Source organism: Eulemur rufifrons, chromosome 6 (assembly GCF_041146395.1).
Source record: "Eulemur rufifrons isolate Redbay chromosome 6, OSU_ERuf_1, whole genome shotgun sequence".
Classification (NCBI taxonomy): domain Eukaryota; kingdom Metazoa; phylum Chordata; class Mammalia; order Primates; family Lemuridae; genus Eulemur; species Eulemur rufifrons.
Genome location: NC_090988.1, coordinates 80572152 through 80644240, shown reverse-complemented (window position 1 = coordinate 80644240; position 72089 = coordinate 80572152). Strand labels below are relative to the sequence as shown.

General features: G+C 44.4%; 1 protein-coding gene across 1 annotated transcript; it reads left to right on the top strand.

Annotated features, from left to right (window-relative positions):
* The first annotated feature begins 19551 nt into the window (after nt 1-19551).
* Nucleotides 19552-70143, top strand: SLC1A2 (solute carrier family 1 member 2). Its single transcript, XM_069469818.1, has 10 exons — nt 19552-19687; nt 21466-21618; nt 23779-24029; nt 29047-29215; nt 33653-33779; nt 43201-43434; nt 48474-48668; nt 54902-55036; nt 65787-66018; nt 70022-70143. Exons 1-10 carry the CDS (start codon nt 19558-19560, stop codon nt 70091-70093), a joined length of 1698 nt encoding a protein of 565 aa, XP_069325919.1. The 5' UTR covers nt 19552-19557; the 3' UTR covers nt 70094-70143.
* The last annotated feature ends 1946 nt before the right edge of the window (nt 70144-72089 follow it).

The following is a 72089-nucleotide window of genomic DNA, read 5'->3' as shown; positions in this document are numbered from 1 at the left end:
TTGTCAGTAACTTGCTCTCTGTTGGACACACAGCTAAGCCTAACTGAATAGTCTGATTCTCTTACTACCTTCTGGAGACTAAAAGCATCTTCAATTCAGAATCCAGTGGAATCTGATGCTATCAGGGTACTCAGGACTCCAGAAGCCCTTCCTGCTACAACTGACAGTGAGCAAGCTGCAGACTGTGCTCTTCATTCGTTTCTCAGTCCCTCAAGCTTTTGGAAATTCAGAACCAGCAGATTGTCTGAAAAAAGGTTTTGGCCTCCTTTTTGTCTTTCTTTCACCCTATGAGGGACGGCAGTCAGGACTCAGCCTTTTGGAGCCACAGTGCCATGCCAGAAGCAACAAATGCTTGGAGTAGAACAGAGGATCTTAACCAGGGGCCATGGGTACAGGTCTTCAGGGGTCTGTAATTGTAAGGCAAGTTTGTCTGTGTGCATTTTCAGGGGAGAATCCCTTAATCCCATCAAGCATGCACGCACAGAATTTTGCCTGTGCACTTACTAGTGAGGAGATCCTCGTTGTTGTTCCTAGAATTTACCATGCTTGCTCCTGCCTCAGGGCCTTTGCACTTGCTATTCCCTCTCTAAGGATGCTTTTCCCCAAGATCCCACATGGTCACCCCTACTTTCTTCAAGTCACTGAGTATGTCATCTCCTGACCACCTTATATTAAAAATCTCCTGTCACTCTCTGTCACACTCACCAGTACCTGGCTTATTGTTCTTTACAGCACTTATTCCCATATGGCTTTAATTATTTGTTATCTCCCTCCTGGGTATGGAAGCCTCTGTGGTGTTTGCAGCTGTATCTGTAGCATATAGAACGGTGCCAAGCCCAGAGTAGATGCTCAGTAAACATCTGTTGAATGGGTGAGTGAATGGACAAATTAATAACTTTGATCCTATTTGGGTCTCTGATATAAAAACAATTTTAATGATGGAAAAAGAGGATCTAAGTTCTCAGTGGGGTCACTTCTCAGCCACATACCTTGAGTCCCAAACATTTCATCTGCTGTGAAACGGTCCCTTGGGCACTGCAGTATATGTTTTAGGCAGAAGCCTTCAAGGGATTTCAGAATGCTTCTGCATTTATTATTAATTTCATCAGTCCTTGAATACACCAGGTGTGTGTGTGTGTGTCTATGTGTCTGTGTGTGTGTGTGTGTGTGTGTGTAAAAATGGAGGGGCCAGGTCCTGGTGCACAGATATTATCATTATTATTATTCTAGTGCACAGATAATGGGTTATTCCCATCTGAAGACGGGGTACTAACATTACTGACACACTGTGTTTTTTATGACCTGTCTGAAGCCTCACGATGTGTCAGAGCCGGACAGTGATAGAAGTCCCGCATGCAAACTCCAGCGCCACCGTAGAATCATCATTATTTCACGGTAACGTACTGCTGGTTTGCTTCTCGAACCGGTCACTGCTTTGTTTGCTGACTTCCCAGGATTATGCTTACATAATTTCCTTCTGGCCTTAGCCTGCACAGCATAATCCGAGAGGGCACGTTGGGGGAATAAGATGACCCTTATGTAACTTGTTACGTAAGAGTCCAGAGAGGCCGCGTCTCGCTCGAGTGTCTGCAGGGTTTTCTTAGAAAGTTCATTTTGATGGAGTTTTATGTTGTCTCTTTCAGCCAATGAATGCTTTAAAAAGCATTCCCTTACTTCTGAGATGGCCAAAGGGGAGGAAGGAAACAGGACAGTCCCGACTGTGGCCCTGTAGCAGGCACTTAGCAGAAGTTCTTGGATCTAATTTATTCCTTTCTACAATCTTCGTCCCTTGTATGAACAAGGAAACTGAGGCTCTTGGGGATTAAAGTGAATTGCTGACGCTCGTACAGCTAGAAAGTAGTGGAACTGGGCTTTAAAGCCAGATGCAGTTTCTTCCGATAGAATGTGCGCATGCGCGTGCGTGCATGCGCGTGCGCGTCCGTGTGTGTCTCCAGGTTTGGGGAGCGTGGAGTGGTTCAGAGTCGTGCTGGTCAGCTGTGTTTTGTGTCCCATTCTTTTGAAGTCTTAAACTTTGTCCACAGACTGTAATAAAGCAGATGGGGGCTCAGACCATTCCGAGGACGCTGAGTACCTTGGAGGCCAGACTGGCCAGCTCTTTGATTTCCGTGCCCGGGATGCCCCGTCCTGGACCCAGCTGTGCCGAGGTGGACTGGAGGCCTTTGTGGCTGGTACTTTGGATGCCCTTCTGCCACCCTTTGCCCTTTACCTCTGACTTGGCACTGAGCAGGGTCAGACCCTAAAGAAACAGGTCCTATGTAATCTGTTTGCCGGGCATGAGCCGGGTCCCGTGGCTCCTTCTCTCTGCTCAAGGAACTGACACGTGAACAGAGAGCTCACATCAGTGTGACTGTCTACAATGGCTGATATGACAAAGCCTCAAAGGAAAAGGCTTAACCAGAAAGTCCAAGGAAATGAGATTCTGGCCATTTAACTTTTAGGGTCATTGAGAGAGGAAACCAAGAGGGGTTTGTCGTGAAATATATTTTTGGCAGTTTCCTCTTATTGTTAATCCTGACATTGAAAAAGTAATAAACATAGATGGGAAACCATTCAAACAGTGCTAAACAGTATGCAATGATCAGTGAGTCACCCTGTCATTTGAGATACCCATTTACTCACTCTCCTCAGAGGTCACCACTATTAACAGTGCCTGTGACCCCTCCAGAAATATAATTTGTAATCTTTGTATATACAATTATGTGTATATATATTTGTGTTTATCTATCTTCTATCCATATAATGCTCCATCCATCCATCTAGCTTATGCTTAACTCTTTTGGTTGAAAATCATTCAAAACTGCTTGAATTCATTCTCTTGTCCTGGTGTGGTGTGTTGAGAGCTGTACACCCCTGACAGAGGGTCTTGTGAGTCCTCAGGATGCCTGTCTGAGAGCCAGTGCTCATTACAAAGTTCTCCAGCCAGCGAAGGTATAATAACATTGAGCTACACATCAACCAGAGACATTCTAGTTTTGTTTCCACACTATGTGTCTCCTCCTGGAGTCTGTCCTTCTCTTTAAAGCAGAGTATAAGAAGGTGCCCTGTGAGATGGACAGTTCCAGTTAGCTGTAATTTTATGGAATCTGTAGTTCAGCAAAGTCTGCCCTAACTCATTCCTTGGTGCAGAAGCGCCCCGACTCACAATCTTGCTCCCCACATTGAGATGCCCGATGACATAACTTGCTTGCTGAATGACCAAATATCCCAACAGAGGTCGGTCAGTTTTCTCCCCAGCAAAAATTTTGGCCAGTTGAATGGCAAGAATGTGGGGCTGAGAAATGGCTGTGACACCACCCTTTATTATAACTTCCCCCAGATGACCACATGAGAAGCTAGTACTCTACTGGGCCTCATCATGGGGCAGTCACAAGTAGAAAACAGGATGATCCCCACAGAACCACCCTCTAGAGAGCAGCAGTGAGGTTTGGAAGGCTCCCGCTTCAAAGACGGGAAAACAATCTGTTGGTTAGGACTAGCTATGTGACTTTGAGCAGGTATATCTTAATGGGGAAAGTAATTATGTCTATCTCAAAGGATGGTTTTGTTTTAGTTGCAGGAGACAGAAGCCTGACTTAATCTGACTTAAGAAAACAAGAGAATGTACTGGTTTATTAGCCGAAAAGTCTAGAGGTCACTTCAGGCATAGCTGGATCCAGAGGCTAAAATCTTATCATCAGGACTCATTCTCCATGTCTTTTGGTCTTCAGACACAGGCAGGTCATTTCCATGCAGGGTCCTGGCAGCTCTGGACGCATCCTAGTAGCTCAGAAACCTCAATAAAAAGCAACTTCTCCTTCCCACTTTTCCTAGCAAAAGTCTTAAGGCTCAATGTCATTGGACCAACTTGGTCCACATGCCCACCCACAAATCTGTGTGGTCATGGGGATGGAGCATCCTGATTCACCAGGGCTGAGATGGACAGTGGGTCAGCTTCACTCAAACCAAGAGACAAAATTGAGGAGGGGGTGTGCCCTAAGGGAAAGTCAAGAGACTGGAACCAAAAGAGTAAGAAACAGACACCAGGCAGGGAAAAGCAACAGATTTGCTATGTAGGGTCTAAGTGATGCGGGTCAGGAAGTTTTTGCTATAAAGGGCCAGATAACAAATATTTTAGGGTTTCTATTGATGCGGGTCAGGAAGTTTTTGCTATAAAGGGCCAGATAACAAATATTTTAGGGTTTCTATTGCAACTACTCAACTCTGCTCTTGAAGTGCAAATACTGCCACAGACAATAGGTTAACAATAGGCTTGGCTGTGTTCTAATAAAACTTTGTTTACAAAAACAGGCAGTGACCTGGATTTGGCCCACAGCTGTAGTTTTCTGACTGCTGGTCTATGCAGAGCCTACAATCTTCTTGCCCCACATATGCTAGAGACCTCAAGAAATAAGATCTGGCGTACACAAAGTACTTAACAAATGCCAGCTATTATTATTATTATTTATGCTGTAAGTAAAGATAATAATATTGATGGTAATTATAATAACACTAATTGGATAATGAATTGTGAGTCATAGGTCAGCAGTGTACTCTAGAATTGTTTCTGCACTGTTGGTGGAGTGTCCACTCTATATACCCTTAGAGCTAGAGGGCACTGCAAAAGTATCCAACTCAAATACCTCATTTTATAGATGAATTCTAGGTGCAGATAAGAGACAGCATATACACAAGTTCACACAGCAAGCTGCGGCAGTTTTGGAGTTTGCAGTTATTTTCTCTAGCCCTTCTGCAACGTGAATGACTCTACCCTATAGGCGTGGTATGGCTAGTACATTTGAGCACACAGGTATAGTCAGATATCTGTCACTGATTTTTGAATCCACACTGGGTAGTGTGGTGATAGTATTGGTAAGATTCTTGGCATGTTCTTGAGCCCGTGGAAAGACCTGATTTGGGACTAGCGTGTGTTACATGACTCATGAGAACTTCCTGCTGCTGAGATGACTCAGATGTCTGTTTTACACGAAGATTACCAAACACCTCTCACTAGTTTGAAAACAGTGAGTAAAATGAACGGTTACTCATTGCCTTTCTGACTACCCTCTTTGTCACTATTTCTGTTGGCCTAGCATGCTGGCAGCCATTTAGACAGAGAGCCTTCAGTTTGGCTGCATGCTGGTGAGAGGATTCCCCTCTAATCTCTAATCCCCCATCAGCTTGAGTCGAGAGACGCCTGTGGGCACTTTTGTCTACACTCAGTGTGAATCCATTCACTCAATTCTTTATGACTCTGGCAAAACCCTCCCTGGATTTTGGTTAACCAGCAGCTCTGCACTGATCCAGGAGGTGGATGTTTTAGAACCACAACTCTTTAGCTCTTTGTTTTTCTTTTTCCAAATTTATTTCCAACTGTCATCACTCAGAGTCATTTACATAAATCAGTGCAATGAAATATTTTCACGAATCAAAAACAAGTCATAGAATCTTCTGATCTCAAGTACTACAGAGACCTCAGTAAATAGAATGGAAAATTTGGGGTTTGGTTTACTATTCCTCTAAGCCAAGGGTCAGCAAACTTTTTCTGTAGTTCCTGCAGTGTAAATATTTTAGGCTTTGTGGGCCACAGGGTGGGCCATGATTTGGCCACCCCTGCTGTAAGCTCTAGTAAATTATAAATACAAGACCAAAGGATGGAACATTTGAATTGGCTGCCCAGTTACTTGCATATAGTCTTCAAAATCTGGGCTTTGGATTTGGGCAGATGTAGGTTTAGCTTTGTGGTTCCACTGGTTACCAGGTGATGTTAGGCACATTAGTTCCCTTAGTTCCTTGTCTATACAATGGGGATAAAAATAGTACTCTATCCATTCTTCCCTTCCTCCCACCTGCCCACAGAGTTGTTGTGAGGATTAAGCAAAGGAAATCACTTACCCCAGAACTGGTATGCTCTGCAAATGATGATAATAATATTATCATAACCAACACTCTTATTGCTATCCAAGTCCATTGGGCAAAAGCAACCATTCAAGAACATAATACAGTTAATGAATTGACCAGATTACCATCAAAGGGGTCTAGGTGGAGACCATCAAGAAATCTTTTTTCAGCATCTTTTATGGGAGAAAGTCTGAAGAGATTGGAATGGATTTTGCTTTGCGTTGTTGCCAGAATCCCGATACTAACTCATGACAGACTGTCTTCCTTTCTTCAACAAATGAGGCCTCACATCAGGCAGAAGAAAATCTCAAATTAAAAATCCATTTCTGAACATTTTCTTCAGGTGCAGAGTTAAGCAACATGGCATGCCTGGGGTCAGGGTCCTCAATGTGGTCTGAGAACCAGTGGTGAGGGGCGATTCCAGGCCAGAGGAGTGCTAGGACCTTGGTGGATTAGCTCCCAGCAGCTTCTTTGTGCTGCCTTGATTGAGCAACTACTGTTGCCATGGCTGAAGTTTGAAAGAATTTGGCCCGAAGCTGCCTATATGGCAACATCTTGGGGGAATTTTGCTTTCATTAAGCAAGTTTTATGGGCAGTTAGGAAGAATTAACAGTTATGAGGTTGAGGTTGGGTGTATTGGTGAAACTGGACAATGAGAACACACACACACACATACACAAACTACTTAGGACAACTGAAGGTCACTTCTATGATGCAGTAACTAGAGGAACATCTGAGAATGTTATTCTCATCTTAAAGTTCCAGGTTCTTGCAGCTGCCATGTTATAGTAAAAAGGGATTGGGTTTGGATGAAGACAGACCAGGACGTGCTTCCCAGCTGTATCCTTTCACAGCTATTTGACAATGAGCAAGTTACTTAACTTTACTTCCTAATCTGTAAAATGACTAACAGTCACTTCTCACATTGTACAAAATGTCTGTCTTAAGAGATGCTGCAAAAAAGTCTGTCCAGCCAGACTCTACATCGTGTGAGCAAAACTCACCAAATCTGCACATCCTACACCCCACCACCCCAGTGTAGACTTGTAAAGAAAAGGTTGACGTCATGTCTCAACATTTTAGCACATACTGAGTCATTACTCCAGACAGTTCTAATCTTGGGGCCATTGATAGTGAGGCGAAATACAGAGAAAATGATGAAACCCTCTTCCAGCCCCTTCAATCTCCCAGGATGCCATTGGCTATTCTTCATGCACCACCTCTGCCTGCTCTCAGGAAGGTGAGATCACAGGTCACTTGCTTCTGTTTTCATACTTATCCCCAGGGAACCTCTGATAGTAGTTGTAAATTATGTGACATCTTTGTTAACAACAATGTGATTCACTCTGTTAAACCTCTCCATACCTACATTGTAGCCTGGTGAATAAATACTCTTGTTTGGAGATTTTATTTAAGCATACAGAGAAAGCTCCCACCTGTACATTAATGGAACCAAATGGGATAGGGACTGCTAACTTATCAGGAGCCAGCCAGGTACTCACCTGACATCAGGAGATAGTTTGTTTTCCTCCTAACACTTCCTTCAGAAAAACAGCAGTATAGGCATGATGATAAATGGTAATTGACACTTGGCATTGGTGTTAAGGAGGCAACAGGGACTGGTGGAGACTGTGGCAGACTGGAAAATCCATGCCTGTCTGAAGGATAATCACTTCTCCATTCTAGCTGATTATTGCCATTTAGGAATCCGGGTTCCAGGATAGCTGCATTTTCCAGTACATAAGAGAAAGGTGAAATCTGAATTTTGGTGGGAAATATACCAGCTTTTAAATGTTGTTAAATGATTCAAATTTAGAAAGCAACAACAACAACAACAACCCTGTACTATCCTCGAGTTCATAAGCACTTATATAGATTGAAGGGGAGAATTGGGTGGGGAGGGAAGAAATTGGAGGGAAATGTTGGTGCGGACTAACACCCCCCCAAATTGCATATAGCATTTATTGTGATGCTCTCCAAAGTAAAAAAAGCTTGCCTATTTTATTCAGGTTTTATCCTGTTCCTTAGATGCTACTTACTAAAGCAGAGAAGTGGACAAACATCTTGAGTACCTTTCAATAACAAGGTTGAAACAAAGAGCATTAATGTTTAGTTAAGAAAAACTTCAATGATTAACAGCTTACTGGAATTTATCACTGCAAATTAAAAGGTTTTATAATGAATTTCCAACTCTTTATCATTAACATTGTTAAAGTTACTGTTTTTTAAGTTTAGCAATAAAGTAAAGGAAACCTTACCTAAAAAGGGTGAATAAATTCTGTGACTTCTCTCCATTATTTTTGGTATAAGAATATAGAAAAATGTTTTATTTTCTTAGCAGTTGAGAAGGAGACCTGTTTGGGGAGTGAATACTTGATAAACTGTGAGAATGGGAGGTGAAACCCACTCTAGGGAGCGTGGTTAAGGAAGAACAGCTCACAGTGGTTTGACAAGCCATCGGGTTTGTGTTTAGCTCAACAGACTAAGGAGGTTAAGGGTGAGGAATGAATTAAAAGAGAAAGAGGAGAGATATTCAGGGGAGTGTGGAGAGGAGGAACAAAGTTGCCTAAAATGAGATTTTATTGCATGTTCCCTGGGTGGTGTATGGTGCCAACCTCTTCCCTTTCTCCCCATAAAGTACGATGTCCATTTCTCAGTAGTGGAGTGTGGAGTTGGATCTGTTCTCAAATAGGGAACAATGGACTGAGTGTGTGCTGAATGTGGCTGCAGAGAAGACGGGGAGAGAGTGGGTGGAGGAAGAAGGTGAAAAAGCTTGTCTCTTCTGTGTTAAAGCCCAAGGAGGTATTTGAGTCCAGAGATCTCATCTGGACTTCTCTGCAGAGCTTATTCAAACCCTGTTACTGTATTTTGCCCTAGCACTTAATTCAATCTACCAGTTTGTGCTGAACACCTATTAGGTGCCTGGCGTGGTGCGTGCCATTATATAGAGGAGTCAGGCAAAGGCAGGACGTGATCCTTGCTTGGACGTCATGATTTAAAAGTCAACCAGATGAGTCACTGACTCAGGAAGAAACCATGCTCAGCAATATATTTAACATTTTACATGTTGAGCAGGAACTAGCCTTTCTTCCAAGGCACTTGGGATGAAGAGCTTTTACCTCGGTTGCTAAGGAGTCAAGCGATGGCGATGATCCGGCAGCCAGTGTCCCACACCATTACCACTTCCGGGCTCTCGAGGAGACGTGGAGCTGCTGGAATGACTCCAGGAGGTACATAAGTCAAGTCATGACCACTCGTGGTCATTAGAAGCCATAGCTGCTTTTGGCAAGGTCACTAGACATTAGCTGGACTTCTGGTGGACTTCAGGCTAAGGAGTTCCATAATCCTATCCTTGCGCTTTGTTTAGGTTTCTATCCAAATCCATGTCTATAGGAGCCTCTTACCCAGTGTTCAAGCTGAGAAGATTCCTGCTGCCAGTCACCTCCCAGTTCCTGTAGACTGGGATCCCTATATACCTCCACATCATTAGTCTCAGCAATTCTTATTAAGCACCTAATATGTCCTGGGCACAAGGGTAGATATATGGTCCTTCCTTCAGAGTCTAAAAGTCTAGTGGGGAAGGCATTTAGACCTTAAGCAAACGATATGATTGTGATGAAATGTGCGATGTAAGATCCTAGAGGCATGAAAAGTGCATTCAGAGTTCAGGAAAAGGTTATTCAAAGGGACAACATCGAAGAGTCAATTAAGACTTCAGGTTCTAATGTGAAAAGTAATATAGTCCCCAAACACCATGCACTGCCTCTGCCTATTAAAAAGGCGGGGCAGGAGTGGATAATGACAGAGGACGCCTTCCACTTGTGCACTGTGCACTGTGAGCACAAAGCACTGTGAACCAACCCGGTTCTATAAGCTGCCGGTGCAAGAAATGCACATTCTTCTCCTATGAAGAGCAAGAGATGGCACAAGTCCTCTGGGAGGCCTTCAAATGCCTCCCTGGGCGATGGAAGCCATTTAGACACCATGTTGCTGAGCCTTTTAAACGGCTCATTGGCTAAGAAGAGAAAAATGTTGCTTTAGTCTGTGTCTGTCTAGGGCCTCCCTCAAAGCAAGAAGAAATGAGGAAGGCTGGTGCAGAAGACACCGGCCTACGTCTCAGCAAGGGGGTGCTGAGGAGTTAGCAGCTGGCTGAGCGCGCTGCCTCTGAACGATTTCTAGAAGGAGCAGAGGAGCGGGTATTGACGGGGAACTCTCAGCGTCTGCCACCTTGCCTCTCAGGCTCTCTGTAAACGTCTAATAAGACGTTTGGGGGCCAAAGATAGATATATTACATATATTTACTTCTAGCTCTATAATTTAGTTTGCCTGTCTGTTTTTTAACTTTTTACTCAAGTATGGCACTCCTACAAAAAAGCACAGAAATCTTATGGGAACAGCATGATTAATTTTCACAAACTGAACACACATGTGCAATGAGCATCTGGATTAAAAAGAAATAAGAAAGAAAATTGCTAGCATTCAAGAAACCCTGCTGAGGCCCCAGAATTTCAAATGCACTTGACTCCAGGACTGCCCCGGGCAATGAATGGTGTGCACCTGGCAAAGGTTGTGTCAAATGTTTTGGCATCCTCTCCTTTTGTGTGGCTTCTGGGTGTGGTTCCAGCCAGGACCCATGTCAAGGTGTTCCCCCCCCCCCCCACGGAAATTCCTATTTTTAGGGAGAGACTGAGAATCTCCTTTATACTGGGGTGGCAGTGAATGGGTTGCTTCTTCCATGTGCTTTTGGCTTAAATCTGGGTTTCCTGCTTGGATGCAAAGGGACAGGTCTTTCAAGGAGGAGTTTTAGACTTCTGAGAGCCAGAAGTGGGAGACTTTGAAGGTCTCTTGGGAAACTTTGAGGAAGCCCTTAAGCATCATCTGGCAAAAGCATATGTGGCATTTCCAACCCTGCCATGGGAAATCTCACCATCTGCATGGCTGCAGTAGTGACTTGCCTTCTTGCTTGAGGTTGTTGCTCTGTTGTGAGGGTGGCTGCTCAGTCTAGGAAAGAGAGGAAAGACACACAGACAGACCACGCTGGAGAAAAGCAATTATAAGGTGTGACCAAAATTCCCAGAAAGTCCCAGCTACTGTATACAGCACCTCGCCCCTTTCTGCCAGGTGCCTGAGGTGCTGCCGCTTATTAATCCACTTGCTAGTCACCATCCCAGCCACTCCCCTGTCTGGGAGACTGATTGGGAAGGCTCAGCTTTGGGAAGGTTCAGGGTCCAGAAGAAGAATCTCCAGGCCCTGACGGGCAAATCTGAGGCTCTGTTTACCAAAAGTGTCCCTCAAGGTCAGGATCCATGGGGCCTTAGAAAGGGAACAAATGCTCATACGCTCTGTGGGAAGGATGACATTTTGGAAGGCCCAGATTTAGAGATGTTGATGCTTGGCAATTGGGTCCTAAGAGACCCTTCAGGGACCAGAGCGTCTTCTTGGGTCCTCATCAGTGTCCCCCAAAGGCTCTGTTGGCTGAGCCTACCTGGCTCATGGCTCTATATACGCCCTCCCCCCAACCCCCACTCAGAGTGCTGGGAGCACCGGGCCACCGTGCCTTGGCAGGGCACCTGGATCAAAGCTGCCAGCAGAGCAGGGCCAGCCCTGCTGAGGTGCTAACCTGTCCCACCCCCCTGCCTACTGGTTCTTCTAATGCAAACATTCCCTGCTTCTGGCAGGACAAGGACTTTCCCATGTGAAGCCATTTCTTGTCTTCTCAGATTTCTTAGGCTTCCGGACCACTGCCCCCCAGAACCTGTGACCACAATGTATTTTTTATCTACTCATTAGTTCATTCATTCATTCAACATACAATAATTCAGCATCTACTAGGAGGATGCTAGGTGTGGGGGAGACAGAGTCAAATAAGACACAGTCTTGCCTTCAAAGAGTCTATGTTCTAGTAGGCAAAACAGGCATGTAAACTGTGGGAAAATGCCTGCAGAGCACAGGGGATACGGTCGCCCGCAGAGGTAGCATCTATAAAGCAAATCTGGGAGTCAACAAAGCCTTCTCGAAGGAAGTCATGCTTGAGTCGTCTCGAAGGAGAAGTACAAGTTGGTCTGAGAAGGCTGGGCTGGAGGGTGGGGCAGGGAGGACTTTTCAGCTAGTGGAGACAGTTTGCTTCAAGGCCAACTGCCTTATTCATCTGGAAAGGGGGCCAAGTTCCCTGTGGCTCAAAACCCAGGGTGCACACTGCATGAGTCTCCCCAAGTTTATTAGACTTGTCTGAAGTTTTCAAATTTTCTTCGTGTTGTTCCATGAAGCAGAGGCGGGTAACAATTACTTAAGAATTAACATGACTTTAGGGACTGGGTGGCCGGTGTGCTGCTGGGCCATGGCATAATCTCTATTTTTAGGAGACGTTCCCAATAAGGGATGATCAAACACCCCACCCCAGTCTCTCGCTGGGCCCTGGAGGCTCACTGTTCCTTGTCTTATTTCTGGTTTGGGTGGAGAACCTATCTGGAAATGGGCAAATCTCGTTGGTCAGAGCTGGCTTAAGTCTCCACCCTGGGGAGGATTTCACAAAAGTCTAGAGGTTTTTGTACTTCAGGTTGTATTCCTGACGTTGAGAGTCATTCCACCTGAGCAGGGCTCATGGCAGCGGGAGCTTCCCAGGCCCTCACACACTCTGGCCCTTCTGGGATTTTTCCTTTATGAAAAGCACAAGTACCAATTTATTGGCAAAGAGATTTACTAAGACTCAACTGTTAATGGACATTTTGCAGCATTTGAGGCATTTCAGACAAAGAAAGGAAACTAAACTTGAGTATCTTATTATGTATCAGATACTCTGTGGGTGCTTTCATAAGTAGTATCTCATTAGGGCTCTCTAATGACCCAATGAGTCGGGTGATATTGTCCAAAAGACTAAATGTCTTGTCCCAGCCACAGCTAGAAAAGGGAGATTTTCTGCCAAGAATCCAGTGACCATGTAATTATACAACTGCATTCCACCAAGCTGCCTTCTGGAAGTTGCTAATCAAAGTTAGTGTTTTAACATCTGCTTCTGGGGCAAACAAATACAATTTTTATTCATCCCTTCAGAATTTTGTCTCCTACTGCTTCCTCTTTGCTCCTTGTGGGAGGACACCCAAAGCCCAACTTGCCATTCATGCCATTAACTGGGTTGGGCCACTGGGCCTGCGAAGTGATTCGGAAAGAAGATTCTTTTCCCTCAATTTCTCGTCTTTTCTGGGAGTGCCACCACTCCAGTTCCACAGGAGTTGACTGTCACTGATGTAGGTGGTGTGTTTGGCAACTGGCTGGTCCCAATGCCAGTTTGCCTGTTTGACTGGGTTCCCATGGCATTGACCTGCCCATCTTAGAAATCTACACTGAGAATGGGCCGGGGTGGATGGGGGTTGGAAGATGCCCATGTCTGCATTGTGTACTGAATTTCACCCCAATCCAGCTTCAGTGGCCCTAGAGAAACATGCTTCTGTAGCAGAGAGACAAAGGTGAAAGCAGAGGTAAAGACACAAAGAAACGCTTGTGGTTTGGTTGTTTCTGGCTTGTCCCTTGTCTCTGCCTTTCCCTGCGAGGGTTGTGATGCAGCCACCGGGCTGTCCCTTCATGGTCAATGAAATGACTTGCATCATCGTAAACTCCAAACTTACTCAGTCCTGGGCCCCTAGAAAGGAATCCACATTTCTGGAACTGAGTGCTATTAATATCCTTTTCCTCACCTGGAAAATTAGAGACTCACAGAATTTTAGAAATTAGCACATTTCCAATCCAACCCTCCTATTTTACAGATTAAGAGACTGAGACCTAAAAAATAAAAATAGGCAAAAATTGATACCTAAACTCTATTGGTATCTTACATTAAAGAGTGTGTTTTTACCATTTCTTAGCATTTCACCCTATTGTCTGTTGATCATGGGCAAGTAACTTTACATTCATTTTACCCTCATCCTATTCCTGACACACCCAGTTAGCAGCAGCCCTGGAATTAGAACGCAGACCTCTTGACTTCCAGGCTCATCAGTCTCATCTTGCACACTAGGTCCAATCCTGTCACGATTACATGATATCTGTAAACAGTGCCTTTTAGCCAGATCCCTGGATGTCCAGGAAGAAGCTACAGAGAAGATGTATAGTTTGTGAAGTCTGGAGTGCTCACTGACAAGACCTTTCCAGAATGGACTTTTGTGATCTAGCAAACAGACACAATGAGGACACAGTGAACAGAAGACAGGACTGAAGGGGACTCTGGAGGCTGTGACCCTCTAGGTTTCATGCACAGGATCTGTGAGGATCCAGGATCCGTCATCAGAGAGAGACTGACATCTCGGTCCATAAGCATCTTTGACACAATTAAGCCGGGGTTTACAGAACCCAGCGGGGGCGGACAGTCCTGCAGGCTGCTGGAAATGCCGGGCTGTCTTAGAGTTCCAGGCCCCTTCACAGCAAGGGTGGTGTTCTTTAGGGAGCTGGGCAAATCCTGGATGTGGACAACGATGGAATCACCACCTCATGGTGCTTAGTGCTCAGAGCTGACACCACTGGTATTTCCAGCATCCTTATCGAACCACACCAGCTGTCTTGGGGAAAGGCCCCTCAACAGGTGCTGTTTTTGTTGATGAGGGTTAGTCTTAGGCAGCAGCAGGGCAGATGGGGAAAGCCCTCAGACCTCATGTCCTCCTGGAGAAACAGACCAGTTCCTATTTGGCTCCCTAGAGGAATGTTCTTTTGCCACCTCGCTGAACCAGTGAAGGAGGAAAAAAGAATTTGGTGCCAGGTAAGGTGACACTGAAGTGTGCAGCAGGAAATCTGAATCCAACACCCCATCTAATGAGCCTATTATTAGAGGCTCTTGGCAGAGCGAGGGAAAGCAAATGCTAATGAAAAGCAGGTTCCGAGAATAGTTTGAAACTTAGCATTAGCCCCATTACATGTTCCCTTTTGAGTCCCAGAGGATGATTTGCACGATAAGCTGAGCTTGCTGTTAAAATAGGACTCACGTGGATTTGCATGAGAAAGAACTGGGCAGCGATTGCAAAAATTAACAGCTGTTTAAATAATTCAATGGAGAGACTAAGGCCGAAGGAAATTATAGACTCGTTGTTAAAGTTTTTAATTATCCCAACAGCTGTCCCATCACATGGCCTTACTTTGTTGGGCAGTGAAGGCCACTTGAAAGATCAGATTTAGTCGGTTTACTGAAATTTCCAACATTAAGGAATTGCAGTGCTAAATCCTTGAGCTAGGAGGCACTCAGGTAGAAATCAAGGTGGTCAGCAGTGTTGCAGAGCATTCGCCTTGATGGATTTGCTATGCCCAAGCCCCACCTGGGCTTTCGAATTCTTTGTTCTGCCCACACAGTCACAGGATGCAGGAAGGGAGTATTAATAAGGAGGTGAGCGTGCAACACTTGAAATGACTGCTTGTGTTTATCCAGCGGACTTACCGGACCAGGTCTGGCGCTTTCTGCTCGTTGCCTTGGAAACAAACCCACAGCCTGTCGAGACCTCAGATTTTCCTCCTGTGTGCAACTCACTTCGTCCTGGTAACCACTTCTCTTGCTAGGAGCTGGGGTAGCTGTTGAAACCCCATCATATTCATGATAGTAATAGGGCCCAGCATTACATATTTGGCATTCATCTGAATCCATGTGAAAACCAACACGTGGACACCAGAGGTTGCATCTGGTGGGAGATTTAGGCTCTGGGTGGCTATACAGATTTCCAAATTGTGTGTGTTGCATTTATTTGCTAAGCTGTAGACAAATTGCATAATTAATCTACGGAGACCCCTGATTTCCTCCAGGTTTGTGTTCAAATGTCCCCTCCTCCCAGAAGCCTACCCTGGCCACAAGATCGCACTGTGCCTCCCCACACACCACCCTCATCTCCTTCTCCTAGCACTCATTGCCACTTGAAATATATTTATCCACTTCTTTGTTCTCTCACTAAAGTGTACACTCCATGAGATCAAGGGCTTTGTCTTTTTTGTTTATTGCGATACCTTAGCACCTAGAACTGTGTGGGGCCTGTTAACAGGTGCCCAGTAGAAATTTGTGGAATCAGCTAAAGCGTGGCCAGAGGCTTGCGAAGAGGCATGCTGCCAGCCAGTCTGTATGAGGGCTGTGTGGCCATGTTTTCAGGAGCAAGCAAGAGAGGCCTTTGCGGTCCTTTTTTTTTTTTTTTTAAGACAGAGTCTCGCTCTGTTGCCCTGGCTAGAGTGCCGTGGCGTCAGCCTAGCTCACAGCAACCTCAAACTCCTGGGCTCAAGCAATCCTTCTGTCTCAGCCTCCCGAAGAGCTGGGACTACAGGCATGTGCCACCATGCCCGGCTAATTTTTTTTCTCTATATTTTTAGCTGTCCAAATCATTTCTTTCTATTTTTTTGGTAGAGACAGGGTCTCGCTCTTGCTCAGGCTGGCCTCAAACTCCTGACCTCGAGCAATCCACCCGCCTCGGCCTCCCAGAGTGCTAGGATTACAGGCGTGAGCCACCGCGCCCAGCCTGCCATCCTTAATTTCTTTTAGCAAACTTTTGTCAAGTACTTGGTAGTAGGTGTTAAAGATTGTCACCCTCTTCTCCCAGGGCTCACAGACTGGTAGAGAATGTAGACATTTAAATCAAATCCACCCTTTAAGATTCGACTCAGGTATCAGCCCCTTCTGGGAGCCCTTCTCGAACATCCCTTCCTCTTGCCCAAACCTGGGTTAGGCACTGTTCGTGCGATTTCCCAAGCATCCTGTGCAGAGCTTGGTCATACTTAAAGCAGACAATTACAGTGCAATGTGCCTTCTGTTTCCTCCTTTAGTGAAGGCTCCTTAGGAGTAAGGACAGTACTATACTCATTATTGAGTATAGTGTCTGACACATAGACAGTACACGTCATCCCTTCAATTGCCACGGTTACCATATGCATTCAATAATCAGTATTTGTATAGCTGTGTGGGAACACATGTAAAAAAATGTATCTGTTATTCTAAATGTATACAGGCTTAGAAGCAGCTCTATATTACATTATATGACATTCTATAATGTTATACTCCATGGTAGTCCCCATTTCAGGCTCTCCCGGTGTTCTGGGAGATGCAGTGGTTAGACTACTACAGAAAATTACATACAGTTCTTGGGAAACTCCCTGTGTCTCCAGCTGCAAGCTGGAGTCTCTGATTTACTTTAAACATTATATTCTATGTGCAAATGTCAGGAACTCTTACAAGCCTGGAGTATCTGTCTAATTCCAAGAGGGCAAGTCACAGAAATTCTCTCAGTAAATACTTGTGGGTTTCTGACATTTTGATGCTGCCACTTTGATGAGGCTGTTTTGATTCAGGGCTTCAGGGACATTTTGTCGTACCCTACAAAACAAGCCATTAACCATGTATCAGTTTTGTACAACTAAGAAATGTGTGCAGCAGGCATCCAACCACCTCGCTGGGTTGAGTGTGTATATTAACCTAATGTTTGTGTGTTTTCACTTTGACACGGCTGTTTTGATGCCTGACACTTTCATTACATCATCTGGATCTTGCCAGGATGTTTGCTTTAAATACTTGTTAGTCTTACTTGAATACCATTATGCGCCTGATTCTAATTTCAATGGCAGAAGGAATTCAAATGCAGCAGAAGGCAAGGAGATTAACAACCTCGAGGGGACTGCGGAGTTTTGCCAAGGGCTGGCTAAGGGAATACATTCACCCTTGCCGAACCCATACTACCTCCGTTCTTTGTTCCCCATTTCCCAGTTTAGAGCTTCAGATGACTGGCTGGAGAAGTGTTTAAAAATGTTAAAAGATCCCAGTGCAAACACAGAAATATGGTCTATCCATGTTAAAAAGATCATTTTGATCATTTTCCCCTGCTGTGCCGTAAAAAGAACTTTTCTGTCTGTTCCACTTGGCGACGGGAGGAAGTGGTATTTGTTGCTCACTGATCAGAAAGGCCCTTGGCCGCGTGCTGGCAGCAGTCATGGCCTGTTTTCTTTTTTAGATGGTCGGAGTGGTCATTTGTGCACACAAATGTCAGGAAAACAGAAGTTGCCTCAAAAATTAACTAGATGAGTGGAAAATCAGGCCATTAAGGGGAGAGTAAGAAGCTTACATTTTGACCAGTATTTTCATCTGAGTATTTCACCAGACCCTACATTATTCCCAATGTTAAAATAATCTGGTAGTAAGTATATTAATCAGCTTGTTATGAGAAGGCAAGTAGTCGTATTTGGGTCCAGGTCTCAACTCTGAGACTGGAAGTCAAGTTCTTGGGGTCTTGTTGGAATGGCTGTGCAAGTGGGTAAGTGCCCTGGAGTAAATGTCACCCTTGCCACGAAGTTGACAAGTGTTATGTGTCTCTTCTTCGTGTTCCCCAGAGAAAGGAACTACCTGTGTCAGGTCCCATGCTGGCATACTTCTGTTTAATTTTTATGAGGTAGGTAGCTGGCTCTGTTTTCTACGCACCACACAGCCAGGAAGTGATGGAGTCAGGAGTTGACGCCAAGGCTCTCTGACTCTAAACCCCATGTTATTCCTGTTACAACCAGGGATTCCAAACCACTGGCCTACAAATTGGGGTTAGTTCCAAACACAGGTTTCTCCCATCTGTGGTGAGAATGTCTGGATAAGGGGAACACCCTGGGGTCTTGGAAGGTGCTGTCATCCAGTCAGAGATGGTGGACTCCCTTTCTCGTTGTTAAAGCCTTTTGTTTTTCTTTTATCAAATGATGGCGATTGTAAATGGTAGCTACAAAAATGTCCTAAGATGTCAGAGTAAACAATTAGCCTCCTTAGGGCAATTTCCAAGCTTAAATTTGGAATCTTACTGGCCTGGGAAAGGAAAAAGCTGGGAAAGGGGCAGGGTACCCACTACCCTGACAAGGGTTCCGCTCAGCAGATCCCGGGATGGCTTAGGTTCATCTGGGGTTCATCCAGAAAAGGGCTGGGCTGCACCCACAGATGAAGGTGATCAAAATGCTTCTTAAAGCCATACTGCTTTCACTCTGAGTGATACTGGCTCTTGGGCAGTTTGGCAGAGTCCTGGTAATGCAAGTGACCTTTTGAAAACCACAACAGATTGAATTTTTTTTTTTTTTTTGACTAGATGAACCATCTTTTCCAAAAGAGAGGTTAAACTTGGATTATCAGCTTTTGTGACCTTTATTTGTCACAGGGTGGGGAAGGCTTGAGCTTGGAGGCATTTTAATTTTGATATAACTCAGGCGTGACTCTCCTGAAGAAGCTACCTTTTTGCTGTTGTTACAAGAACAACAGAGCTCAGGTTTTGGAGCCAGAAATATCTGTATTTGAATCTCCATTTCTTTTAGCCTTTGCTAAAAGACTGGGCTTAAGTAAAGGCGCTGTAACAAAGGACAAGGACACTTCCCTCCGGGGTTACTGTGGGGGGCAACTCTGGGGAAGATCCTACCACTGCAGGTGAGGTTCCTTGTCCTTACTGCGAGGATCCGAGGTAATGGGGATGAAAGCACCTGGCATGTCAGTGTTCGCTGGGTCCTGCCATCCTGCTTATAGGTGAACTAGAAATCCGGGCGGCCTGAGACACTCTTGTTTTTATTTTCCTGCTAATGGTTCCAGATTCCACCTGTGCCTGGGGAGGCTCCTACCACCTGAGTCCCTGAAGCTGCACAGGGGGGACGCCCTGTGTCTCTGATCTCTGCCTTCACTTCTGTTTCAGTGCCAACAATATGCCCAAGCAGGTGGAAGTGCGAATGCACGACAGCCACCTCACCTCGGAGGAGCCCAAGCACCGGCATCTGGGCCTGCGCTTGTGCGAAAAGCTGGGGAAGAACCTCCTGCTCACGCTGACGGTGTTTGGTAGGTGTCTGACGCCCCCCAACTCCCTTCCCCTCCCCTGGCTCTCGGGGGGGAGCTGGTTCTGGCAGCCAGCCCTCCAACCCCATAGGAAGCCACATGCTCTGCCTAAGGCCCTGGCTGCCTGGTCATCGCTGCTTCCGTGGTAGAATCTTCCCCCTTCACCTGCTCTAGCTGTTTGCTCTCCTCCTTTGGATTCTCATGGTTCTCAAATTTTATGCTTAGAAGTTTCCTGTAAGTGTGTCAGCATGCAGATTCCCAGGCCATACTCACAGAGACTTTGCTTTGGGCCTTCTGAAGTGAGACCCTGGAATCTGCATCTTAGCAAACCTTCTAGGTGATTCCAAAGCAGGTGGTCAGTGGACCGCATTTAGGGAACTACCTGCATCAAGGTAAGACACACAAGTTGCAGAAAACCCCACTAAAATGGTTCCCAGGGTCGGACCTTCTCCAGATGTGTCATGTGTCTTTGGATTAGCTGGGCACGTTAGCTAATGAGGTCACTGTGGAAGAGGCTTGTGCCGGTGCCTTGGTCTGGTCCAGCTCTAACCGGCAAGTATTCCTCCCCTCCTTCCCGCCTCACCTAGGCTCTGGCTGCCCTTGGGCTGTTGATGCAATCTCAGTCTCAGGTTTTCCACCAGGGTTTATTGAAAACAGGGCAAGGTGCAGTTTCTTGTAATGACAACCACACCATTTCCTTTCTCAATCCCTCTCTTGCTCTTCAGCTCTCACTTGGGCTGCACAGAGAAGCGATGAACAACTCCTCCTCCCCACCCGCCTGCACACTCTCCATCCCCTGCCTCTGCTCTGAGCCAGACATCATGATGCCAGAGGCCCAGGGTAGGACCGGCAGCCACCACAGCTCAGCTCACCTGATAAGAAACCGCAGGCATGCCGGGGGTTTTCAAGGGTTTATTCCATGCAAGCAGATCTCATTCATCACAGGACTTGAGGAAGTTGAACAGTACGATTTTCACCTGTAGAAGAAAGCAAGCTCAGGCTTTACTCCTTCCACAACCGCAGAAATTAACACCATAACCCATGTCCCTAGGAACTGCCTCCCTCCCTACGGCCAATGGTGCTGTGACCAGACCTGTGGTTTCCCCAAGGACCTTTTATGTCAGCTGCCTGTTTGCAGAGATCTGAAGTTTTCCTTGTGGGATCTTTGAGTCTGTAAAGTGAAAGGTTCCTGCCAGCATCTCTGCCTAAATTGTTTCCTCCCAAATTACGTAGTTTTAGAGCTTCCTATAAGATCAGCGATCTAAAGACTATATATAAGAACATAGTAGTCAAGGACAAGCCTTGAGGATGAAGCCAAAGAAAGTAAATGGGAAGAAAAAAAAATGGAACTCACCCTTGCTTGGTCAATCCTTTTATCTGGCCTCCAGTTAAAATGACAAAACGTGCATTAAACGCCATGCCACATGGGCAGGCCTGGGCTGGGCGGAGAAGCAACATCTGGTGCTATGGGTTATTTCTACTGACAGTTCTGGCTCCAAGTAGACAATATCCTCCAAGAAGTTGGAGTCAAGTGGCCAGGCCCTTGAGAGGGTTCTCCTTGGCGCTCCTGGTGCTGCGTTTTAGAATGGTTGGAGGTACAGAATGTTCTCTTGCTAGTCATCAAAATCAGCATCACTTATCTAATGTTGTTCTCGTTACATGTTATTCATCATCTAATAATGCGGAAGCAGGAGAAAGGTCAATGTCACTGAAATCAGTCCTTAGAGCTATTCATCTGACGAGGGCAGAAAATCAATTCAGATTTTCCCCATCCTTTTTAGGTGTCATCCTGGGGGCGGTATGTGGAGGGCTTCTTCGCTTGGCAACTCCCCTCCACCCTGATGTGGTCATGTTAATATCCTTCCCGGGAGACATACTCATGAGGATGCTAAAAATGCTCATTCTCCCTCTGATCATCTCCAGCTTAATCACAGGTAAGACCACCTTCCTGGTGCCTGGCTAACGTGGGGCATATTCCTGCTCTGGCTTTTGGATTGACTGCAGAATCTCAAGGCAGTTGAGTGAATGTGGTCATCTATGTCATTTCATTTCTGAGCCTTGGTGTTCCTGTCTCTAAAATGGGTATAATCAATGCCAAAGAAAAAAAGCTTGCCATCCATTGGCTTCTCTCTCTGACAACCAAAGACAAAAAGGAAACATAGTCCCCTGTTACAAGTGATGATACCGCTAGTGATTTTAATTTTTAACGTACACTTTTCTCAATTTTGTAAATTATACTTGTTTTCAGAAACAGAAAAAGGTAAAACATGGAAAAGGAAACTATCTTTACTGTGTAATTGGGCATAGAGAAAGGTTGGCATTAAAAATAAATGAAATGGTACATATGAAAGCCCTCTGAGTTTTTCAAAACAAAGCTCCCCTTAGTGTGTGGCATCACGCTCACTTATTTTTGGCTAAAAGAATTAATTATTTTATTTGAAAAAATTTTTAGCCCCCTCCATGGGATTATACTGGTAGTTCCCTCCTTACCAAATAATACTGCTCAAACAGGGTATCGATTGGTGTCATTTAGAGACTACGGTCCGAGTGAAGGGTGGGAAGCTGGGCTTTGGTCCATATTTGGGTGCCAACCAGAGAGATCACCTTGAGAAGTTGCCCCTCTGGACTGACCACTTCGTGAAGAAAGTGAAGCTCCAGTAACCCCAAGAGATTCAGATGGTACGCTGGGTTGTCACAAAGCCTCAGCGGGTTGACCAGTGACCCGAGTGACCTGAAATGCTGGGACTCAGGATCAGGCACTCAGGGGTTAAGTGGAATCTTATCATTCAGCCCTAGATTGAGTGAAGCTGTGCTTTACCCTGAATGCTCCTTTCCAAACCAGACAGAATGTTCTCCAAGCCTGTTTAACAGATTGCACGTTGGCCAACCTGGTAAGGAAACGAGCTCCCAATGGCTAGAATTAGACTTCTGGCTGAAAAGAAAAGTAGGTCATATACGGGCTAGCTTAATTCAGTGATGCTCACGTCAATAACCTTCTCTCCCATGGCAAAAAGGACTGGTCTCCAGAAAGCGGTTCAATCTCTCTGTCTACTAAAAGCAGGAACTGAAACCAGGAAGTGGACAAAATGAAGAAACAACTAGAAAAAAAACCCAATGGAGGCTGGAGTTTTTGTGACTTGCTTGGAATTTCCTCTCACTCCCTCAGTAGAGACGAAGTGCCCACCACCGGCGGGGTGCTTTACGGGGTGGTCTCTAATCCCCATGTGAGGCTGGGAACTGTGTGTCTTCGTTATGCTTCAGCTCAGGGAGATGAGAGGGCTGTGCTCACTCATTACTCTTAGATTCTCCATTTGAATTTCTTGTAATGTATTCGAAAGACATTTCGAGCATGACATAGAGCTACCAGCTTTTTATTTTCCCAAGTGAGGACATTTAAAAAAAGATAACAGACAAGAAAAAACTAGCATGTACCGGCACCATCACTTCTTAAAAGAAACGATACCTTAGGACCAAAAAAGCAAACGGGACGTAATCTCAGAATTAAAAATGGAATATCTTCGACTGGATTTTAACTTGCTATTGCAGACTGACAAAAAAAGTTGTCACAGACCGTTTGTAAACTCTGAACCGGGTAATCTCCAACTCTTCGCAGTTCTCTAGAGTGTTGAAGATGTCCATGGAAAATGGGATTACAAACTGTGAGACAGAGCAAAAATACTCAATACTGTCAGCCCCCCACATCCGAGAGTCACACATCTGCGGATTCAACCAACTGCAGATGGAACATGTTTTGGGGGAAAAAAAAACTAATAATATAATAGTAAAAATTATACAAATCGAAAAATACAATATAACAACTATTTACGTTATATTAGGTATTATAAGTAATCTAGAGATGATTTAAAGTATATGGGAGGATTTGCATAAATTATATGCAAATATGCCATTTTATATAAGGGACTTGAGGGGCTCTGGAACCAATCCCCCGTGGACACCAGGAGAGACCATAGTAGGAGGTTTAATTAAACATTAATGCATTTGAGTAATATGAAGGCATGGGCCACAGATATGTAGAGATGGGTCATTAATACAAACATAATAGCATTAATCCATCTGGATTTCTTTCAATCCAGGGTTGTCAGGCCTGGATGCTAAAGCCAGTGGCCGCTTGGGCACGAGAGCCATGGTGTATTACATGTCCACGACCATCATTGCGGCCGTGCTGGGGGTCATCCTGGTCTTGGCTATCCACCCAGGGAATCCCAAACTCAAGAAGCAGCTGGGGCCCGGGACGAAGAACGATGAAGTGTCCAGCCTGGACGCCTTCCTGGACCTTATTCGAAATCTCTTCCCTGAAAACCTTGTCCAAGCCTGTTTTCAACAGGTAACCCAACGTTCTCATGTTCCCTCTTCCCCAGTCTTCTAAGTTATCAAGGTAATAAGTAAGAGACTATTTCAACAAACCAACTCTGGGTAGCAATTTTCTTAATATTTAATTATCTTTGTCTAGGCCCAGGGGTTGTATGAGGCGGTCTGGGGCAGGATTTGGGGATTGGAATCTCGTGGTTTTTGCTTTTTTAAACCTTCCCTCTTTTGTTCAGCTCACTAAATATCTTCTTGCTCTGGTATCTTCCCCCCTTGTTTTGTCTTATATCTCTTCCTTTCCTTTTTGTTTCTGCCTCTGAGTCGTCCACAGGCACATTTTCATCAGCCTTGCCCACAACCCTCTAGAGTACCCAGCGGTTCTCAAACTTGGCAGTGTAGCAAAACCACATGTGGCACTTTTAAAAAGTATGAATGCCCTACAGAATCAGAACCTCTAAGATGGAGCCGGGGCTTGGGTATTTTTTTTAAATTGTGGAAGTAATACATGCAGATTGTGAAAAATTTAAATAGTATAAAAGCACATAAAGTAAAAATCAGAAGCTCCCACTCCCCTTCTCTTGAGCTATTCATTTTGAGAATTTTGTTTCCTCTCATATATTTTCTTTGCCACATATGCATGTGTGCATAATATTTAAAAGAATTCAGCCCAAGGGATTACATACCATGTTGCACTTGCTTTTTCATTTAACAGTGTTTTACAGTCATCTCTCCCTTTTTTTCAATGATTGCATAGTATTTCTAAAGGGTAAATTTCTAGAAATGAAAATGTCCCAATAAAAAGTTTTATATTTTGCATTTGCTGGATGTTGCCAAATGACACAACAAAAGTTTGTAGCAATATATCTTCCTACCAACTGCATACATGCATATGTACTTTTTTAAACCTGTGATTTTTAAAAACAGATGATTCTGTGGGGTGGAACTACTGAGTTAGCTGCCTACACCCAGTCACTAGCCTGTTTTCTAGCCCCAAGGCCAGCTGAGGTTAGAACACACCTCAGTTCCCAGTGGCCCAGGTGGGGACTAAGCTAGAACCAAGGAGCCTCCTTCATGCATTTCCAGGGAATCGCAGAAGAATGAACTTTCGAAACAGGTAGAAGAAAAGTCTGCATTCCCAGCTGCCTCCAAATGCACTTGTCAACCACTGCTGAGCCCAGATTGCTCTGAGTTAGGTTATGTTCTCTGACTTTAAATGCCATGTTGGTGGCACATGTAGCATGACCCTATATTGAGGAAACCATTCCAGGCAGGGGAAGTTGGATGGGGAACAAATAGAAACAGGTCGCAGAAGGGGGTGCTTGCTGGGCTGCCTCTGTATAAGGTGCTCACCCTGCAGCCAGCCTGCTTAGGAAAATAATTTACTTGCTTTGGAGTGATAGACGCAATTGGGTGCCAAGTCTATTCTTGACATTTTGGAAAGAGTGCTCTGGAACTATAGCTTCTGGAAGCTGAGCTGGTGGGAGATGGGCTAGGGGGAGCATGGGAGGGCCCAAGAAGGGCAGATTTGGGCTCTGTGCCTGGTTATGGCGTGTTGTGCAAAAACGAGATACCTTTAATCTCAGTCCAGAAGGCAAGACCAAGAAGCAGGCAGGCTTCCAGAGCTCTTGCTCTGGTCTTGGAGGGAGCTTTTGTGGAGTCAGCCACGCTCCCTCTCAGTGACCTCTCTGGTAAATGGGCAATCTTTGCATAGAGCTGCCCACGGCAGGGGACACTGGCTGTGACACGGGGATGGAGACCTGAGACTTTCCCTGCCCCACCCTGGTCCTGACCTCACCCCTCCACTGCCAAAATCCCTATGAGGACTGAGCCTTACTCTCCAATAAGCTCAGGGTAAGGTCTTTTGGGTTTAGACAATCTGAAGAATAATAGTGTAGAATCCTTTAGCACAGGGTGAGGGAGCGTGTGCATTCCTTAAGCCTGACAAGGAGAGCCTTGAAGAGGACTGGAGGAGAGGAGGCCTGTATAAAAGGATGTGGCATTCCCAGACAGAAAGGGTGCCTGAGAGGTGTCCTGTGTCCATGAGGTACAGCTGGAAGTGATTTAAAATTACTCTCTCAAGCGAAGGGGGCTTCCTGACCAGAGTTAGAAATAAAGATGTAAAAGGGAAAATGAGCTGTCCCCAGAGCATAGGCTGCCTCCCCCAAGGTGGCAGGACCTGGTGTGCCCAAGGCAGGGTCCCTGTGTCTTTAAGAGAAGGGAGGCCTCTTGCTTGCTATTTAGGGCTGACACTGAACCAAGGTGAGTTTCCAAGAGAGTAACCGGCTATAAAGTGTGGCCTGACAGCATTAAATCAAGCCCAGTAATAGGGACCACAGGTGTTCTTTTCTTCCAGAAAATTCAGTGATCTTTGTATGTTCACTGAGCCAGTACTCGTGTGCATGAACGGCTGCCCGGCGCTCTGCACGAGGATGCTGCAGGGGATGGAACAGACGAGGCCCCTGCCCTGTGGAGCGAGCTTACCTTCAAGGGGAGGGAGCTAGCCCACCACAAACATCGGGGAAACACACAAGGGACCTAGACAGTAAGAAAGGCAGGATGAGGGACTGGGTGGTAACCAGGGGAGATGTTTGAGCTGAGATGACAGGGGAGCAGAACGAGCCAGGCCCGGGAAGACCTGGGGGAAGAGCATTCTCGGCAGAGGCACAGACGTGCAGAGGCCCTAAAGTACTTAGTGTGTTCAGAGGAGAGACAGAAGGTGGTGTGGGGCCAGCATGGGAGTGCAGCCAGTGGAGGAAAGTGAAACCCAGCCCAGCCAGGACCTGGTGGGCCAGGGTCAGATTTGGGTTTCTAAACTAAGAGAGTTTTAGGCAGAAAGATGACTGTTTTTCTATTTTTTTAAAAAATCTGGCAGCTATGGATATAGATCGAGCCTTAGGTAGCCACTTACCCATAGATTGTCGGTAGATGAGAAGAAAGGTGGGTCGGTCAGTTAGGTGGCTTTTGCAGGTTTTAAGGTGAGAGATGACAATGGTGGCTTGTGCTCAGGTAGACTGGAGTTGGCACCTGCTATGGTTTTGATGTTGGTCCCCTCCAATACTCATGCTGAAATGTAGTTGCGATTGTCACAGTATTAAAAAGGGGGACCTTTAAGAGGTGATTAGGCCATGACATCTCATGGGTGGGATTTATGCTTCTATAAAAGGGCGAGTCTGGCATCTTTTGCTCTCTTTGCCCTTCCGCCTTCTGCCATGTGTTGAGGCAGCAAGAAGGCCCTCACCAGATGCTGGTGCCTTCATCTTGGACTTCTCAGCCTCCAGAACTGTGAAAAAATTAATTTCTGTTCATCATAAATTACCCAGTCTCAGGTACTCTGTTACAGCTGCACAAAATGGAATGAGACAGCACCCAGATGGAGCTGTCCGGCCCAAACAGTGCTGTGAATCCGGAACTCGGGCAGAGAACTAGCCCCGTGGTGCAGTATTCACGTCTTTTCCACAGTTCTGGTTACTACTGACATGAGATATTAGATGTAAAACCCGTAGCACCTGGCCTCCTGCCTGATCCTGCCAGCCACCACTTTTTTAGGTCCATGAGCATTACTCCTTTAACCCAAGATTTGGCTTCTATAGCATTCTCAGGATAGGTGGACAGTCAGTCAGCTTGGCTCCCTTTTCTTTCCTGGAAACGTGACTCCGTTGTTCACAGAAACTTTCCCTCTGATCACTCCTACATTCTCTCTTCACGCCAGTGTTGCCCAGATGAAGGGGCCAGGGAGCTGCCTGTTCTTCCCTCTCACAGCCAGCCCTGGGCTTCCTCTCTCCCTGCACAAGCGCACATGGCCAGGCCAGAACAGAGGGCACTTGCCTCACTTCAGAGAATGCTGACCTCCCTTCTGTCCCATTACAGACAGCTGGGCAGTTCAGCATTGCTTACTCGTGGGCCCAGCTGCGGCGAGATCGGGTCCATATAGTTTCACATACAGCTCAGGCAGTGGAAGGAATTCAATGGAGGTCAGGTCATCTGAGTTGAAGTCCCAATTCTGCCAGTAACTCTATGACGTCCGACAAGTCACTTGACTTCCCCATGCATCCTCTTCCGCATCTATTCAGGGTTCAGCCATCTGTTGCCTACTATGTGCCAGCACTGACATTCTAGGATTCTGCGTTGAGTTTTATTTTAATGCCGTTGGAGGTGGTGTTTTTTTGAGCTCAAATGTGGGTTTTTATAGCACTCTGCATGTAGGGTGCCTGGCACCTTTAAAAATAGGACCATTGCCATGAACGTCGAGGAATAGTGTGAGAGGTTCCTTGTGAGCCATCTGCACAAAAATGCTTGGGGAACATCGAGCAAGGCTTGGCATCACTGCCCGGAAGGAGCGTGTGTCTTTCCACCTTTCATGTGGATCTGAAATATGAGCGAATGCTCCTGCCATGGTGGCTGCTGGCTGCTGGGACACCTGGTGCCCGGATGGAGATTCCCAGCACACCCTGGCTCAGGAAGGAGCCCAGACCCCTGTGATGGCAGCCTGCGTTGACTCTGTCCAACAGGAGCCAGGCAGGGAGGGAAACAGCTGAATCGAGCATGGCCGATCTGACCCCTGCCAAGGCTCTCTCCTTCCTACTCCTGAATAGTCCCCGGGCCCAACACAAGGGGCCGGGGACCATCCAACTGGGTCTCACAACTGTGAAGAGCATCCAAGTTAGACGTTTGATGTTATCCCTGAACTACAATCACGAAACTGAAAGAAAACGACATCCATCCCCCAATTTTAAGCTTGTATCCCATTATTGGACCACACTTCTTATAATACATTTACAAATTAATTTTATAAACTGTATTTATCTGTGACTAGCACAGCTGTAAACCACTGCCTGTGTGTAATAAAATATCACTTTGTTAAACATAATCATAAAATATTCCCTAATTTTCATAACCCTGTTTTGGCATTTCTTAATTATTGTCAACATATTGGGAACCTTAACATACATGAGTGGACAGACTTTTTTTTTTTTTTTTTTTTGACCTTTTAGATCAAATTTCAACTTTATGCGTTTTTTTCCCCCTTGCTCCATTAGATTCAAACAGTGACGAAGAAAGTTCTGGTGGCACCTGCGTCCGACGAGGAAGCCAATGCAACCAGCGCGGTGGTCTCTCTGTTGAACGAGACCATGACTGAGGCCCCCGAGGAGACGACCATGGTCATCAAGAAGGGCCTGGAGTTCAAGGACGGCATGAATGTCCTAGGTAGGCGAGCGGCGGTGCGGGACTCGGCGGGAGGTGGGGGGGTTGGGAGGGAATGGGGGCAGGGAAGGGGGTAGGGCATTGGGGGGGGGATGGGGGTAGGGCATGGTGGGGGGGAGGTCCCTGCTCCCTGACGGCCCCCACCCCTGCGCGCCTTCTCAGGAGACAGTACCGCCGCTGCCCTCTGGGGGGAGCAGGAGGTCCTCTCTGGGGAGCGGTTCAGGGTCCCTCGGCCTGAGCGCTGAGCGATTGAGGGAGAGGGAGGGGCAGAGAGACCACGAGGGGACATGGCCGCCCGGAGGGCTCTCGGTCGCTAGGCACGTCCCCCGACCCTGAGTGGTGTTGGCAAGTCATTTTCTCTGACTCTCCATGTTCTTAAGTGACACATCCATTTCTTTCATTTCTTAAGCATTGTTTTTAGCCGCCCCCGTGTACCAGTGCTGTGTGATGCGTGGGGGCTGGGCCACGGAGCCCTCACAGTCTGTAAACAAATGCAATGCCACCAGGCCTGTAAACTGTTGGAGCAGGTGCAAAGGGGCTTTACAGATGATCTTATTTAACTTTCTGGGATCCAGGGAGCCCTTTCCCTGAGCCCAGTGCCTTCTTAGCGTGCCATCCCAGAGTCTGCAGTAGAGCAGCCCGGGGCTGGGATCCTGTGGGGACCACTTACTGATTATCTGACCTTGGGCAAGTTGCTCCACTCTTCTGAGCCTCGTTTGTAAAATGCACATGGGATTGGCATCGGTTTTGTAGGCTGTTGTGAGGATTAAATGAGATAGTGCATATAGAGCACAATAGAGCTATGGTCCTTATGAAAGGGGAGGGAGAGCTGAGGAGCTCCATAAGAAACACCCCCAGGGGACAGAGATTTCCCATCCTGTGAGTGGCTACAGTTTGCTCAGTTCCCTGCCCGGACCCACCGTGGGTCCGCTTCCCTCCATAACCCCATCCACCATCAAAATGGTGTCCCCAAGGCAAGAAATAGGGACATTTGGCTAAGACCTGAGAAGAATGAGGACTCTGGATGTATGATATTTATCCATCCAGGTGAGGTTTCTAAGAGCTCAGATGACAGCTGTTTAGAAATAGATAAGCTCAGTGGTCCTCTCTATCCTTTGTCACCTAAAATACCAATGCTCTTGTCTCCTTAGTTGAGTTGCCAGTTAAAATACAGGATATCCAGTTAAATTTGAATTTTAGATAAATAAAAAATAATGTTTTAGTCTATGTCCCAAATATTGCATGGGATGTACTAGTACTAAAAAAAAAAAAAAAAAAAGTATTTATTGTTGATCTGAATGTCAAAAAGTAATTGAGTGTCCTGTTTGTTGGTTCTCCATTTGGTACCCCTACTCTTTACCCTTCCAGAATGGTGGAGAGAAAGGGTAGAGGGAGCAGCATTGCCCAGCCACTGAGAAGCAGAAACGGATCTTTCTTGTTTGTCCTGAAAGGAAGCAAGTTGCGTAAGGGAGAGTGAGGGAGGAGATAAGCTGACCGGGTTGCCAGCCAATGGAAGATCAATAAACATTGTTACTAATCAACCAGTGGGAAGTGAGAGGCAGAAGGATGGAGGAGAAAGAGGGAGAGTTCCTCTGAGAAAGAGGTTTTGTGAATATCCTTAGCATTCACCTGTGAGCAGATATCTCTGCCCAGATGTCTGTGACACCCTTTCAGGACCTTCCCAGCTCCCACCTGGTCCCTCCTGCTTGGTCATAACTGAAGACTCTACCGTCCTTGTCATCTTCATACTCGGGAGGAGGTGGAGGCCTTGAGCAATTGGGCCAGGGCTTTGGAGTGAATCATTCAAAGACTTTCCTGGTCGTTTTCAGAGTCTTGGTGGATTCTAGGACGTCACATGACCTTTGGTTGTACTGGGAGTTTCAACACAACTCACTACTCTCTCAACTCCAGTGACCAAGTCTAAGAGGGCTTTGTTCACATGAAACACCCCCGTTCCAGTGAGCGATTTCAGTTAGGCAATGTTTACAGAGGGAAATAACCAGCTGAACATGGGTTTCCATCCAAGTGCAGATCGAGGCACTGGAAAGCCAAGGGAAGTTAGATTGTTGAGAAACTTCCCATTTACAAATCGTGGCTGAAATAAGGTTCTTTCCATGATTTTCCAAAGGCAGAGATGGTGGCCTTTTTTGGTTGTTTTGTTTTTCTGTCTTTCTGTTTTTTTTTTTTTTTGACTTTGGAAAGTCCCCAGGATTAAGCGTGCAATAAGTGAAGACACAACCCTAGCCCTGGCCTCCCACTTCTGTAAGGACCTGTTTCTCCCCTAAGAAAACTCCAGAACCAATTCTGGTCTCCACCTTAATCCAGACTGCTTAAATCAACTCCAATTTCTCATTTAAAAACCTACTTCTTGCACTCAGATACAGCCAGTTTCTGCTGACACCTAGGGAAGCTCTTTCGTTCCAGTTCTTTGGGAGCTTGAGACCTTGTGTATTTTCCCTTAAAATTTTGTAAATGGAATTAACCAAGTAATCCCAGCTATTCCCAGCCATAATATTCAGACTGATTCTTTCTTCTTACCCACGTAGCGAAATCTTCCCCATGGGCTTAAAAGAAGGACTTATGAATAGCCCGAAATTGATTTCATACCTTACTACAGAACTAGCCCACTCTGTCCTGGATCTAATCTTCACTAAGCTTTTAACTTTCCTGGGCCAATAACTCACCTGTGAAGTTATTTGTCAAGCTTTCTGGCTCAGAGCTAAAAGGGGAGATATTAAATACCAGGTATTAACAATCCTGAGTGCAAGTGCCAGAGTCTTTTTGCTGTAGAGAGAAAGGATCCAGCAAAGGATAATTAAACAATCTGGGGTGATATGTCCTTGGTGTAGACAGGTGAGTGGGTTAGGTGACTGGGGAAAGAGTAAAGTCACAGGTTCAGAGAGAAAGAACTCCCTTTTAAGAGAATCAAATTATAATGCTATAATTTACCTGCTACAGGTCAAGAATCCAAGCATAACTAGACACGATGGGAAACCGGATATAATAGGGAGGAACTGAATTAATCCTGCCAAACTGGGGCAGGGTAGGTGTGGAGAAAAGGTGGGAGGGGGAGGGAAGAGAAGATGGCCTGTACTTTAGGGTCAGAGAAAAAGTCAAGTGGGCAAGCAAACTCCTGTAGCCAAGGGTGTAGCAACACTGATTTATGGTCCATGCAAGTAGTTAGAATTGGGGCTCCAAGACTGGCAATACTTGGTCATGGGTCAGGAAGCACATGGTGATTGGCACTCAGAAATCCAGACAGCCCCCAGGCACACAGTGTGCCCAGTCCCTACGTGGGCTGGGGGGAGACTCCAGGGCTGAGGGTGTGATACTAAGAGGGGAGGGTAGAAAGGACTAACTGGCACATAGAGAAGAGAAAAGCCAGGCTTATCCTTGGAGGAACTAAAGTATAGGGCAACTTCCCTTGGGCACCAGGATGAGTCAAAGCCACACAGAAATAAGACCTAAGGTTGGGTATTGGAATTAGTCCAAGGCCTAGCACAATCTGATGCTGACATTAGAGGGCGGGATCCAAGCTCCTCAAATGCTTCCTGCCTGGGGTTAGGATTGACCTGGAGGCTGGCGTAGGGGTGAACGTAGATAAAAATCAAGGTTATCAAGTGAAGGAAAAAGAGGGCTGAAGGGCTAGGAACTCTCAAAATCTGACAATGAAGTCCATGGTGTCTTTATGATCCTGAAAAATATAAATAAAATTTAAAAAGAAGCATTCTTAGCATTTTGACCACTAAATGAATGATGACAAATTCATAAATAATAGGCTAAATTCAAACAAACTGGGTACTTTGGAGTTTCCCAACTTGTCTTGGATTTCTTATTGCTTTCCATTTGATTATTCAACATTCCTCTTCCGCCTCATGTTAGGTGCGCAGCAGTAAAAAAAAAAATTCACATTTAAGATTTTTCTAGTGTGAAACATACCAGCCATGTATTAATTTGGGATAACATCAGAACAATCTAGACATAACCCTAGCAAAGACTTTATTGGCTAATTGGTCTCTGCTATTCCAATATTGGCTCCAAAGTTCGCATGGAAATCCCCAAGTCCCAACAGGCCTTTCCAAGCCGTGTTAATCTATGTAATGACAGAATCTGCTTACACATGGTTTCACATGATTTCATAAGTGAGGGGAGAGAGAAGACAGCACCTTGTAGTTTAGAGTGAAAATGAATTCATTTTCTTCAGGGAACTAACACAGTTTGCAGTTTAACTTGCTTGTGTGGAAAATGTTAAGGAAAGCCATAATTATCCAGGGAAAAGTTACTTTCAGTGTGAAATAAAATGCTTTTTTCTTTTCATACCTAATTCATAGGGTAACCAGCCGTGAGAATGTGGCTCTGTAGGTCGGGAATGGTAAAGAATGAGGGGAAAGAAATACTTACTTCATAATTTCCTTCTGTGTAATGTGATTCACCCAACAGGTCTGATAGGGTTTTTCATTGCTTTTGGCATTGCCATGGGGAAGATGGGCGAGCAGGCCAAGCTGATGGTGGAGTTCTTCAACATTTTGAATGAGATCGTAATGAAGTTAGTGATCATGATCATGTGGTAAGTGGACTTGTTCTTATTTCCTCTTTGTGGGGGTATGAGAAGGTCTTGGGGTCCTCAGAGGATGCTGGAGCCCTCCGAGCAGGAAAGAGTGGGCATGGACTAATCATGGCACTCCAGAAAGACTTTGAGAAAAGGATGAAAATCTCTTTCTTGGTGCTTCCCTTAGAACAGGGGTTAGCAAATTATGGCCCTTGGGCCAAATCTGATCAGCCATCTGTTTTATAGGACCAGCAAGTTGAGAATAGGTTTTATGGTTTTTATGTCTGTCTTCCTTAATTCAGGCTGCTATAACAAAGTAGCATTGGCTGGATGGCTTATAAACAACAGAAATTTATTTCTCATAGTTCTGGAAGCTGGAATTCCAAGATCGGGGTGCCAGTATGGTCGGGTTCTGATGAGGGCCTCTTCCAGGTTGCAGATGGCTGACTTCTTATTGTACCTCCAATTGGAAAGAGAGCGAGAAAGCTCTCCAGGGTCTTTTTTGCAAGAGCATTGTCCTAGGCCATTTCGGCTGCTCTAAAAAAAGTACCATAGTTTGGGTAATTTATACATAATGGAAATTTATTGTTCACCATTCTGGAGGCTGGCAAGTCAAAGATCAAGGCACTAGCAGATTTGGTGTTTGGTGAGGGCCCATTCTTCATAGATGACTCCTTCATGTGTGTCCTCACATGGTAGAAAGGGCAAAAAGGCTCCCTCAAGCCTCTTTTATCAAGAGGACTAATTCTAGTCCTGAGGGTAGACCCCCCCTGACCTAATCACCTCCTAGATGGCCCACCTCTTAACACCACTGCACGGGGCAACATATGAATGTGAGGGGGACACAAATGTTTAATTCATTGCAATGACTAAAAAACAACCTCAAAGGAGGAATAATATTTCATGTTACATAAAAATTATATGAAATTCACATTCAGTGCCCATACATCAAATTTAATTGAAACAGAGCCATACCCATTTGTTTACATATTGCCTGTGACTGATTTCATATTACAAAGTTTAATAGTTGCCACCGAGACTATATAGCCCAAAAAACCTAAAATATTTACTATCTGGCTCTTTACATTAAAAAAGTTTGCTGATCCCTGCCCTGGAGGAAAAGAAAAAGAGACAAGCTTGGAAAACCAATCAGCAATACTGAAGATGAACAGTATTAGAGATACAAAGATGAATCCAAGCTACCAGGGACATGGCATGACCCAGGGAGTGTGGGGGAACCACTGCTCCAATATTCTGGTGTCCAAAAGCAATGTCTTAGACATGGGTTACTCATGACTCTATAGAAGAGAAAATAGGCAGTTGTTAGGGCATGCACACAAAAATGAAATTGCAGAGGATATACTGGAAGTCTAAGTGCTCTTGGAAATCTGGTTTCATGCTCTGGTTTTACAAAAGAGAAAACTGTGGTCCAGAGACACTAAATTGTGATTCTTTTAACATCATCATGATCATTAATGGAATAAAAGCTCTCATTTATGTATTTCCTTTTACCTGTCAAGAGCCATGAAATGTGCTTAATACCTATCAAATGTAATCCCAACAACCCTGCAAAGATGGTATTATTTATTACTCCCATTTTATAGAAAATTCAACTGGAGCTCATTGAGGTGAATTAACTTGCTAAGATTATTTACCTAAGAAAAGGAATAGCTGGAGTTTATATTGGTATCAAAATCCTTGATGCATAAATGATAAGTTTTTTTGTTTCAATTGCCTAAACCTGTGGTCCCCAACCCCCAGGCCAGAACCTCTACCCTTTAGGGCAGCCCCCCAACCCCCCACCTCACCTGGGAAATTTTCTTCCATGAAACTTAGGAGGGGCAGGCAGGGGCACCACAGGAGATGAGCTGCGGGCAAGTGAACTGAAGCTTCATCTGTATTTACAGCTGCTCCTCATCGCTCCTATCACTGCCTGAGCTCCGTCTCCTTCCATTGCCGCCCCCCCACCCCCAACCCCAATTTTCATCAAAAAATTTCATGAAACCGGTCCCTGGTGCCAAAAAGGTTGGGGGCCATTGGTCTAAGCAATATCGTCTCCACTTTATTTTGTGTATGTCTATAGTCAGCGGTTCTAAAATCTAAGGCAGCCCAAAAAAGCATGAGTTTCCACTTCCTCATTAAGGAAGCTGTGTCACCTTCAGTCACTGGAACTCCTGGGGTCCCGTCTCTATCAGACAGCTTTTCCCACGCATCTGTTTCAGACTCCTAGGATGGTCCTGTCTGTCTGCTTAGAAAAAAATAAAACCACTGTCACAGCAAGTCCCATCTGTGCTCTATTTTCCGCAGGAACTCTAGGTTGTGCTTTGCCCTCTGCATGTCCCCTGCCCGGCCACCTTCTCCCCTTTCCAGCTCTCCCTGGGTGCCTTCCATTGCCTTCCACTGACATTCTAGCTGGTTTTTGTCTTCTTCCTTTCCCTGCCTCACACCCCACATCATATGGCGGAAAATCTGTTCTTGACTTATTTTTCATCTCCACAGAACCAAACGCAGTGATGTGCCTGTAGTCAGTTCTTACTAAAACTGCAGGAATGAGTGGGGTAGCTGAAAGCGCCAGCATTTCAGATCCCGGAGATGTTCCTCAGGATTTCATGAACCATATTTAATAGACCTGGCTTGTTCAGATCATTGTTTTATGGTGCTTTTAAAACACAGAAAGGATGCTAGTAAAATAATATGTTCTCTTTTATTCTTGTACCGATTCTTCAGCTTCCCAGGCAATGTTAGATTTCTGAATATTTCTTTTGGATGAAGATTTAAGATAACACAGTGGTGCTTTAAAAAATATTTTTAAGTCCTTCCGATCCATCTGAGTCTGCTAGGAATTTAATCAATGATAATACATAAAGCAGAATAGGTCTCTTGGTTAAATATTAGGATCTTCCTTGTTTCCTATAATTTCTAGCAGAGTGTGCAACCTTACTCTAAATACGTAGCCCATGTTTCTGTAACATGATGCCAACGACGTGAGCAATGTATTGATTCCTTCCTGGAGTCATTTCTACCAAACTCTTGCAGGAAATGGAATCTTCTAGGAATAATGAGATGAGTCAGTGGGATAAAGTGTAGCCCCCCTTCTCCCAAGGCATGGATGGTGGTGTGGGTTAAGAAGTTTCCTAGTCACTGAAAACAAAACTAAAGATTTAGTGTCCTATCCCAGGAGATGAAAAACCGCTGGGAGGCAGGAATGAGACCGCGGAGCGATTCCTGACGTCTGCTGGTTGCCTCATCCAGACAGTCAGGAGGATGCTGCATGACGTCAGATGCCAGTTCTACATGTTTCTTTCATTCTTTAGTTCTGTGGTTCCCAACCCCTGGGGCCACGGACGGGTACCAGCCTGTGGCCTGTTAGGAACTGGGCCACACAGCAGTAGGTGAGGGGAGGGTGAGCAAGTGAAGCTTCGTCTGCATTTACAGCGGAGCCCCATCACTGGCATCACCACATAAGCTCCGCCTCCAGTCAGATCAGCAGCGGCCTCAGATCCTCACAGGAGCTTGACCGCCTACTGTATACCGTGCATGCGAGGGATCCAGTTTGTGTGCTCCTTGTGAGAATCTAATGCCTGATGGTCTGAGGCGGAGCTGAGGCAGTGACGCTACTGCTGGGGAGCGGTTGCAAATACAGATTATCGTTAGCAGAGAGGTTTGCACAGTAAATGTAATGTGCTTGAATCATCCGAATCCATCCCCCCACCACCTGGTCTGTGGAAAAATTGTCTTCCATGAAACCAGTCCATGGTACCAAAAAGGTTGGGGACCACTGCTTTTCTGCTAATGATGTTAACCTGCAGGTTTTGGATAAAACAGCCAACCACTCTGTGATCCCTCAAAGGTGAAATAATCAGAATTCTTTTGCATTCTTTTCTATGAATAGTAATAACAGCAAAAAAAGTAACATTTAGGAGATTACAGTTATTGCTAAATTATAACTTATAATTCTTGAATTCTTACTGTATGGTCAGCACTTTTTCAGTTACTATACATGTATTAACCCATTTATTTTCAAGGAAATTATTATTAAATTATAACTGAAATTTACCAAATTCCTGCCATATGCTTAATATTATTCCAATTACTTTACATGCATCAACTCATGTATTCTTCACAATAATACCTAATATAGGCGTTTTTGTTAGCCCATATGCCAGATGAGAAAACTAAGCTCAGAGGTTGACTTGCTCAGTGTTGTGGAGTTGTATGGAAGTGGTAGTGGTATCTGAATCAATTTCTTTCTCACTTTAGACTGGATTGAATCCATGATTCTCCTATTACAAAGTGTGTGACTTTAGGCAGGTTAGACACTCTCTACACCCCCAATATCCTCTCTGTAAAATGGGATAATTGTAGAATCCACGTCATAGGGTTGCTGTGAGAATTACATAAGATTGTGATCAATAGTCACAGTGCATTTCCTATGTGCTGGGAACTGTATGAGCATTTTACTTGGATTAGTATTATAGCTATTTGTTATGACCATTGCTATCATTAGTTCAATCCATATCCTTTGTATCTCTGTGTTCACGAATTCTTTAAGAAGCCTGAAAAACCCTTAATTTGGGGGTAATTTTCATATCCTCATTCTCTTATAAAGTTCTTTAAAACATTTTTTCAAAATCTGAAAAACTTAAACAGAAAGTAAAACTTTTCATAATCTCACCACCAAAAAAATATAAAGTGAGAAGTAAAATCTCTGTCTACCCTTCCAATTCTCCATTCCAGTAAAGCACCATCCATCCACACTGTTAAAGGAAAAATCCCATGACACTTGTTGAAGCATGGTAAGGCAGACTTTATTCTGGACCGTCACAGTGAGAATAGAGTCCACAGACAGCAATGGGATTTTGCAGTGGGGGTAGAGATTGGGCTCCATCCAGATACAGCATAAGCAAGTGGGAATTTATAGCCACGGTGTGGGAGATTGGGGGAGAAGGGGGGGCTGTGAATGGAAAATTACCAAGAGGAAACATCAGGGGTCAGGGAGTTTCTGGCTAAACCAACCCAACGGGATTCTTGCTAAAGACAGGCCAGGGTGACCTGACATCACCTTGTGGTTGGGGGAGGATGAGGAGCCCTATTCGATATCAAGGGTAATCAGATTTTGAGGGTGGGGATTCTTGCTAAATTGATTTAGCAGGGTTCTTTGTAAAACTGGATTTTATAAGGAAGTGTCCAGATGGGCCCAGGCAGGAGCCTCACTAAAGTTTGATTAAGCAAAGCATCTTTGTCAACCCATCCATTCTTTCATTCAATGCATATTCTATTCTGTGCTGGTAATGATTTTAGGCACCGGTGATATAATGGTGAATAAGACAGAGAAAGATTCCTGCCCTGGTGGAGCTTATGCAAGGGAGCAAATGGGAATTCAGATGGTAGTCAGTGCCACAAAGACAATAAAACGGGGCCGTGGGATGGAGAGGGATAGCGCTGGGGTGGTCACATGTTGGGCCACCTAGGGCTATCTGGGAAGGAGACTTTGATGAAGACCTGCAGAGTGAGAGACAGGCAGCTTGGTGAAGAACTGAGGGGAGAATATTCCAGGAGGAGAAAATGGCAAAGGGAAAGGCTTTCGAGGATCAGAGCAGAGGTCTGGAGAGGCTGGAGGTGGTTGGTTTGAGAGAGCCCTGCAGGCCACCATGATGGGTTGGAGTTTATTTACTTGCAAAAGGAAGTCCTTGGAGGGGTGATAAGCCTGAAGGCTGTACAAACTGATTTTCACTCTGTCCTGATGTCCATATGTGTTCTAATCCACATATGGTAACTCTCAGCAAAAGTCACTCTTTGGGTAGCCAGAACACCTACCCCACGTGGATTGGGGAAAATGGAGATTTGTGTTGCTTCCTGAGCCTGAGTACAGACAGCACCTTTAGGCAACACTCGAAATGTGTTTTTAACTCTGTTGAGAGGCTTTTCCAATTCTGACTTCTTTTGGGATCTCTCCCAAACTGACAAACTGACCTTGCTATTGGACATGTGCGGGACAGAACCAGGGTGGCTTCCCTGCAGGACTGAGGAAGTCTCTCAGCTGACTGCCATTCTAATATCTGTCCCACCATCTGTTCTGGGCCTGCAAGTCCCGAATTAATTACTTCAGTGGATTAAGACCACAAAGATCTTGAATAAAGTGGAGCTAATGTAAATGGTTTCCAAAAGCTAAACAAGTAACATCTGCATATTGTCAGCTGCAGATAAGATTTTTGTTTTTTAAAAATATTGGCTTCCAAACACATCAGAATGACTTGGGGTGCTTGTTTAAAATATAAATTCCCCAAGTCAGCTCTGGAAAATTCTGACTTCATAGGTATGTGGTGAGCCCAGGGAAATTGCATTGTAGGCAGACAAAACCCTGGGGGATTTTGATGCAGGGGGCCCACGAGCACACAGACACTAACTGAGTTCTAGGGACTCGTGTGCTGTGGCTGAGTTTGTGTTTGTGGAGTTGAGACCATTCCTGGGAGGGCTGTCTTGGTGGGACCCTTGGGCTGGCAAGGGCTGAGGTCCAAAGTGGGTAGAGGCTAAAGTGGACAGAGCAGTAAGAAAGACTCGACAGGCCAGTCCTGGATGAATCGGGGGCCTGGAAAACAGAGCACAGAACTGAGAGTAGGACCAGTCTGAGAGCAGTGTGGTGGCCATTCCCTCTCCCTAGCTCTGTAGTCACATCCTTCTAACATAGAAACCAACCAACACGTACCGGGCACCATTTGGCTTCAGAACTCCCAGTGGGACCCTCAGCTTCCTTATGCGCTTTAGTTTGTGTGCTTTATCTCAGGAGCTTTGAGTGGTGGCCTTGAGTGCTGGGCACTTGCCCTTTATTTTCTGTGGAATGTCATTTTCTATGACAGAAGTCATTGATTTGAAAACCCAGGAACTCAGAAGCCTCAGTTTCTGAGTGAAAGCTCAAGTTACTTGTTTTAAAAACAGGGACAGGAAAGTAATGGCCCTAAAAGACATCACAGAATGGAGGCTCTTCCCTTGTCCTAATTAATGTCCCTACTAGTCCTGAAGACCAAGGTGTTTGGGTTAACCAGGGGCTCCTGCTTGCCATATTTATTAACCCTAACCTTCACCTTTGGCCTTTGATTGACACTCTCCATCTATAGTGAGAACGTGTGCTTTTCCCAGCTACCTGACTGCCCCAGAGGTAGACTGTCAACCTCTCTCTAGCTCCTTTGGCTCTGGGTCAAATGCATCCACCAGGGGACTCTGTAGTGGGTCTTCTTTGGCAAAGATCCTTGAAAACACTTTCTCTCCATTCTGCAAATTGTCCCAGAAGAGAAGGGAAATTGAATGGCACCCAAAATAGGTTGTATTTATATTTTTCTAGACCTCTTTAATTTTTCTAGACATCTTGGGAAAGAATTAATCTCTTGGTTTATGAAGATAAATGCCTTTTGGCTTTACAGGAAGGTGCATTGTGCTCAGTTATTTACAATCTCAGTGAACAAAGCGCCGGCCTCTGAGACCACCCCGCTAGTGTGAGATGTTGTGACTATGGGCACACCAGGAGAATGCAAAATGGCAGGAAAGCCAAGGGTTTCATGGCATGACAGCAGGTTTGTCGCAGACTCTCCAGTGTCGAGGGAAGCAGCCTCAAACATGGCCAGCCTGCACCCCAGGGAGAGGACAAGGAGAAGCTTCAGACTCCCTGCTCATCTGGGAAGACAGTAGCTGTGCTAATGTTTTAACTAATTAGTGTCGGTTACAAATCAGTTCTTTCAGGATCAGTTTCCTCCTGAGAGAATATTTTTCTTATAAAAACATCTGCAATTGGGTAGCCCGTGAGATGTTCTAGAAAGCCTCACTAATTCAGACTTGACTCATGAAGTGTGGGTGACAAGAGGACATGGGGTGTATGTGTGAGAAAGGAACCTACAAGGGATTCCTTTGTTGGGAGTCAGAGAACTATGAATGTTCTCTGGGGCAAAGGGCTTTTGAGCAGTGCACACTGTGCATGTTCAAAAATGTGATCCTCGCAGCAACCCTGTTGGAGTTAGCCTTTCTGAGCCTTGATGTCCAGGTCTGCAAAATGGGAATAAGCCACTAAGCAAGGTCATATAGTTGGTAAGGGACAGGACAGGCTCCATGTCTCACATAGAAGTTGTATACAGGGCTCTCATCCACTCTGCACATTTTCTCTTTAACCTAGGGAAGGACTTGCTCTGGGAATAATTGCAAAAAAATAGTCTGTTGAGGTGTTCCTCTCATTTTCCTGACTCCCTGACCCCCGCTGGGAGCCTTCTCTGAAGACTTCAGTTTCCCCATAGTCTTTTCCCCAAGTATGTTCAGAATTTTTAGTAAGGTATCAAGCTTCCCACAGATACTTTCATTTCAGTCAGAAACTGTCACAGGCTGAACAAATTCATGCCCCAGCAACCCCACGTTGGATAACAACAGAAGGATGTTGCCAAACTTGTGAAGAATAGAACAAGATGAGAGAGAAAATGGTTAGCTTTCCCCAACAGTGAGGACAAAAATAGTTCCCAAGTGCTCTATGAAATAGTAGGACAGAAATTGCTTATCCACAAAGAGCTAAGACTTCTTACTAAAGGGAAGCAGTGTGTCTTGGTGGGGAAAATCCCCCCCGTCGTGGAGTTTCACAGATCTGAGGTTGTTCTTCTCTTACTTCCTGGTTTCGTGGTCTTGGGCTGATTATTTAACTTTCCTGAACCTCAGTTTCCTTATTTGCCAAATAGGAATAATGATACCTAGACTTCAGGGTTGTGGTAAGAATGAAGTGAGGCAATGAGTGTGCAGCTCTCACCATAGTGCTTGAAACACAGTGAATAATAGTGAGTATTATTGTTAGAGTAAGTAGGGAAAAATACTTTCAGACTTAGAAGCAAATAAAACCACATTTCTCTAAATGTACTTTTTGGCTCAGATGGTTTTCTTATTTTGGCATCTCTCTCTTATTTTAATATATTCTCTATCTTTTAAGGCAAAAACAATGCAAATTTACAACCTCTCCAGTTTATAGCTTTCTGTAAAGCTCAAAAGTTATCCACAAATGTCTAGGCTGGAGCCGAGGAACACAGAAATCAAACAAGATTTCCAGGGACCTAACAACATATATCTGGTGTCTCTTAGCTTTTAACTTGAAAGTTACCTAAAAGATGGTAAAGCTAAAATATGGTAAAGCATGTCTTTTCTTATTCCTAAAACTCACCTTAACAACCAAGTTTGCATTTGGACTTTTCATCAGAACAGTTACCACCAGATCCATAAAACAGACTTCAGTTAGGGCAGTCAGCCCGAAGTGGAAAATAACATCTTTTGAATCTTGTGACCCTTTCTCAGCAAAACTCTTTTTGTACAGAAAAGTGAAGGGTTTTCGTCAGGGTGCAGAGCCTCAGATTTAAGTTCTGAATGCGATAATGATCTCTTCAATGCTGTTTTTTTTTTTTTTTTCCTTTGTGTTTTTCAGGTACTCTCCCCTGGGTATCGCCTGCCTAATTTGTGGGAAGATCATTGCAATCAAGGACTTGGAAGTGGTTGCTAGGCAACTGGGGATGTACATGGTAACAGTGATTGTGGGCCTCATCATCCATGGGGGCATCTTTCTCCCCCTGATTTACTTTGTAGTGACCAGGAAAAACCCCTTCTCCTTTTTTGCTGGCATTTTCCAAGCTTGGATCACTGCCCTGGGCACCGCTTCCAGGTAGAGAATACAAGAAATCGCCTTTCTCTCTACTCACTGCTTTGGTCTCTTTGCCCCTTCCTATTTCTCAAAACCCTTCCATCACAAAGTTCAATGAGAACACTTTTCACATATTGCTAAAATCTTTTTGAAAAGTTTAATGCTTGGCTCCTTCTAGGAACTTCTGAGCCTTGTGATAAACATTTTTGCTGGTATGTAACTGTATTGGAAATAGGATCTCATACTAAAATTTCCAGATGCTATTAATTTGCATGCCTAATTTGCCACATATAACATTAGTTTCATTTTAAATGTTTTCCAAAGGGGTGTAACAGGATACTGTTCAGTTAACATTTGACCTGTGATTTGGAAAATGCTATCCTAAAATCTCACTCTGTTGAGGTTTTGCAAGTAATTTTTCAAAACTAGGAGAACGAGCTTTTACAAGATAAATGATATTATAGGTAAGGTTTTTCAAACAAACAGAAGTCAGCCAAGTCTTTGACCTTGGCAAGAACTTCTAATGGACCATTCCGCCCCAGACTCGACATTGACGGAGAGTTAGTTCCTCCTTCATTACTTAGTTCCAGTGCCTGGGTAGCCAAGAGGACCCTGGATTTAGGCAGAGAAAAATCATTTTTTAAAAATATCATCTTGGACTGAAGTTAGCAGAAACAAAACAAAAAGGAAACAAAAAGAAATACATAAGAAATGCCTTACAATTTAAAAATTTAAAGACTAGAGACTTTTATTCTTTAAGCTTGCAATAGTCATAGTCTCTGGTGGCTGAGGTCATACAACAGGTGGCAGGGAGGCTAGGTGGACTCTGAAACCCATAGCCCATGGCTGGGTCCTTGTTGCAGAGCCTATGACCACACCCTTTGCTAGTGGGCTGGTCACTCTGGGACAGGATGGCCAGGCACTCAGGTTTTCCGTAAGTGACCTATCAGACCACTAGTGGGACCACCTGAGAAGCCAAATTATATTTTCATTTTGCAAATCAATGAGAATTTGGTGCCGGTAGAAAACAGAGTTTCAGAAAAGGCTGGGATATATACAACCTTGGGGATCTAGATTCTGCATCCAGTTTCCTAAGATGAAGAGAATCACTGCAAAATTTCCTTTTTTCCTTCCTCGTCCTATAAATTTCCTATGGCTGAGTATCTCTGTCTAGAAAGATTCTTTCCATTTGGAGAAAAAGTAAATTTTTTTTTCAAAAATAAAAACAACCTTATTTAATTTTATTTTTGTTTTCTGGTTATGAGCGTGGTATAATATTTGCTCACTGTGAAAAAGTTCAGGCAGTGAATAAAATTTTGAAGAAGCAAATGAGCTTCCCCAGTTAGTTATGCCATCACCTGGTGATAATTGCTAGTAACCTTTTAATTAATCCTACAGTAATACATCTTTCCAGTTGTATACATATAGTTTTATAAACTGCTAATTTTTACTGGTCAACATACCATAAACTTTAGACTATGGACTTTACTACTATGTTATTTATTTATTTATTTTTTATTTGGATAGGGTGTCATTATTTTGCCCAGGCTGGTCTCAAACTCCTGAGCTCAAGCTGATCCTCCTGCCTCAGTCTCCAGAGGAGTTGGGATTATAGGCACCCACCACCATGCAACTTAGAGCATTCTTCTTCCTCTTTTTTTTTTTCTTGCTTATTCATTTTAAAGATAGGGTTTCACTCCATCGCCCAGGCTGGAGTACGGTGATGTGATCATAGCTCACTGAAGCCTTGCACTCCTGGGCTCTATTTTTTAAAAGTGCATAATAATGCACTGTGTGTGTTACAATACAAACCCCACCCCACACCACCCCTAGTGATGTACATTTACGTCATGTCTATTAAACAGGGCTGTGACCAACATCCTTGTAAATACATCTCTGTAAGGTTGTCTGATGACCCCTCTGGGGAAGTGGAATTTCTAAGTCAAGTGTACACATTGACGATTTTGAAACATTTCACCATCAATAATAAAAAATTCATTATTTTATGTTCCTACTAACTGGGTTTGAGAGCGTAACTTTCTCTACCAACTCAATAGCATTGGATATTATCAATCACTTTAATGCTTTCCAATCTTATTGTGAAAAATAATCTCATTGAATTTGCATATCTTTGATTACTAGTGAGGGGCAGCATCTTTCTGGGTTCTTATGGACCATCCTTCCCCTTAGCTTTGCCTCATGAATTGTCCATTAACTTGCTCAGTTTCCTGTTGGGTGCTCATCCTTTCCTGATGGGTCTTCAGGCTCTCTTTGTGTATAAGAGTATTAGCTCACATGTCACATGTTGCAATGAATGCCCTTCTTCACTTGACATTTGTCTTGAAAATTTACAGTGCTTTTTCCCTGCAGGAGTTTGCAATTTGTACTTAGTCAAAGCTGTCAATATTTTCCTTTAGCATTTAGAATTTAGATTTTGCTCATGGATGTCTTTTCTACCCCAGATTACAAAACATTATTTTATGTTTTCTCCCAATGCCTTTATGGTTTTGATTTTGAAACTACTTAAAAAATATTATTGTTAATTTTTTGTCTTTTCAATGACTAAACCATTATCCTAGTACCTTTATAAGAGAAGGTGGATCTTAAAGGGATTTGGATGGCCTGCGTTTGTATTTAAATCAAGACAAATGCTTAGGTTATCTGACCAAGGCAGCAAATGTTAGACCTATTTCCCTCCTTCAACCTATATTTCATTTGAAAAAAAAAAAAATGTGGTTTTAAATCTTCAGTTAAAATGTGGCTTTTGCCTGGATGTGGAATTTCTTTTTTTGAAAAGGCCGTGTGACATGAGTCACGTACCAAGAATTAACTGAGGGTTTCTTTGCCATGATGGCCACGAGGGAAAAAAAAAAAACCCAAACCCAGGGACAGCCCACTAAATATCCTTTCTGCCTCCTTGGACTTTGTAGCGAATGAGGATGTCAAGGGTGGTTAACTGGCTTTTCCCAGTGGTTCCAGAGGCTGGAGTCAGGGAGGACAGATGGAGGAAGGGTGGCCTGGAACAGACCTGTCTTCATCTGTCTCACTTCAGGCATGCCATTAAAACTATCCTGGAAAAAAGAAAAAGAAGAATCTCAAGTATCTGACAGTTATTATAAGCAACATTTGAAGACTGTCATATGGCCATGGAGGCAGGAGCCAAAAGCAATGTCAGAATGTCAGCCTGTCAACACAGGAAAGCTTGAAATTAAAATGCTCAAGTCCCAGTTTGCATGGATTGAGTATATGTGGATTTTTAAGACATAAAGCCATCCTGTTCAGTAGGGAAATGGAAGATATTTTCATACCTTACCAATCATTTTTTCCAATCTATTTAATTGTCTAAAGACCCTTTGATGGCATTTTGGAAAAATGAATGCAATAATAAAAATTAACGTATTCCAGTGATCCCAGAAGTGTCCTTAGATTCACACGATCAAGAATCCTGGCCACCAGATGCACAGCTGAGCAGCCATCTCAGACCAGTCCTGGTGTCCTGGCAACCCTTCTAAAGGGCCCCAGGAAAGGGCGGGGTGAGAGGAATGAAGGGACACTAACTTCTCATTAAGACAGCTGGGGCGACAAGCCTGGTCTGAGGATATCCCCTGCATGTGAATGAGGCCAGACCCAACTTTACCCTGGGTTTACAAGGTTTTAGTAATGAGATGCCCCCCATCAATCATTTCTTCTCCCTACCTAAGACCAAGGAGGTGACAAGAGACAGACCCGTGGTTTGAAACCCCACAGAATATTCTGGGAAGATGAATCTGGCTCTGCTAAGGTTGTTTTAGGAGCTTGCAGGCCAAAATGGTTTGATAAGATGCAGATTTGGGCGTCCCTAATTTTGGAGCTTCTGGTTCCTTGGTGCCGAGGAGGCCTTGGAATCTGCATTTCATTTGGCTTCCCTGAAGCGGATTGTTTTTTCCCACTCTCTGAGAAACCAAGACCTCTGCTGGGATCTATGTCTTGCCTAGTCACTAATTCTGACCGGTTAAAGGAGGCATCTCTGACTAAGACTGTAAGTGCAAGAGAGAAAACACCTCCAAGTGCTGTCCACATTGCAGGTTTTCTAATTCACTGTGCTAAGGTTTGAATAGGAAAAAAAAAAACCAGGGTGGACCACAAAGCACTCCCATTGCAGTTTGAGTGTTCCACATTGCTTTCTACATCACTCGACTGCAGCAAATCCACCCACCCTCTCCTGCACCTCTATCCACATGGAAATAATATTCTGGCCTTCAGCAACCCTGTCCTCACAGGTCTCCAATTTTAGAAGACATATGAACATGTCAGGAATTCTGGCCTTCAGGGCTGGGTCATGTGGCCATGAATCCACATCCCACACCCGGGAGGAGTAGAGGTGAAGTCACTCCATATTGTGTCTTTGATTAGCTATGGAGCACACGCTTTTCTGCTCTGTGTTGTTGGAGTGACTATAAAGTTGGCTGCTGATGATATATCAGGGAGTTGGACTGTCTGTGAGGTTCCCCAGTGAATTGCTTGAAGCTCAGGTTTGTGCCAAAGGGTGCTCAACATGTTTGTTGGTCTCAAAATTAGTAAACCCTGCTCAGGGCCGTTCCCAGGGGCTGGATGCAATCCATGTAGTCATTTTGTTGGAAACAGCCTTTCTAAGCATGAAATTATGGGTCATTCAAAAATTCCTCATTCCATTTCACCATTGACAGCTGATTCTTTTCTGACACAGTTTTTTTTTATTTGCTTTGCAACCCAATTTATGTGGGCAATAAGATGCACTTCAATACTGAATCCAAGATGGAAACAGTGACCAAAACAAAAATAACTACTGGAAGCTCTGAGTAGATCTCAAAAACCAGAACCAACAAAAATATTTTGCTGCCTGTTAGCATCTTAATAAGATTGAATTTGAGCCTCCAATTCGCTGGTTTTTAGTTTGGCTCCAGATACTGCCTTTTTTGCACGTCACATTGTTTGACTGGAACAAAAGAAGAAAAACTTTGCAGTGACATTCCAGTTTGTGCTTTGTCCTGCTTCCCCAAAGTGGACCTGACCTTGTCTTTCTCTGTCTCTTTGTCCCTCAGTGCTGGAACTTTGCCTGTCACCTTCCGTTGCCTAGAAGAAAATCTGGGGATCGACAAGCGCGTGACCAGGTTTGTCCTCCCAGTTGGAGCAACCATCAACATGGATGGCACAGCCCTGTATGAAGCGGTGGCCGCCATCTTTATAGCCCAGATGAATGGCGTTGTCCTGGACGGAGGCCAGATTGTGACCGTGAGGTGAGTGAGGGTGGTGGGGAAAGCACGGAAACAAATTCTGCCCTATGCCCCCTCCACACTAACTCCATGTGACAGAGGCCACCTGAATTCTGGTTCTCCTGCTGGAAGAATGATGAGGGTAGTAAGAGGGTTGCCATTAGCTATCGAAGGGAAAAGATTGCAATAGAAAGACGACTTGTGTTAACACCTTCTATTTGTATTGCACATGTCACCTCGCTATGGAAATTGGATACTGTTTGATTTTTAGCAATCTTGTGATGTAGGCAAGGCAACTATTTCTCTGCCCATTTAATAAATGAGGACACTCAGGTGCTAAGCACCACGGTAGTTTGTCCAAGACCTTAGCGCCCATAATGAGCTTGCAGGGCTGTCACCAGGGCCAACATTGGTTGAGTCTGGATCCAGTGTTCTTTCATTAAAATACGCTCCTATGCTCCCTTCACTGTTTTAGGTAGAAATGAAGAAATACTGAAAGATTCCTCAATATGAAATATACTATTTTGTTACAAATAAATAGCAAATAATTTTGCTTTGCTAAAGCTATATTTTTTGTATGTATTCATCATAAAAAAATTCAGAAAGAACCTTTTCCTAAGAGATCACTAAAAACACATTGCTTCTCCCTAAACTTAAAGATTATACCTACTGGCCAGCTCAACTCCTCAGTTTCTTGTTTATAGGTAGAGTCATTGAAAAACATCAGCCTAAGGCCGGGCGCGGTGGCTCACGCCTGTAATCCTAGCACTCTGGGAGGCCGAGGTGGGCGGATCGTTTGAGCTCAGGAGTTCGAGACCAGCCTGAGCAAGAGCGAGACCCCATCTCTACTAAAAATAGAAAGAAATTATATGGACAGCTAAAAATATATATAGAAAAAAAATTAGCCGGGCATGGTGGTGCATGCCTGTAGTCCCAGCTACTCGGAAGGCTGAGACAGGAGGATCGCTCGAGCTCAGGAGTTTGAGGTTGCTGTGAGCTAGGCTGACGCCACGGCACTCACTCTAGCCTGGGCAACAGAGTGAGACTCTGTCTCAAAAAAAAAAAAAAAAAAAAGAAAAACATCAGCCTTCAAACTATCCAATGTTGTATGTTGACATTATAGCATGAAATAAAACTTTTTGTAACCATCATTTTAATATTATCACTCTCACTACACAAATGATTTTCAGTTAATCCAGGAGCCAATTTCTGGCTTTAATTAATGTAAAAAGACCACAGTGAGCCAGTGATATGGTCTTCTTCATGTCATAGTCCTACTCCCGGTGTCTCAATTTCCTTATCTGTGAATGAGGAAGGTATTCAGAATTTGGGGCTGTAAATTGGTAGTTTGTGGATTGAATCCAGCCCAGACTGTTGCTTTGTTTACTTTGCAATATATTGCAAAAAATTAGAATTTATCCTCTTATAAGATAGATGCCCTTCAGTTCACCACACTCTCCCCTGCTTCCTTTTACTTAGCCTGTTGCACCTGCTACCCTGCTTGGCCCTTTAAGACATTTGAGTTTGAGAACTTTTTTTTTTTTTTTTTTTGAGACAGAGTCTCACTCTGTTGCCCTGGGTAGAGTGCAGTGGCATCATCACAGCTCACAGCAACCTGAAACTCCTGGGCTCAAGTGCTTCTCCTTCCTCAGCCTCCCGAGTAGCTGGGACTAGAGACATGCGCCACCACGCCCAGCTAATTTTTTCTATTTTTGGTAGAGACAGGTTCTCACTCTTGCTCAGGCTGGTCTTGAACTCCTGACCTCAAGCGATCCTCCCACCTCAGCCTCCCAGATTGCTAGGATTACAGGTGTGAGCCACCATGCCCAGCCAGTGAACCTTGAACTCTATGATTTATAAGTTTTCTTTCCTCTCTGGAATACCATAAGATCAGAAAATACTGGGAGTAGGTGAGTCACATTCTGTGTAACAAATGCACTTGCAGTAGAAAGAGAATTCTAAAAATGGGAACAGCCAAGACCCAGGTGTTTCACTTTGGGAAGCGAATTAGGTAGGCACTGAAAGACACTTCTGGGCGCCGTAATGATAATAACTCCACTTTCTTGATCCCTCTAAGGTGGCAGACTCTTTACATACATTGCCTTGAACATGCCCAGCAAACCTTAAGGCATAGTCATCATCCCCATTTTAAGGAAAGTGAGGCTCAGAGATATCGTCTGACAAATCCAGGTCTCGTGGCTGTGGGTGCCAGAGGCACAAGTCAAATCTCTACTCCACAGCCAACCTCTTTCAACTGCATGTCATTTCTGCCTTCTGATCAGGACTCAAAGGAAGACATTAGAATAGTGGTTTTACTTACATTTTCCTTGGCATTAGAAGAGGCAATGTTCTTTGGGTTAAGGCACTAGCCTCTTTCTCCCATTTCAAAGTTCAGACGACACTGTCAACCTCTATATTAGAAATTCCTGTAATCATGTGGTGTCATGGTATTCAACAGTTCATTTTCGGGGAAGCTTTAGTGGCCTAGGGCCCATTTTAGGAGACTTCTTCTAAAAGGCAGGTTCTTTTCAGGTCTGATTTCTCTACATGCTCAGATTATTAAAAAGTCCAAACTCAGGGACTGCCTAGTGTCTGTCATAATGCTGGAGATTTCCACTAGCCACATCCATCATGTGTTCTAGGGGCTGATACTGTCCTGGAATGACACTTTAGAGTCTGTGCTTGATCTGCCTAGCTCTGAGGTATTCAACCAGCTCAGGGACATTTTTGTTGGAACACATATTTCTTCTCTGCCCTCATAACCATTCCAAAAGACTTAATGAGCATCCCTTATGCATCTGAGTTCAGTTCAGCAACTAAGTCAGCAAATAGAGAAGAGAAAAACTCACCATGTCTAACACATAAACACACACAATATGAAAATATCAAATAATAATCACATTTAGTTAAGCTGCTAGAATGCATCATCTAAAAAATTTCCTAGAGAATCTCTTGGCAAACCATCCCATCTAGTAGAAAAGGAAACTGCGGCTCGGAGTATAGGTCACACACAGCCATCTAGAGGAAGACCTCAAATTTATGTTTCCAAGTAGTGATGTATGCTTCCATTTATTAAGGCTTTTAACTTGTGATCCTAGAAATAGCCCTAAAAAGTAGATATTGGGTTCTGTATTTCACAGAGGGAGAAAATGAAGCAAGTAAGGTGAAGTAACTTGCCCAAGATCACACTGTAAGTGGTAGAAATGGGATTTGAACCCAGGCCTCCTAACTCGGGGTCTGTGCTTTTAACTATACACACACTGCCCCTACTATACTATATTATTGGGTTGCATGTATTAATTCATATATGTAATGTGATCCTCACAACCACCCTGTGAAGTATGTACTATAGGGGAGCCTCAGTTTCCTCATCTGTATAATGGGAACAATAATCACACACTCTAGGGTGGTTGAGAGCATTGTGTTTGGTTCATAGTCAGCTGTCAACAAACATTAGCTACCAGTATTGTTACTATTTTTGATGTCCAATAAAATACAATAATACTCCTAGAAGATTAAAAAAAATCTGTCAGTGAGTACTGTGATGTTACTGACAATGGAAAACATGCTCCAAGTCAGTGTCAGGCCTTCTAACTATATCTCATAGACATCGTGTGATACTGCCAGCCTTACTTGCTTTAAAATTCACAGATGGAAAGAGCTTCTTAATGAAGCGCTTTGTCAAGCAAAGATGACTTCCAGCCCTCAATTCTTGGCCTTGCTGGCAACTACACTTCCCATCAAGTCCACGCTATTAGATGGGAGCTTAGACATGGGAGAATGACCAGTGACTAAGTGATTAGGATTGTGCATGAATTCTATAAATTTACCTATATAGGGTTTATTTTACATTAACAATGATACTACTGAGGATTTTCCCTTGCCAAAGGATAAGGTTGGCCCCTGGGCAAGTTCAGCCAAGTCCTCTTTAACCGTAGACACCACAAGGGCTGCCTCTGGGAGGACCCACCGCGGGCGTGTGTCGTTCACTGCCTGCAATTGAATTGGAGGAAGATAGCCAAGTCTAGCTTCATGCTGTGCTTCCAGATAAATTCCTCGTCCTCTCCTTTCCCTGCACGCAGGAGAACAGTGATGAGGAATTCTCAGCATGTTCATTAATTCACAGAGTTTTCAGTGTGGGGAGGGATCGGGGCAGCAGGAGCTAGCATGGTGCTGAGATAAGTCGATTAGAGTTCAAATCTCAGAAGACCGTGTTCAAGCCGTGTGACCCTAAGTTGCTCCACCCACCCAATCCGTGCTTTCCTCATGGGGTTCTGCTCTGAGGTCGTGTGTCTAGTGCCTGGCACAGGTTCCAGGAACCGGAGGAGTGGAAGGCCAGGCAAAGCAGAGGAGGATGCTGGGACAGAGGGGAAGTCAGTGCCCACGAGCTGTTGCAGGGCTGAGAATTCCGCAGACTCTGCCCATGGGAGGGTGTGGGTGTCCTTGGGGTGGAGGAATACAGGGGGAGCCAACTTCCAGGAGGAATTCTCTTTATAGGGTTTTGTCTCACAGGGCGGAAAGATAGGCGGATAATGTGGTCGCCGCACAGAGGGACGTGCGAGAGTGACTCATAGCAGAAGCAACTGATGCTGTAAATAAAACAGTCGAGGCCGAGACTGTTGGAACTTGGGAAGTTCCCCTTCCCTGGTGTTCTGTTTGTCTTGGTCAAATGGCTGAGAATTCCCACCTCCCAGCTCTTGGGGCTTTTGGGAAGTTTTCAGCCTGGCCCTGCCTGGATTTCCCGATGAGAATAACAATTCTCATTTACTGGGGTTACATGTGCCTGGCCTCCTCTACATGCTTTGTATTAGCTCCTGAAAGCTTCTGACTCCCGCATGAGGGAGACGCCATTGTTCTCTCCTTTTCACAGAGGAGGAAATCAAGGCGCAAAGAGGTTCAGTTGCCTATAGACATTTGGTTAATAAGTAGCAGAGCTAGAATTTGAACCCAGGCTGTTCAACTGCAGAACTTTCACTGATAAAAGTACCTCCTGTGACCCAGATGGGTTCAAGGGAAATGGAGTTCTTTGAACCCCGACACCAGCTCCACACTGGTGGGACAGGGGGAGAGCATAGACAGGGTCCGTAGGTCACACCCAGGGGAGGTGTCTATACCAGCGCAGGCCTAAATTTGGGAAGGGTAGCAATGTGGAAAAAAACAGTTCAAATCACAGACTCTCCAAGGGCCTTCCTTTCCTCCAATGTAAGGTAGGTAAATTCAGGTCCCTTGCAACTGTAAGACCCCGGGATTCTGTGCTTGGTTGTACCGATGGCCCGGATTTGGTTAAAACACTTTGGGAGGCTGTCTCTCAGTGTGGAGCTTGAGTGCCTACTCTGGAAACTCTAGAATTTCATAACCACAAAGAAAGCAGCCTCCTTTTCTTTTCAGCACCCACCAAACCAACTTGGGAATCCATACTATCAAAAGTACCCTTGCATTTTGATGTGACAGCTTGTATAAATGGCATTCAGAAAAGAAAGGAAAAAAGTCACTGCGCTTTGCTGGACCACAAACACCCCCGTGTCCTCCGCTGGTGTCTCGATGAGGCACATGTACCCTAGATTAATCCTCTCCCACAGGCAAACTTCAGAATGGTGCTGGGTGTGCCCCTGGCATTGCTTGGAAAGAAACTGATGAGTTGCTTCAGACAGAAAGCCTCTCTCTATTTCATTGTCATTTCTTGGCACCCTTTTTCTGAATAATGTGTTTTCCAGCCCATGGTGAAACGTCCAGGCGTCGGAAGCTTAATGTCATGTGGAATTCGTTGAACTGTTCTCCTGATGTCCACTCAGTTGGGTCTGGATATTTGCTACTCTGAGTTCTCAAGTGAACGCTGGCAATGGGCTTCTCAGACCCCTGCCACGTAGCGCAAGAGTCTCTGGTGCTTGCAGAGACATAAGCGCATCAGCAGAAATGAATGTGGTCTGTTCCCGTGGGAAGATTAGGGTGATTTTGTTGTTGTTAGTATTTCCTTGCCTGTTTTTAAAGCCACACTTACCTTATTTGAGCCCCGAGATGCACTGGGCTAATTGGATGTCATGACGAGGATAAGGCTGTGATTCATGAATTTATAAGCTTCCATCACAGCGGAACAGAATCCAAACAGACCTGAGTTCCTGGGTCTTGGAACGTTAGATTTCTCTACTCCTTAGGGGGTGGAGTGGGGAGTGATTTTATAGCTACAAGAAAATTAGAGTTTAAAATTGCCAGGGATGGTCCCTTCTCTTCCCATGACCTGGTCTTTTCTGTTCTCACAGCCTCACGGCCACCCTGGCGAGTGTCGGCGCGGCCAGCATCCCGAGCGCTGGGCTGGTCACCATGCTCCTCATTCTCACGGCCGTGGGCCTGCCGACGGAGGACATCAGCCTGCTGGTGGCCGTGGACTGGCTGCTGTAAGTGCCCACGGATGGGGTTCTGCTGGGGATGGCGAGTGCTGCCTCCCAGGGTGGGGGAGGGGGCGCTGGCAAGGTTGCAGCCAAGATCTTAGCCAGTCCCCACGACAGCTCCCTCGCGTCCCCTCTCCTTCCCTCCCTCTCGCATGTACTGAGTGCCTACTTGGGAACCAAAGAAGAGGATGGAATTTTTGAGGACCTCACAGTCTAGTGCCGGAATCAGATAGATTATAATACCAAGTTAAAAGTATAGTCATAAGGAACCAACTATTGACGCACACAAGGACTCTCGAAACATTTGTGAACATTGAGTGAACCAAGGCAGACACAAAGGAATATGTATTGTATGGTTCCATTTATGTGAAGCTCTAGGGAATGACAATAGAATGTAGAGCAATAGAAAGAGATCAGTGGTTGCCTGGAGCCAGGGTTGGAGGCGTGGGGACTAACTGGGAAAGGACACGAGGAAACATTTAGGGGCGATAGAAGTGTGCTATATCTATAGGTGTGCGCAGGTATCTACATTTGTCAAAACTCATCAAACTATGCACTTAAAATGGGTACATTTCATTGTATATAAATCACACTTCACTAGAGTAGATTAAAAAATAACACACACACACAAACACAGTGGTAGAGAAAGGTTCCATCCTGGACTAGGAGGGAAGGGCAGAATGGAGAATCTCAGGAAACAATGGAAATGGCTACCTAACTTCAGTACTCAGGAAGTGCCAGCTACTACACTGAGCACTCTACATTTTCCTCTTATAACTATCCTCCAAGTCTAGTGTTACTACTCTCACTTTATATTAATAGATGAGAAAACTGAGGTTTCGAGAGGTAAAGTGTCTTGGGAATGAACAGAGAGTCAACCCTAGGTCTGCGTGGCTTTGGAGCACTCCCTGTTTGCATTCAAGCTTCCAAAGGCAGGGTAGCTGAGCTGAATCACCACTGATAGATGGAAGTTACCAGTTATACGCAGGTGGAAGAGAAAACATTCCCGCCAAGGGCAGCCTGCATGAAGGCTACAAAGAGTGTGGACATATGAGTGGTCTAGTATTGCTGGAGGCAGGGAGGGGTGAAGGGTGAGGCAAGGTGGACAGCCTCGAAGGCCACAAAGAATGGCCTGAACTTGACCATGCATGTGTAGCCCAGCTCCCTTTCCCAGGGAAGGACATTTTCCTTGTGTGGGAGACTCATTGCACGTCCACAAAGGTGGGCAGGTCTGGCCAGATGGTCTCCAGTAAGAAGGTTGGAAAGGCTGCTTTCTCTCCATAGGGCTCTGATGTTCTAGGAGATGTACTGCGGTGCCTCCTGTCTGGTCTTGGAGTTGAATGATAGGACCTTGGATGATGCCAGGGGCGTCAACATCAGAGTGACAAGTGCTGGCACAGAGGGCCACGGCCAAAGTGCTGCCCACACTTTTACTTTTCAAGCTGCCTCACATGCCAGTGGCAAGTTTTCTGAAATTTACTGGCATAGATTTTAAGATCCAGAAGCCACATTTTGTGAACTTGAGTTTGTTTTTTCTCCCTACCTCCAGCCTTCTAAAGAGGGAAAAACGTGAGTGGCTGGAGGGAAGGACATCTGGGAAGGCTAGAAGGAAGCCTGATCTCACTCTGAGACGGGCCTGCTGTTGGCGCCGCCAGTGGGGCTTAGGTTAGAGATAAGAAGTGGCTCCCTGAGCGTGGTCTGCTCAGCTCGGGAGGGCTGCAAGGAAGGTCCTGGGTCTTCCTGACTGGCTCTTTCATCATGAGAAAAGTGCTCTGGAAATGCCTTTAGCAGGAAGGAGAAAAGCAAACTAAGTAACCTCACATCTGTCCCTGACAGTGTCTCGGTGGCGAGAGTGAGGTGCTGGGGCCCTTCCCTGCTAGTTTGGTCGTCTCTGTGCCCCATGTTGGCCCCAAGGGGCAGCCTTTCCCATGACATCTGTTCAGAAAGGCAACTGGGACTGGATGGTGGGGTGTGGGTGGGAAGGTTTGGGGGAGGATGACAGGGTGATGGAGACATGGGCATGCGGTAGGATTTGGACAGGGAGGGGGACGAAGGGGAGATGAAGACATTGGCAGTGGTCTGAGAGGACGGAGCTCACCTGAACCGCAGTTGCTGGCTGATAATCAGGGCCTCTCTGCACAAGAAGAAAGACACAGGAAGCCATCCCAACCCCACCTGCTCCCCGGGACCTGCTGCTTATTTATACCGTGTCCCCCTCGCCTCTTTGCCTCCTGAAGCCCCTCAACTCATGTTGCCATTAGGGTCCTGCCTGCTGTGACTACATCACCTCGGCTCTTCTTGCACTTATTTCTGAGGCCTGAAACCACCTTTAGAGATCCATCTTTGTAAAAAGTATTATTCCAAAGGCTGCCCCTTGTTATAACACAAATGCCTTTGAGTGGAAAAAAATGCACTGATCTAATCAGGAATGAGGAACAGGAGCTGACATTTGGTGAGCACTATCGGGTTCATTTAATCCTTAGCATGCCCTGCAGCATATGTCACAGATAAGGACACTGGCGATGGGGAGGGCCCAGTCTCCTGCCTGACATGAGGCAGAGCTTGTGTAGCCAGGTCAGGGCCCTTCACCCCACCCCACATGGCCTCCTAATTTGTACCAAGCGGTTCTAACCATGGGGAGAACGAACAGAGAGGTCCAGAGTCAGAAAGACTGGGAAAGACAGATTTATTAGGGTCACCCCTGGGCTTTGCTTTGAATGTTTGAACCCTTTGAAACTCAGGTTGAAATTTAATTGCCATTGTAACAATATTAATAGGTGGAACCTTTAAGAGGTGATTAGGCCATGAGGGCTCCACCCTTCTGGGTGGGTGGGATTGGTGTCATTATAAAAGGTCGAGTTTGGCCCTTCTTGCTCTCTCTTTGCCCTTCTGCTTTCCATCATGTGATGATGCAGCAAGAAGGCCCTCACCAGTTGCCAGAGCCTTGATCTTGGACTTCCCAACCTCCAGAACTGTGAGGAAATAAATTTCTGTTCTTTGTAAATTCCCCAATCTCAGGTATTTTGTTATAGCAGCACAAATGGACTAAGATGCCCCTGGTTCTACATACTAACTAGAGAATTTTTTGTTTGACCTATTTTCTTCCTCTCCTCTGAAGATTAAAACAAAACAAACACCCTAAATGAGGACAGACAGAGCACAATCAAGGTCTCAGCCAGTCTTATAATTGAAGTCCTCCAGCCCCAGTAGTTCTGCCATTGTGGGCCCTGGTCTTCTTGGCAGTCGTGTGCTTTCAAGCCTGTTGAGTGAGAGTCACTTTGCGAAACATTCAAAACCCTGCCTGCTGCTGACCTAGATGTCAGCAAATGGAATATGAGGGCCAGGTCCTCCCGGCTGATCACCCCAAGCAGGTGCTCACATGCTTGCACTCGCACAGGGAAACAGGCCATCCTAACTCCAGGGCTGAAACGTGTCAGCAGGCGGGAGTTGGCTGAATAATAAAAAAAAAAGTGATGATCCTTTTGGATTAACTATATTGATGAAATCATGTAAGAGAAAACTTTATCCTGGGTTGGAGCTGGAAAGAAAGGAACAAATGAAGAGCTCTTCTCTAGTTCTGGGGCTCTGGTCCCAGATGGAGGGAGGTGTGTGCTCAAGAGAGAGAAAGGCCAAGAGGCAGGAGCCCTAGGTCTGAGCTCTGCACTTACTACCTGTAGAACTCTGGGCAAGTTACTCCACTACATCATATGTACAATGGGAACAATAACTTGTCAGCTCGAAAGCCGGAGTCTAGGCCCAGTGCCTTTGAGTACCCTTCTGGTTTTCAGACCTAGAGTAGGATTCTGCTGGTGATGGATGTTTGTATACAAATAAGCGTGAACATTCCCCTTAAGAAGAAAAAAAAACAGGAAAGGTAGAGGATCCTGGGAAAATGGTGCATGGCTGTCTGTAGCTAGGTCAGATCTGCTGTGAATTAGCAATGGTGCCACATTCTTTCTCACCAGCAAGAGGAGTTTTGGAAACCAGCTCTTGGTCATGAGCTCTGTGGCTGTCTGGTGCTCATTAGTTTGAAAGCGGGGCGAGGGGTGGGTGGTCTGAGTTGAGATGGGAGTGCAGGGGAGATTGGCCATTCCCTAGAAAAGTAGTCTGTGGAGGACAAGCAGAGAAAAAGAAAAGGGGGCATTTTTTTCCCTCTCTAGGCAAGGTTTGTAAACTTTCATAACTCTAACACTTTTTCAATTTAAAATCAAACAAAGCCCGTAGTGACATTTAACACGTCGTGGTGTTTGCCAGCTGCTGAAGACCAGCCAGCCTCATTACTGCCTGCTAAGCCCTGGATGCTTTTCAATGGGCAGGCTTAGCCGCCCTGTAAATTCAGCCCCCTGAAAGGGCCTGAATCCTAGAACACTGGATGGGCAGGACTGATCAACACCAGCACCTTCTCCAGGTCCAACAAGCCCTTTGTGTCAGGAACCCTTGGTAGATATTTATGAGACCTCACTGACACCCCACCCTCTCTGAAGGTGGCAGGATGGAGTGAAAATTGGGAGCCAGTACCAGGAAGAGGAAATAAATAACTAGGTCTGCTTACGGTGGGAAAAGGAAAGCCAAAATAAAGTGAAACCTATGTGGACCTGTGGCCCACTTGTCACATAAGACTCTGCTGGTGAGATCTTTTCTGGGCTCATATGTGCTAATCGAGGGATATAGTTGAGGTGGCACTTATAAGGAAGACCTTAAAGAGCCTCTGCCCTGCATGAGGGCTCTGTAGCTCTCCCACGGGCATCCTTCTCTGGAGGGAATAGAGCATTAGTTCTCAAATTTGAGCATGCACCAAAATCTCCTGGAGATTTAAGAGGTCTGGGGTGGGGCTGAAGAGTTGGCATTTCTAACAAGTCCCTGGGTGATGCTGATGGAGCAGTCTCCAGGGCCCCCCCTTCCAGAAGCAGTGGACTAGCGGACAGGGAAGGAGAGCAGGATTTTCTGACTGTGGGTATATGAGCACCTCTACTCTTTTGAGTAACTGTTGATAGTTCATGCATTTGTCCAAACAAAAATCAAATTGGAGACTTATTTAAACGTCACAGCAAATTATGAGACAGCTAATAGCTTTATCCCCGTTTTACAGTTGAGAAAATTGGGGTTGAGAGAGAAGTAACTTATCCCAATTTAGTGGATAGTAAATGGCTGAACTGGGATTCAAACCCACGGATCTGAATGTTCCAGTTGTACCAATCTGGGTTCTGTTTTTCTTACTTAAGGCATACACGTGCGCGCACGCACACACACACACACACACACACACACCTGAGTTACCCTCCACTCCATGTCTAGTGGAAAAGAAAACTAATTCCTACATCAGCCATATCTCTAAAGATTCCGGGGCTTATGTTTATCTTAGTCTTTTGCTCTGGTTTCCCACTTGCACTGAGTTCTCCTCTTTTCTACATCTTATTTTATCTCTAGTCTGCATCAAATTCACCATGGAATGTGACCTCTTTCCCACTACGTCCTTCTCTCTCCCACCAAAGAATCCCTGGCTCGAGGCAGTATAATTGTAGATCAAGGGAGTAGGGTGAGGCTATACTCCAGCACAAGAAAACCATTTTTTAATATTTCACAAAAGAAATGTGTACTCATGGGAAGGGAGGGAGCAAAGCTCAGGAGAGTAATAAAATGAAAATGAGAAAGCCTCCCTTCACCTGCAATTTAATCTCAAGTGTTGTTTCATTGTTAATAATTTCAGGCAGCACAGGAATAAAATAAAAATTTAATATTAGGCATTTCTTTTTAAAAAATCTTTTAGTGTTCCCCACCCCTAGGAATCTCTCTCTGCGTTGGTTTTCACCTTTCCTAGCCTTCCTTCCTTGTCAGGCTTCCTTGTTCTCCATCTTTTTTGGGTCTCCCCCAGCTTTCTGGACATCTCTCTTATTTTCATCTGCAAAGCAACTTGGGCTTTCTGTGTCTCCCTCCTCGTCCTTCTAGATCATGCCCGGCATCCTAACTTTTCACCCCTAAAGCATCCACCCAGATGTTTATTACGCAAAACCCAATTCTGTCTGCAGAGTTCATCTGCTTTCAACTCTTAAACAATCCATTCCTTCCCTGCCCTCCTTTACATACTGACCTCCCCACACTCCCCCACCCCACCTGTGCCATAAGTAAATAAAACATGGTCTCAGCATTCAAAGAGCATGTAGCCTAGTAATGGCATCAAGAAATCCCAACAGTGTGCTAGATTAAAAAAAAAAAAAAAAAAGGAGTATGATAAGACTTGGTGGGGGAATAAAAGAGGGAGTGATCTGATCCCCTTTTCACTTGGACTAATTATAGAAATACAATGAGCAGTTTGTTTGTGCCATATAAGCCTTTTATATGGAAAAATTTGGTTGAGGACCTCTCAGTTGACAAGTACTCAATACATGTTAGCAGTTATTATCTTCTCAAATGTGCTTGGAGGTGGGTGTTAATTTCCATATTTTACAAATGAGAAAGCTGAGTGGGAAAGGCTGAGAAACTTGCCTGCTGGAGCCAGGATTGCCATCCTGGCTGGAATCCAAAACTACGCTCTTCACCAGTGCTTGGGTGGGTCTCCTTCCCCTCACTAACCCCATCGACCTTAGCCCTGGGATGCCCAGAATTATGCCAGCCTACTCATGTCTGGGACCTTAGGTGACCCCTTTGCCACACTGTGCCCCTAAAGACAGTCCCTCCACACCCTACATTCTGAGAAGCAGACACTATGGTTTGTTTCTATTAAGTTGAACCATACGAAATTGCCAATATTTGGCCTTCTTAGACCTACAGAAACTGCAATTTCATATGGTTAGACCCAATACAAGGGCCCAGATGAGTTGTGGGTGACCCAGCTTCCTTGGCTCTATTCTTCTGTGAGAACCAGGATTTCCAGACAACCCTACATCTTCCGGCTAGAAGATTTAGATTGAAAAGTAGAAAAAAGACAGAGCACCTTGGCACTTGCTCTTCTTCCAGTGAGCCAGACCCAGTGACTCAGTATGAAATAACTGAGTGAATCCCTCTCTCATTTTTGGTTCCTGGTGGCCTCCAAGGATAGCTGTAGTGAATCCACTGAATGCAAGGTTCTGCTCTTATCTCCATTCCCTAATGCACAGCATCCAGACCCAAAGATAGCATTAAGTGATCTAAAATTTCTTTTTACCAAGTAGCCTTAAAGCTCCTGAGATCAACATGAAAGATTTGGTTTCCTGAGTGGTCAGGGGTGATTGTGAGAGAATATGAAACTATTTGCCTGTGGAGAAACTTTCCACACATGAACCATAAGTTCCCATATCCTGCTTCAGGCCAGAGTGAAACTTCCCCAGAGCTGGTCAGACATCCCCCTGGTAGCCTCAAGGTGTTCTACGCTGCAGAATTTTCAGGAAGGGAGATGTATACAGAGCAGCCATGACCCATGTCCTGTCTGGGCACCCTGGGAATTTTCCCAGTATGCTTTGTGGCCAGGGAACCTCGCATGGTAGAGCGCTGATATTTTAGTTTAATCCAAATTAACATCTGCTGTTCAACAGATCTCCTTTAACTTCCTGCCATGTTGCTTAGAAGTCTATCTTTATAAACTTGCTCTTCACTGCTTCTCTTTGGTAGCGACTGGAATAGAGTCCCTCCACCAAAGGAAATGGCCTTCATCGGCCCCCTGGATTGCCATCCTCTCTGACCTCCCAAGGGACCTAACTCCGCAATTATTCCCTCTTCTCTGTAGCTTCAGTTTCTTCTCTACTAGCTTCTTCTCATTCTGGCTTAAACATGTGCAAATATTCTACCTCTTAAAATAAAATGAAACAAAACAAAAATTCTTCTATCTCCTGTCTCCATCTACCATTTTCTCTCCTCATCTCAATCTTCTTGAATAAGTTGATTATTCATAACATCCATTTCTTCACCTCACATTCAATTTTTTTTGCCTGTAGTGAGCTGCCTTTCGTCCCCACCTCTGTACTAAAATTGCCCATGCCAGGCCAACAGTGGCCTCTTTATTGCTAAAACCAAAAGATACTTCTTTTCCTTGTCGTAGCTGACCCCTAGGCAAGAGCTAGCATTGTTCACCACACCTTTACTGTAAAAACATACTTCCCTTTACTTCTGATACACCAAACTCTTCTAATTTCCTTTCACTTTTGCAGGCTCTTATTCCTTTGCCCATTCCTTAAATGTTGGTTGACCTCAGTGTTCCAGCCTAGATTGTCTGCTCTTCTCACTCTGCATTCTCTCCAAGGGTGAAGCAAACACCCCTGTGGCACCCCTGCCATTGTCATGTGATGATTCCTGATTTACCACCTGCACCTCAGATAGGTCTTCTGACCCTCAGTCCCTATCCACAGCCAACTGTGGAGCATCTCCTCTGGACTGAGTCACATGCCTCACAATCAACATGTTCAGAACGAAGCCAGAATCTCTCCCGCCCCTATCCATCACATCCCCTACATAAGGCAGCGCTGTTCCCTGGGAGGGATCCTGGCTACGTTTTTGCTAGGATGTGGGACTTTGGGAAGCCACTAATCTCTCCAGGCCTCAGTTTTATCATCTAGTAAATGTGAATAATAGTCCCTCTTACAGAGTTGTGATGAGGATTAAATAAGGTAGTATCTGTAAAGTATATTCCTATACATAGTAGGTGTGATATAAGTGTTAGCTATCATCATTGCTATTACTACCACCACTGCCACCACCTGACCTTTGGTCTCTCCCTTTGCCAGTTAGGCAGATTTTTCTGGGCCATGAGATCAATGGATACTCAGAGCATTGCTATTGAAGACTTTAGCAATCTTTGGAATTTAACAATTGGTCAAAGGTATTGGATACATGACTTGGGACACACGCCAGGAGGGATTGAAAGTGTAGTTGAATAGCTCCAAAGTAGACCACAGCTACGTGTTAGACAAATAACACATCTAGTTAGTTGGGAGTGTTACCATGGGGATTGTTGTTCTATAAATAGGGTTAATGTTTTCACGGGGAGACAGTAGCTTGACCAGGCATATTTGGGTGTTCTGCATAGGAGCTGCCACAGATATATTTGAATTGACTTGATAAAAATTTATAGTAATATTAAAAGTACACATCATACATTAAATCATGTTCTTTGAGTTCTTACTAAATGTCTGGAACTATGCTAAGCACTTTGTTGTGTTTTTAATCTTCACCACAACCCTTAGGTATGGGACATTTTTATTATTTCTATTTTATAGATGAGATAACTAAGGCTCACAAATGTTCAGTATGATCAGGATTGTCCAACAGGTGAGGGGCATATCTAGCATTTGAACTACATCAAGCTGCCTCTAGAGTCTGTGCTTTATAGAAACTACTACCATGCATTCCTTCTTGTGCCCTTTTATTGGGGCTTCTTCACAATCTAAGTGCCTGATTTTGTGGATGACCTCAAGACCCAGTCTTCATTCACATACAGATTCGATCACCGAGGCAGACTCTCCAAATCAGAAGAAGGGCAAGAGCGTTCTCAGGTGAAGAGATGCCCCTGAGAGTGACAGTCACTCTGATCAGTCTTTTTTCCCCGATGGACAGCATCTTCCTGGTTGAAATCAGAAGGACCACTGGCCTACACCTTGCAGACAGCTGGCCTTGCAAGGGAGCCAGGCCAGACTCTTCCTAGCGTGGTTTCATTATCATTATTCTCTAGTAAGAAACAGATTCAATAGCAGCAACTAGAATTTATTTTAGACCTTTGTTCCAGGAACAAATAAAGGTTTCCACTGTGCCTGGAACTAATATTATTTGAATGGAAGTCTGGAATGTCCTGGACTTAGAATGTCTTGGCAGCATCTTTACCTAAACTCCTTCCTTTTATATATATTTTTTTACTTTTTTCGTGTGATTTTCCAGCACCCTTCTCTTTAGGACTTTGCATATCTAGTAAACATGGCCAAAAGGATTCTTCACACTGATTTGGCCTGAACTTATGGATGAGAAGACACAACTTTTAAAAACATAATTAGCTTTCTTGGCTCTGACCTTCTAAGAGGGAGAGTTACTAACCATCGTATTTTTCAAGTCAGAACTGGCAACACAGGATTTGAGGAAGGGTTTTCTTAATACTTCCTGGTTTCACAAATACCCTGGAAGATTTAATTTTTTTTAGGTTAATAGAGAGAGCAAGATTAAAGTATTTTGGTTTTATCCGGACACATAGTCATAACACATATTGGTCAATGAGAAAATTGTGTCTGAGTTTCTTATCCAGCAGCTGTGTCTTGTTGGTGGGGTACGCAGGGGAATGGGGGGTTAGTTTCCAGTCTTATAAAAAGATGGGAGAGTTCACAGGCGGTTAGTCTTTCCAGTAGAACTAATAAATAAAATAAGTTGAGATAGTGCAGAGTCTTCAAAGAGCAGTTTAAATCAGGAGGGATTGCTGAACACAGCCAGGTGTGTCTGGAGCGTGGGCACTAATTCTGAGATTTGGACACATTATTTCTCTCTGATTCTTTCTTCCGCCTCCTCCTACTTTTCTTTTCCATTGTTTATTGGGTGTTTACCATTTATCAGACATTTTGCCAAGCACTTTATATATATTATCTCACTTAATTTTCTCACAAGCCTATGAGAGAAGTATCAGTGTTATCTCCAATTGCCATGCTGGAAGTCAAGGCTTATGAATGTTAAGTAACTTGCCCCAGATCAGGCAGGGGGAAGAGGTTAGGGCCGAAACGCAACCCTAGGTCTCTCTGGTTCCAGACCGTGACCTCTCAACCACCACATCATATTGCCTCCTCCCTAAACTTTTTCTGTGCTTTGTCCCCAGGGACAGGATGAGAACATCAGTCAATGTCGTGGGTGACTCTTTTGGGGCTGGGATTGTCTACCACCTTTCCAAGTCCGAACTGGATACCATTGACTCCCAGCACCGAGTGCATGAAGATATTGAAATGACCAAGACTCAATCCATTTATGATGACATGAAGAACCACAGGGAAAGCAACTCTAATCAGTGTGTCTATGCTGCACACAACTCTGTCATAGTAGATGAGTGCAAGGTACCTTTCCCATTCATGGATATCGAGACCTGTATATAGTAGTGCATGCTCAATTTCTTCAAAAAACAAACACAAAGTCCTGCATGTATTATTGTCACATTTATTTTTCTAAAGAGTCATGTAACCTGAGCTTCTATGTGTCCCAGATCATCTAACTCTGTGTCTAACATGGCGGGAAATCAACAGGTCTAACAATGAAAGAGCCAATCAGTTGCTCATTTCATCCATGTGACGTAAAACAACCATTCTTCTGCCCCCATCCACCCCACTTGACTAATTTGATCGGTTTTCTTGAATATTTTGCCCAAGAATTTGTGGCTGCTAGAGCTTTGCAGGCTTTCAGATATTCTATTCCTCAAATGAAACACCAAGAGAAATCCCTAGCATCATTTGATTGGAATAGCGCAAGTGTTCCTCCTTGCTGTGTATCACATGTTGGTCAAAAATGTGCCCACCTAACTTTGCACAGCTATCTTTCTCTTAATTATTTTTGTGAGAAGGGTGAGTTTTGACCTGGAAGTCACTTTGCTCCAAAAATGAGGAAGCAATTTCAATTAAAGGATAGCTATCCGTCAAAATAATTATCCAGAGATATCTTTTAAAAAGCACTACATCCACACACTGCCTGGCAGCGCCATCTTTCCTGCAGCACGGATGTTCTGGGCTCTCTTCCAAGCTGTTGGGTGCTAAGTCTTCAAGCATGATGGGCTCTGTCTAGCTTTCATTGTAACTAACTTGACATTGTCAAAATCAGAGTGTCATGACCAGAGTGAAGCAAACTTGGAGAAACCCTGGCAGGTGAGCAGAGTCAACTCTAGGGGTTGGTTTGCGAAAATGATACTATGCAGCCACTGAGGACAATCTGAACCCAACACAGATATCTGGTACCATTATGACTTCTGCTGACAAGGTCACATTTAATCGCTAATTTCTTCCTTTGTCACTTCTGGGCCATTCTAAATACATACTATGGTTTTTGCCAGGCAACTAAAGGCAACAGAGACACAATTCTCTTTATTGGACTGTGATGTAGGTCCAGAATTCTAGTGGACCAGCGCAGTCTTTTGCTTGGTCCCTCTACATCAGGTACATGTGTGGGCAGATCAGGGATCTGATACAAATTAGGAAGGGAACCCACCCATCAAGAGGCAATTGCACAAATTAATTGACTCAGTGAAAATGATTCAAATTATTAGAAATTCAGATGTCCCTAAGGGCATGATCCATTCTCCTGGAAAGTTAGTGTTTCCCACATCTGAGTAAATGAGCTGGATTATTCCCCATCAAAATGATAGTTTGGATCAACAAGGGTCAACATTCTTATGAACGGCCTTATGTTCTGCTATATTTAACAAGTGTTTACTGTGTGCCTTGTAAGGTTTAGCTGAGTGCTCCATATCATTCCTGTCACATCCTATATTTTGATCATTCATCAAGTATTTATTGAGTACCTGTTACCTACAAAGCCCTGAATTAGACACTAGAGGACAGCAAAAACAAGGTGCAATGTTGTAGCGGAGATAAGACCTGAACTCAAATTATTGCCATACAAGGAAAAAGAGTACAAAACAAAATGCAATCACTACTTTTTTAAAATGTCACAATTGTATGTAAGAAGAATCCTCGTGGTTAATTGCTGGATGGCCCTTTTGGAGCTTCTCAAGAGGCATCTTAATATTGTGTAGGACATGTTTTGAAAAAGAAGGTGTGTGGGCATGGAGATATCTTTAGATTTCAGACTTCCTGGATTTCTTTTTTCTTGAAGGACACCAAGCATATCAGGAGAAATTTACTTCATGTTTAAAAGTGGAATATTTCAAACTCTAAAGGGAGATGTTTGTGAATTATCCCTGTCCCCAGGAAGTAAACCCACAAGGAGTGAGACTTTGTCTCCATGTATCCTACTGTGTCCCAGCACCTAAAATTGCCCAGTATGTTGTAGGTGCTCAGTAAATACTTGTTGCATGTATCCTTGTAGCATCTTTATTCCTCGCTATATTTCAGATAAGCTTTTTGCTGGACAGTTCCAAAGAGATAGAGGTTCAGTCTCACTATAAAATTGACTACCCAACCAACTACCTGTGGCCTTGTTGGTTAATTAGCATTTAGACGGTCAGTGGTCAAACTGAGCAGGCCATGAAGATGATTAAAATGGCCCTTTTTGATTTAATAACTATTTCAACTGTCTGCATTTTTAATGAAGTGATTGGGTTCAGCTAAGTGAAGGTTATTTGGTCCTCAGCCTTGGCTAGGTGAAGCAAGTTGACTCTTCTCACTCTGAGTCAGTTAACTGTGTTGACACTGCCATGGGAAGGGGGCAGGCAGAGCTATGGATGTGAATCTACAGTCTTTCTGAGAATATCTGGGTCACATGTATCCATTCATTCTTTTCGACTTCCTTCTAGTCAATTCTCAGTCTCGCTATTGCTCACTTTTTAAGAACTGAGATGGGAGATGTCAATGCTTATTGCCAATGCCACTTCCTTCTTTCTTTCCTATTACCCAGGTGGTTGGAGAAAGGAGTGGAATGAGCTGGGGAGTGGAGTCCCAGCTTTCTTTAGCCCAGCCAGGAAAGGAACTGCCAAAAAAAAAAAAAAAAAAAGCTGCTGTCCCAACTACTTTTGAAACATAGGCCCCAGTACTTACAAACAAAAAACAAAACAAAAAACACCTCCCCCAAGTGCTGTCTGGCTCTTCCAAAGGCACCACACTGTGATTGATAATTCTGCACTGCTATTGATCGAGCTCATTACTGAGGACGAAATAGGCACATTTTAGGTCACAGTGAACAGGCAGCTTTCTTCAGGCAGTCTGTCCCTGGCAGTCTTTCTCGACAGTTCACTGAAAGGGAAACAAATTTGCCGCAGCTCTGGTCAAAACTTTAACCACTTCAAGCATTGTTATGTTATGCTGGTCTCTCTAGATTCAAACTCTTGCCTGGTAATAGTAGTTTGAAGTTTTATGTAATAGCTAAATTTTAATCACAATAACTGCATGTGGAGCAGTCAATGCTAATTGCATGGTCTTTCTAAAAAAGCAAAGCTGTGGGGCTAACAGGGATTGGAGGAATGAATAGTTTTGTTTTCATTTGCTTGGTTCGTGAAGGGCACTTGGTTCTCTGTTCCTAGCATGTTGTGTGTGCTCATGCTGCATGCAGTTCACTTCCACTTGGGTAAGACGAAGGTCAGATTTCTTTCCAACATTGCTGCGTTTGTCATGTCTCCATATTCTAATGCTTCCATAAATCCAGTCTCTCCATTATGTGGAATATCAGTCGTGGGTTTAAGTTTGCACATGACCTTGAGGACAGACAGACAGAAGGTAAGCTAGGAAAACTACTTAGCAGTGGAGGAGAGACCCTCCCATTCTGCGTGAGGGTTCAGTTCACTTTGAGCCAGGTAAGCATGATATAGACGGTCTGGTAATTATATTTAATTGTTAAATATCTGCATTGAAATAATTTATACATACTTTTAATATCCCCTCCCCCTTTTCTTTTTAATTTTTAAACCTGGGGTAACTTATTCGGTAAAGCCAATGCCTCATGATTTTTGATTTTAAAATTAGGCATACATGAAATCTGCCTGGCCTCATTGCAACTGAACCTTTCACATGCATGAGTAGAACTAGCTGCCTTGTCCTGGATTGTTTTCTCTGTGGTTGTATGGAGCAGCACATGGGCACTGTACTTGAAGGACTGTGTTAATGTGTGATGGGTAGTTAGACACCTCACAATCCTAAAAACATAGACATTATTCCCCAAATTGCAAAGCATCTGTAGTCTCTCACTACCCCTAAAGCAAATATAGACTTTTTGTTTTAAATTCACAAATCAATATTGAAAATCAAGACAAGTCCAAAATCAATTTGGAAGGAACTCCGTTTAAAGCTAGTATTCCAGTCATGTAGCATAACCTTGGATCTGGTGCTTCTCCACATAACCCACGGGGCTTTGTTCCGGTTCGTGGCCTGTAAGCTGGATGTTGATGGTAATTATTTTCAGGTAACTCTGGCAGCCAATGGAAAGTCAGCCGACTGCAGTGTTGAGGAAGAACCTTGGAAACGTGAAAAATAAGAATACGAATCTCAGCAAATTCTTGAATAAGCTCCCCAGCGTACCTTATGGTAAAAGATGATATAAACAAGCTTTCTTTAAAAAGGAAAAAAATGCATATATTTCTATGTTTACTTAATCTGTTAGCTGAGGCTTAGAGGAGCTCTTGTGAGTTGGTGATGACAGGCACGGTGCTGTGTCTTTGCCAAATAATGCTTCATAATCATCTAATGTTCTCACTTGTGTTATTGTTTGAATGGATGCTGCTGGAGGAATCCCTCTGAGTTGAAGACACGTTCCTGCCAGCTTCCCTGTTCTCTCAAGATACAGAAATGTGGATGCTCTTTTCCCAGGGGACACGACTAAAGCAGTGTGGTGCACTCCAGGGACTTGGGATCGTGAGCAAACACACAGTGTGTTCTTCCTTAAAAGTGTTCTCCATGTCTCGCCTTGTTATGCACAAGAGATTCTGTTAGAAGCCTCTAGAAGTAACTCCCCTTAAATGTCTTACAGAGTTTGCACATGCATTGATTAAAAGCAAATACCTGTCTTAGGGAACTCTAACAATTTATCTTCTGTGTACTCTTTAGGTTAAATGTTTCAAAGAGAGTTTTAGTGGGAGCCATACTCTTAAAGGCAGCTGATTACGGAGCCCGTTGTGTCTCGGCCCTGCCCTAACTAGTCTGTGTGAATAACGATTGAAATTTCAAAGTATGTTTCATACTTGTCTCTAAATTTGATAATGGAATAGGAAGTATTTTACATATAAGCACTGTATATATTGACAAAAGTAAGAGAGCACAGCCAACATAAAGTTTAACCAGACTGAAATATTCAAATTCATTTATGTTGGATTTGCATTCACCTGGCATAGTGAGATTATTTGGTCTATGTTTTTGCTTTCTTGTTTCACCCATAAGCTTCTTTTCTGGATTTCTAACAAAGAAGACATTTTTTAATCTGCAAACTATTTCAATCCTATTCTCATCAACCTAGAAGGTCTGATCATTTTACCACCCTTGCACACAGAGGACACTTGTGTTGGCTGTGCCTCTTTTAATATCATCTCTTGATAAAACAGGAAAACCTGATACTTATCTAATACGTAGAAAGCTTTTTGCTATGTTATATCAAAGCACATAAAACCAGTTCTAGGACACAGGTGGAAGCGGAGCCAGTCTTCCTCCTCAGTCTTCTCAGTGGAAAGGAACAGGAAACAAACAGCGTGCAAAATCCTATCAAGGTGACATTTCTATGGCAGAGTCTAGGTAGCCTTGAACCAAGGCGTGGGAACAAAGGATGGCTCTACACGACTTCACAGGTGGAATCTTGTTTATGGCTGTGAAAGTTTAAAGGAAGAAATAATATAATTGGCATAGTACGATGCCTTGCATGCGGTAGGCAGCCAAAGAATCTTTAATGGTTGATTATACAAGTTAAATTTTTTAATATCTCTACTATCACTTCTTTATTGAATAACGCACAGTATTTTCTTAAGGTTGCTGGATTTGGGACTGAGCTGGGGGCTTGAATCATTGAGAACTGAAGCACCTTTGACTCTAAGGAGTGCGTAGACCTAAGTCCACAGGTAGAAGGAGTAGGGTGTATCATCTGAGATCAGCAGAAGGATGCTGAGATAGCTGTGGTTATAGAACCCAAAATCTCTGTGGTGAGGGTGTTTATGGTCTTCAAATACCCTTTCTTACCTACTCCTTGTGACTTCTCTCTTCCAAATCAGACACCTTTGGAATGTACAAGAGACATGAGATTCCAGTTATTTTTGTCTCCTAAGTTATTTTTGGATAAGGATCACTATTAAACAGTATTAAGCAGCTTTTTGTTTTTGTTTTTGAAACAACAGTGGTCTTTATTTTCATTTGATGGGCAGTTAACAGGGTGGCCAAGGACATGCACAAATGTAGTAGTGGAAAATATATCCTTCACAGTAGGCATTGTGGGCCAAGAGGACAATTCCTAGATTTTGCTGTGAAACTGATTAGGATTATCTTTAAGTGAT

Bases quoted from the DNA above. Each gene is read 5' to 3' on its own strand.
- SLC1A2 (XM_069469818.1), top strand. From the start codon at position 19,558: ATGCCCAAGCAGGTGGAAGTGCGAATGCACGACAGCCACCTCACCTCG. The intron at 21,619-23,778 runs GTAAGACCACCT...CTTTCAATCCAG, and splicing joins CATCTCCAGCTTAATCACAG to GGTTGTCAGGCCTGGATGCT. The intron at 43,435-48,473 runs GTAGAGAATACA...TTTGTCCCTCAG, and splicing joins GCCCTGGGCACCGCTTCCAG to TGCTGGAACTTTGCCTGTCA.